Source organism: Prinia subflava, chromosome 4, assembly GCF_021018805.1.
Source record: "Prinia subflava isolate CZ2003 ecotype Zambia chromosome 4, Cam_Psub_1.2, whole genome shotgun sequence".
NCBI lineage: Eukaryota > Metazoa > Chordata > Aves > Passeriformes > Cisticolidae > Prinia > Prinia subflava.
The window spans coordinates 7,276,027-7,348,115 of NC_086250.1; the positions used below are offsets into that span (position 1 = coordinate 7,276,027).

At 41.5% G+C, this 72,089-nt stretch overlaps 1 protein-coding gene across 1 annotated transcript; it reads left to right on the plus strand.

The window, feature by feature from the left end:
• The first annotated feature begins 3,768 nt into the window (after positions 1-3,768).
• Positions 3,769-43,364, plus strand: LOC134549263 (uncharacterized). The gene is made up of 4 exons (XM_063394829.1): positions 3,769-3,772; positions 4,032-4,376; positions 18,963-19,139; positions 42,665-43,364. Exons 1-4 carry the CDS (start codon positions 3,769-3,771, stop codon positions 42,799-42,801), a joined length of 663 nt encoding a protein of 220 aa, XP_063250899.1. The 3' UTR covers positions 42,802-43,364.
• The last annotated feature ends 28,725 nt before the right edge of the window (positions 43,365-72,089 follow it).

Consider the following 72,089-nt stretch of genomic DNA (forward strand, 5'->3'; position numbering starts at 1 on the left):
CAGAATGCTGGTAGTTGAGCATTTTCTGGAGATGCAAGGATTGAAATGGGTAACAGAGGTTCCCTAAAGCTGCCACGGCAGGAGCTGCAGCACGGCCAGGGTTAGGGTTAGGGTACCTAGGCAGCGCCGAGAGCCCACACGGGCCGGGCGGTGCCCCGTGGGCTCGGCTGAGCCCGAGCAGTGAGAGCAGGGCGGGCTGGGCTCAGCCCCGAGCCCCAGGCTGGCTCCATGGCCGGGCTGTGTCCCAGGCAGGGCTGGCCGTGCCAGGCACAGGGCGTGCGGCGCCACGGCCGCCTCGTGAGCGGGTACCTGGGGCGGAGAAAGGAGCCTTGGGCACCGACTTTACCAGGCACTGAAACACTGCACTTGTGAGGGTCTGGAAGAGGGAAATGCCTCGTGGAAAGAACCTCCAGCTCTGAAACCCTCTGCTCCATTTTGAGGATAGTGCATGGAAGAGCAGCCCCTTTGGATGGGTACAAACATATGTCTGTGGTTTTTCTTTTTACACTGCAGTTTCTTCTATCGTCTCGTGATCAATATTTAGTGGAATAAAATATCAATTAATATATCCTTTTTCCTGAAGAATATTTTACAAACTTAGACACACATGGTATTGACTTTCCAATCAGTTGAAGCTGCCTAGCTGCTTTAAAAGTACATCAGGAAAGCAATGATAGCATAAGCAAAATCAATAGTAAGTGAGAGGGACAACTATGACTTTAAGTAACTATGTAATCCCTTTTTTCTTACGGTAACATATTTTCCACAAAGAAGACTCTTCAAGGTTGAATCTTGTACAGTCTCCTCCCCCTCTCCACCCTCCCTCCCCCCCCACCAGTGCAGGGCAAATCAAATGCCTGACAACGTTTTTTGTTAGGAAAGCACATGAAAAAAAATTTTGAATATACCAATAACAGAAAAAGTCTATATATTTTTATTGCAAGAAGGAGATTTCATTGGCTGAATGAAATGGCGAGATGTGACGCAAAAGGACACTTGGACGGTGGAAATGCTGATGTATGCCAAAGCAGGCGCACCAAGAAATGCTGTTGCTATGAGAGAAACAGAGGGAGAGGGAGGGAGGGAGGGAGAGACCGTGAGAGAGCAACTTGTGGAGGCCTTAGTTTTCCTTTTTGGCTTATGGCAGAGAGACTGCAACGTCTCTCGTTTCTAGCAGAGTGTTTAGGAGCTTCCAGTGGGCATTTTCATGAGGCTGAGCGTTTAGAGGAGAGGAGAGAGACGAGAGAGATGCAGGTCACCTTAGAGCACAAAAGCAATTGGAAAGTAGGAGGCTGTATGTACTGAGCCAATGATCTGTGCTATGATAGATATACAAATTAGTACGGCAGATGAAGCAGCTTAGCTCATTATCCACCTGATGGTACTGAGACTTACAATTCAAAATGACAGAATTAAAATGCAGGCACACACAGACACACACAGACATATATTTATAATGACCCCACCTTTTCATCTTATGAATTATCCAGCTGGGAGACCGACGTCTCTTGTGTAACATTCTTAAAAAGCTGCAATAAATTCACCTTGTGAGTCCATTAGCCGAAAAAGGGGGAAAATAATTTGCAGGATTTTTTTTTTGTCTCTCTTCTTCGGCAAGGGGAAAAAAAGTTTGTGCTATGAACTTAGCCTAGCAGCTTCTGGAACGTGTGCCAAAAGGGGCAGGAAGTTGTTTTACAATAGCGTTACAGTGATCTGCCACAAATGGAAAAAGCCAAATGTTGGACTCGGCAAAGAGAAAAAACATCCTTCTCCCCCTCGCTTCCCTCTTCTTGCCCCTTAAGAGAGAAAGAGGGAAAGGAACGCTGAGCTAGAAGTTCTTTTTTAATTACTTCTTGTAAGTAATGGAAAGATTATCTTACTTGCATATTCCATGGCAAGCAGGAGGGAAAGAAGTATCAAAGGGACGTTTAAAAAAATGCACTTGGTAACTAGCAACGGGACTTTTGGCACAATTCCTTGAGTTTGCTTGAGGTTATGGAGGGGGATGGGAAGAAGAAAAGCAAGTCGACGCAGCACGTTTTCTTTTAAGAAGGGGAGGGTGTATGGAGGTGAAACTACATATTTTTTTCTTTTTTCAAGGAAATGTATGTTGATCTTCTGAAGCTGAATCCTCAGGCATTTGTGGCCCGTCCTTGCAGCCTGGTATGTTTTTTGTGAGTGTGTGCGAGCGCTCTCAATCAAACAGCAATCATGGCAGCTGTTTTTCTTCCAGCACAGCAGTTGAGCTGTCTCGCCCAAATGCTTATCAGCTTTTGACTCGGTGCCAAGAGAGTTATAAGGGCCAAGCAGCCTGAGCTTGGCTGTGCAGCTGGTTTGGAAGTAAGGGCATGAGAAAACAAAATCACAAAGTTTTTCTGTCACATACAGTATTTACTTTTTCAAATAGCCATTTTCAGCTCGGTAGGTTGGGGTCGGTTTTATGTGTGTGTGTGCTGTAGTTCGTGGTCCTTGCGGACTGCTGTGTTACGCAGAGCGGTGTAGGTGTGTGAATGCAGAGAGAGGAGCCTCTTCTCTCCGTTTAATCCCGGGAGATATTTCCGTAGAAACCACCCCCCACACACACACATACACCCCCACCTCCCCCAATTAAAAGCTTCATTAGCCGCACTGCCCTGTCAAGCATATTGCCATAGCGTGGGTGCATTTACATTCCAGCGCAGCGCCTTTCCTCCCATCGCTGCCTCTCTGCCGGGTCCCCTCCCGGCGGCGCCGTCCCCAGCGCAGCCCCCGGCCGCGGGGCCGGGCCCGGTGCGTGTCCGTGTGCCCGTGGCTGCGGGGGATGGAAAGGAGCCCGTCCGCGCAGGGCCGTGCCGCTTTCATCATCAGCTCCAGCCCGCTGCGTTTCGCTGGCTCACGTCCTCCTTCTCCTCCTCCTTCTTCTCCTCCTCCGCCAGACTGCTCCAGTCGCTCACAAGAAGGAGGCTGGACTCTGGAAAGGCGGCTGCTGCTCGCATTCCTGCTGCAAGGGCCTCCCCTTCAGACGGCCTTTGCCAGAGCAGAACTTTTAAAAATGCTGCAAATAGGATCTTCTTTTTCTTCTGCTTGCCTGAGCCCTCCTCTCCCAGCGTTCCCGAGCGGGGCTGGTTCTCACCTCTCCTGCGCTGTACATCCCAATGCAGAGGGCAAAGCGCCGAGGGCTCACCCCTCCGCTCATCCCTTCCCCTCACTCCCTTTTCCCTCCGTTAAGGAAATGGATTCCTTTGCCTGAGCAGTGGCTCGGGCTTTGCAGGTTTGTGTGCTCTCAAGATGAGAGCTTTTGCTGGTGATTTTCCTTCCCAGAGTCCCAGTGCACAGTGTTGCTCAGGGAACGAGCCTCTTGCTTTCGCTGCCTTTCTCTTTCTCTTTCATAATAGAAATATATTTTTAATGGCTGTAGGTATCTGCGCCATGTGAAATAGGGCGTGTGATATCCCTCCAAACCCCTTGTAATTGGACCATGGCTGAAAAGGAGAAATGGGGGGAAATGTCTGGGGGGGCAGGGGGTGCACAGGCTGTTTCGTCCTTGCAGACCTTCCCCCCGCTTTTCTCTGCTGAGGAGGGAAAAGGGGATGTGCAGTAAAATGCCGTCTCTGGGACAGGTGCCAGCTCCCAGACAAAAGAAGTAAAATAGGCGGTAAAGAGGGAGGGGGGGTGATGTGGGGGGGAAATTAATAGGCAACAAAAATAGGAATCGAAAATCTCCGAGAGGCAGGGCTGGCGAAAGGGCTGGTGCCCGACCGGCCTTTTTTGCTGAATATTTTCTGTGCGATGGGTGGGAAGGAGAAAGTTGCGGCACACTTTTTATTCCCGTCTCCTCTGCAGACGTTTGGGAGCGTGAAGGGAGGATGCTTTTTTTTTTTTTTTTTTTTTTTTTTTTTTTTTTTTTTTTTTTTTTCCTCCGCTTCTTCTTTTCCCTCCTTTCTACTGAATTATTCATATTGTCAGTGGTGAAGCCAGGACTATTAGCATGCATCAGACATGCTGTTTGTCTGTTTGCTAACATTCTTCATTCAAGACTTGTTAACTACCAGACAAGCTTAACACGCTTCTCTTTTTTTCCCCTCCCCTCCTCTTTCCCTCCGTTTCTCCCCCCTCGCTCCCTCCCTCGCTCCCTCCCCTCTCTTCTCCCTTCCCTTCTGCCTGCTCGCTCCCTTCCCTTCGCCGCCGTCCCTGCCACCCCTCGCAGCCGCCCATTGTTGCCGGCGGGGCCGGTGCGGGCGCGGGGCGAGGCCGCCTCCCGGGCCTGCCCGGCCGCGCAGATGCGCCGCCTCGCCCGGAGCCTCCCGCCCGCCTTCCCGGGGACTGCGGAGCTGCGAGGGGAACACCCAGCGCCGCATCCATCGGCGGCTCCCGGGCCGCCGTCCCGCCCTGCCAGGGTAAGCTGCTCCCGCCGGAGCGCAGGGGATGCCAAGTGGGAAAATCAAGTTTCGGGAACTACGTGGGGATCGGCACATTGGCTCGCGTCTGCCTGATAATTTATGATTAACCTGGAGTGCGTTATCAGCCCGGCGAGGTCCAGGCTCGTTCGGGAGGATCGCTTTGCTGCCTATTAAGGATGTGATAGACTAATATTTGCTATTGTTGCTGTTTTTTAGGTTCTCTTCTCCCTCTCCATCGAGTCTGCCCCTCCCTTCGCTAGCCTGTTTAAAACCAGCAAGCTTCATTTTCTTAGCAGACAAAGGTCGATCACAGCTTTTATTTCTGAATGCAAATGTTCTAGGACTTGTGCCAGTCCTGCCTTCATTGAGCACAATATAGCTGCTTTCCTGAATGGCGCTTCCCCTTTCCCTTCTAAAAAATAAAAATAGAAGGGAGCTTGAGAGAAGAAACAAAGTTGGGCGGTGCAAGTTTTTTACATTTATTTAATATTTCAGCCTGTGTGAAGCGTTATTAAGCATCCCTGTGCAGAGCAGCTGTAACGTAGCCACCAGGCAGTGCACGGGGCTTATTTGTAGGGGGACATACGAGAGAAGGGACCGGGTGGCATTGCTCAACTCCTGGCTTTGCAGGTAATTATCTGATGCTCTTCAGTCATTGTATCTCATCACAATTACGTTTCCTGATTTTCTTAGCAACATGAATTTGAACGTAAATATTTTCAGCATTCGTGTTTAAGTTTTTTTAATACCTGTAGCTGTTCAGGATTAGTTTCTAATTACCATTCTTATCATATATTTAAAAAATACTATTTTTCAAGGCCTTTAGAGGTCCGTAAGTGCCAAAAGTGTATTTTCTTTTTATCTTTTATGTGTACGCCCTGGCACATGCTCATGCACACTCCCACTCTTTCTCTTCGGGTGTTAATGAAGGAATTTATTTTAAGTAGAATACTTAAATATTAGCGTAATGCCATTTATAGACCAAAGTAGCATGTGGATAGAGATGTACTGAGTTAGGCGCAATTTGACAGACGGTTAAACACTTCAGATTTATTACTACTGTGAAATTGCCAGACTCATGATAATAGGTATTTTCTGTTTTTTATATAGACTAATCTATGTGGAAATTAAAGTATCTGAAAATAAATCTATTTTAGGAGACTTTATGAGGAAACTAGTCCTTTCATATATATTTCTAAACCAAAGTGCTTTTTCTGCACACAGGAAAAAATGGGAGGCTTGTGTAAAATATTTTCATCTTTTCCCATTAGTTTTATTTGTGTGTAGGATTTAAGGTAAATAATAGACCAAATACAAATAAGTTTGGGGGTTTTCACAAAAAAAAAAAAAGAAAAGAAAAGAAAAAAACCCACAAACAACAAGGAAAAAAAAATCTCCCCCCCCAAAAAAAACCCCAAATAATTTGAAAATACCTTGTGAATTATACAAAAATAGTTTTAAATTCAGGCCATTGACAGCATTGTATCAAAACCATCTCCGTATTGGCATTGCATTAGAAGTGTTTTATGGCAACATAAACTGAAATACAACTCATAACTGTAAGTAGTAAAGCAGTATTTATTGGCTGATCATGCTCAAAGTAACTAGAGAATGTTTTAGTGAACTGTGTAGATTAAGAAGGAATTTAGGAGCATATGGCTTGGTGATAGCTAAAATTAATTTCTTCAAAGTAGTTTTTAGAGGCCTGTAGCAGCTACACGGTACAATGCAAATAAAATATTAGTTGAGAGTTCACAAACTGCTGAACACTCCTCACTGAGAAATTTCAGAGTACTCGGCAATATTGCTCCTAATGATGCAATTTATCTAAAGAAGATTTTTTTTTTATCCTTAGATTGTAATACTTGTGGGTTGTTTTGTTGCTGAGGACTAGCTTAAAGGAGTATAAAATTGTCCCTTGCATATTAGTTCATTATTTTGTGGAGGCTTGCTAGAAATTACTTCTGAAAGTAAAAGAAGCCGAATTGCCTGGTTTATTTCACGGTGAGGGTTTCAATAAGTTAGCTGAAAATTAACATAGCAGTCTATAAAGACCACGTGCATGTTAATTGAAGAGGGATTAAAATCTGTTCATTAGATTTGCAATTTCCAGGGTTTACATTTAAAAATATTTTTAGCCTGTAACTTGAAATATAACTGCTGATAGAACTATTCAGCCCCTCAGATGAATGTCTTCAGAAATTATGCATCTGTGCTGGAGCATTTACATTTTGAAAGTGTTTTGTGTTGGAGTGCCAAGATTCTCGTACAAAATGTTTGATGCATGGAATGAAAAATGAAAAGCATAGACAATATTTTGCTTAATTAAAAGATTTTTTTTATAGCTGGCTAAGATGGAGTTTGGCATATTTTCAGATAATAATTATGAAGTTTTGCATATTTTCAGGTAATAATTGAGCGAAACACAGTGAAAATAATCTGAGGTAGAGTGAGTTGAGGGCAAAATGAGTGTTTCTTCCTCATCTCAATCTTCGAAATGCACTTTTGTCCTCCAAAAGGAAATTTAAGGAGTTGCTGATAAATGAACTGTCTCTTCTTAACCTCCCACCTGTCTTGGCTGAAAATCTGGCTTTTACCTACTGGTGTGGAGAACGAGGGGAACACAGGGCAAGGTCCATGTGTTCTGGGCCTGGGAGGGGTGCGGGGTGCTGGGCAGAGGCGTGCTCCGTGAGTGCCACAGCCGTGATCCCACGGGAGCAGGACCTGCACCCCAGGGCACCGTGGGGTCCTGACTGCCAGAGCCGGCAAGTGGCTGTCCACCTAAACTTTTTTAAATTAATTGTAATTTCATCCGGATGAACGCTGCCAGGTTTGGATTGGGGTAAGAGAGATTTTATTGTGGATAAAGGAGAGGGGAAAGGGAGGAGGAGGTGGAGAAGAGAAAGGGAAAGAGAATGGAGCGGCAGTTAGCTCTTTGAGATGTGGGTGCAGTCCGGGCTTCTCGTCTTTGTTGAATATGTGAGATGAGTAGGAGTGTGAGGCTGGATTGTGTTTTGTGTGGCTCTATGGGCACTGCACTGTCTTCTCATACTTCATGCCAAGTATTCATAAACCTTTTGTGGCAGCTAAGGAGAAATGAAAGGAGTGGAAGGAATGCCTTGTTTCATCCAGTTTTCTTGCGAAAAGAAAACAGAATTATATATATATTTAATTATTTAAAAATTTTTTTTTTTGTGGGGAGGGGATGTAATTCACATCCACTCAGCTCATTCGTCAGCTCCCCTGTGAGCAGAATGGGTTCTGTGCTGCACTCGGCCTCCGTCCATGTGCCACATGTTCCACAAGCCTTGGCAGGGCCTTGGTGCTCAGAGTCTGCCGTGCACATGGGTGCTCAGCAATCGTGACACCTTCCCTCAGGAAAATGGAAATGCGCTCTAATTAGGCATTTTTCCTGCTAACTGCATCAGTCCCTCGCAGCTTGAAGCAGGTGCCGGTAATCAGCCCTCCCTCCTCCCCCCGCAGTGGTGCTGCTTGTGCAGGTCTGAGATGCACAACAAAGCCACGCTGCCACAGTTCTAACGCTGATTTATGGCGCCTGTACCTGTCCGAGAAGGGGGAAGAAACAATTTAAAAACACGACTGCATGTCTTTTGTTTCTCGAATAAGACACACCGTGGAGCGTGTTCCTTCAGAGCCGCATGCGTGTTCGTGCCGCGTGTGCTCGCCCAGCGCGTTTGATTGTCGCAGAGATAAGTGTTCATTTATTCAGTGTGCGTGCAGCTAGCTAGACTCACCATTGCAGCCACAAGACAAAAAGTTGGAGTCCCTGTAGCCAGCACAATAGACATTCCCCAGCAGTGATGCCCGTAGATAGAAAATGGACGGGTAGGTGTTGGGAAGTGCACAAGCACTTCTGTAAGTCCCGAGTTTATCTGCTGTAAACTGTACTGGGCCGTGCGGATCTGTACTTGTTTATGCATCTGACTCCATACCTGAGCCACAGGACATTGAATTCTATTCAGCTGAGTTTGATGCTTTGGAGTAATCCCCCTCCACCTGATATTCACTGAACTAGTCTGTTTGTACATTTGTGGAATTGCTAATAATTCTGGCCTGTAACTTCTCACTAGAGAGCATGCCAGCCTGTGATTCTCTTAGGAGTGGTGCAGAAATCTGTCCACAGGTATTCCTCTGCACTCACAGAGGGTATTTTAAATCTCCAGTTCTAGAAGGGTTTTATTTGACTTACGATCTCCAAAATAGACTGTAATTCCCTTCAAGACACCATCATTTGTTGAGGGATATGTAGAAATAAAATGTCCAGGATCGGGCCCTTTGCAGCCTGTCTTCAAAAAAAAATACACCGTCAAATATGAGATCTCATAATTTTGAGTTGCCCTTTATAAAAATGTCTTTTTTCACAGATAAGTTTTACCATTTATTTAGTAGTTGTAAACTCCTCGTTCTTGCATACATTTGAAATTTGCTGTTCTGTACCTCTGGAAACAAAGGATCTGATCCAAAGGCCTCTGAAGGCGACGGGGGTTTTTCCACTGACTTCAAATGGGATTTGGATTAAGACTATATACATAATAGTTTCAAATAAAGATCTGACTGCTACAGTGGTTTGCAGGGTCTTCCACAGAACTTTTCAAAACTCTCATAAAAATCGTCTAGGCATGATGCTCTAAAATACACATCTAAGCATGAATCATGTTTTGTTGTTTTGCTTTAAAAAAAAAAGGAGGGGGGTGGGTAGGGTGGCGCTCCAAAGAGCTTTATCTCACTGGTGCTCCAAATGAGTGTTCTATGAATAAAAAAGAGGCAATGCTGGGTCAATATTTGGTATGTAGCTGATGCATTACCTTATGCATTCTTTATTTAAATTAGGGCAGCCTTTTTGGAAGCAGTCTATAGATTTGAGATGGCAATGTACTGCTTATTTATTTTTACACACGTAAATTTAAATTAACCTCAACCGTCGTATCCTGTTATCTGCCAAGGAAAACATTTAGCTCCTGTCCAATCTGTGTGGAGTTTCAAAGTGATTTGCTCTTTTCCAACTTGTTAAAGCACAAATAGAAAAGTAAATTGCTTTGCATACCAATCGAACATTTTGCAAAGGGGAAGGAAGAGGAGCTAAGGAAAAATGAATTTATTATTATAATAACCAATATACCTTTATCAAATATTAATTAAGTCATCATTTTCTACAGCCCTTGATTGATTGCATTTGAATTGCTGACTGATATTTTGCCACACTTTAAATCTGAGGGACACTTAGCATGTTGCCTATTTATTCAGATATCTTCACACAGATATGTTTGCTGTGGCATTCATTCAGCTCCTGAAGTTCTTTTGTCAGTGTAAGCAGAGGAGAGGGCAGCTACAATTTCAATAATAAAAGTGTTCACATGTTTTTATAATTACAGAGGCAAATATTTTTGGAGTGCCAAATTAGAAAAAATAGTACTATTTAGACTGGTCTTGTTTTCTTTATTTTTCTTGATTTTTTTTTCTCATTCTATGTAGTTTCAAAAGTAGGAAAGTACCCTGCAAAGGGTTGATCTCAGCAGCACCATCAAGTCTATTTATTTTAATGCTGGAGGGACAGGCCGCTGAACTGAGTAGCTCAGAGAAATATGTGAGAGCAGAGCGCTTTTGTTTTTTACAGCCCTGCTAGCCAAGGTGTTTTACACTGGAGTTAATTCCTCAAAGAGAGAGTAGTCACTTACAGGAGGGCCTGTAAAAGTGATCACCAAATGCTGGTTTTTTGACACAAGTTATCATTTCTGAAGCCTTGCTCACAGTATCTGGTCTCATGGATTCGCAGTACCAGAGGTGACCGAGGAGGGGTTGTTCTGTGGGAGACTTCATTTGCATTTCCATCTGCAGGATGTAATAACCATAAAGCAGCTACAAATATTGACAGTGTCTCAGATGGACAGTTGTTGCAGTTCAGGCAGTTCTGTGTTGGTGAACACAAAGCTTTGACATGGACTTCTAAACGCATTGGCAATCTTTTCAGAGCTGCTCTTGCTTTTTGTTGGAGTGCAGTCTACAAAAGGCTAGGAAGGCTGTTTTGTTGCATCCAAGAGATTTTGATCGCTATATTTGTTTTGCTACCCAAACACAAAGAGCTCTGGTATATTTACTTCTACATTTGTATATACAGCAAGTATCATTTTCAAAAGATTTTCCTCTTTGATAAATCATTCTTTATTTTCTTCTTTTTTTATGTATATATTTATTTTTCTCTCTGGTTGCAGATTTTTTTTGTTGTTTTTTAAGAAAGGAGAGTTCTCATGATAGTTTTGTTACCTTTGGCAGATAAGATGTATTGTCTAATTTGTCTATAGGAAACAAAATAGTATATCCAGTCCTGAGTCAGTGGAAAGTCTCCGACAGATATCAGAGGGTTTTGGATTGTTCTCTCAAACCTAACTAACACTAATTTAAAAACCTGATGCAGGAAGCCTGAACTCGAATGACTCTTAAAGTGCATTTAAAGAATGCTGCATTCTGCACAACATTCAGACTTGGGCAGTGAGCTTTTGTAACTTCTTCTTTATCCAGTTTAACCCAAGGGGTGTCAGAGTCCTGCCTTCTGTTTTTAAGGGACACAGCATCAATATTATTCCTACTCCTCTGCATTTATGAATTGCAGGGTGCACAGAAGGAATTGATCACGTCCCAAAATGGATGGAAACTCTGGTACAGGCCCAAAGGACATACATAATTTTGCTGCAGGGGTTCATCAGGAAGTTTAGTTTTTGTTTTAATGCAGTGTGCCATATAGGGTTTTTTTGATTGCTTAGTTATTATGTGAATAAATAATTAACATTTTAAAGTTTATTTTTATTAGTAACCGTTTTATAAAAAGTGTTTTTCAACTTGATCTGTTATGAAGATAGCTAGTTACCAGTTTTAATTGAAGGTTATATGTTTCTCATTCTATAATTATTATAGAAGGAGAAATTAACATGATCACATGGAAATTTTGTTTCTTAAATGGAGATTTACATTGATGGATTGAAGGTTTAAGGTGCAGATTTACATTTAAATTACATATTGCATGACATTTACATTTTAAATTATACTAAAACAATTATTTCTACTGTCTTACTGATTCCTTTGAATGTCTATAGAATTATTTCATTTAAAGTATAACCTGCTCCACTATGTATATGTCTCACGTATAAGATCTGAGTATTTTTTGTATGTGTGCACTCCTACTTGGTGTAAATAGAAGTTGCATGTATAATATTCACATGTATACATTTAAGATGCTATTTAGCACTTTACTTAGAGTAGTGATTACTTCTCTGTAACACAAAATGCTGTTGGGGTGGTATTTAACAGCATAAACATGATATCTATCTGGTGCTTGCATTTTGTTTTCCCCAAAACGCTTTCAGGAATCAAAACTCAGCAGTGTTGCTTAAGAGAAGATGAAGGATTTCTATTTAATTAATTAATTAAAATCTATTAAGGAACAGCACATGGCTGCAGGTGCAGCCAGCTGGGAATAAGGCCTGGAGTCCCGAGGAGAGGGCGGATTTGGGATAGGAAAGATGAGTGGAAGGTGCTTGTACCTGTTGCAAGGAGCATGCCAGAGTGCAAGTCAGGAGTGAACGTGGAATAAACACAATTTTCTAAGGAGACCTTCATGTTTGTGGAAGGTACCACACATGTGTGTGTGTCCTTGCTGGTGCAGCCCCCTTTGGTCCATGTCACTGCAGGCCACGTCTTGCAATCGGTTTTATCAAGTTGGAAGGAACTTAAAGTATGAGCATAATTCTCTTCCCAAAATAGATTTCTTTACAGTGTCAGTTGGATATGGCTGGTTTGCACCCATATAAGGTTCTGGGCTGGACACAGAAGTAATAAAATTCCATCATTGTTGAAATAATTGCTGCAAGCTTTTTAACTTTAATGCCTGCTGAGCTGAACACACCAGAGTCCACACAGGCCTGGTGGTGGGTTGGAATTCACATGGAAAAGGGGATGAGTGCACCTGTATCCACTTCCTGAATTTTGTAACTTTTCTTACCATCAGTATGCCCCTCCTGAGATACAATCTAACCTAAAACGTTAAATGGAAGAGCAACTGAAGGTTCAGCAGGAAGTGCTAGCAAGCTCTCCTAAACATTAATCTGTGAAAAACTAGGCCTGGCCTTAACTGTGTATATTAGTTTTAAGGTTGCAAGTGGTAGAAGAACAAATAGAAAAGTCTTACAATTCAATTAACACCAAGAGATCAAGCTGAAAAACCACTTTGCTAGTGCACTTGTAGCCTCTGTTCCAGCTCTGTATGAGCATTTCTGTAGAGCACTCAGGACAAAAATGTTCCAAAAATGGCTGTCAGGTGGTTATTGCTTCTAATGGCAATTAAAAAAAATAAAATGAGTGAATTCCACCTTCATGCTGATGGCTAGTTCAAGGCCTACATAAAGTTTAAGCCCCGCTCAAATCACTTCAGATAGCCCGTAGCTTTTTTCTGTCTGTCGTGTACCATGAGCTACTACTGTAGAAGCCACTGGAAGAAATAATGGGTACAAAGAATAATTTGTATTGTGCCGTCAAAATCACTGGAGCTAACACTTCTGGGACTGCAGGTTATTTTGATACCAGTTTATTTAGTCATTCTTCTATCTTTTCTTATAATATTCTTTAATGTGTAAAATATGCATCTAGACATTGTATTGTCCAGAAATTAGGCCATGATGAAATAGGAATTGCAGTGCCTTTGTTTGGAAAAGTGAGAGTGAGAAGTTGGGAGATTCTTTTTCACTCAGCTCTGGGTATAAGAGTAAGAGCCTCTTCGAGTTTCCTCCTCTTTCCGTGCCTCAGCACCTCCCCTTGTAAGTTGGGGATAAATCTGGTGTTGCCCATGAGATTTCTGCTGTGAGAAGCAGCTGATGTGTGGATAAAGCACATACAGCAAACACACAGCACAGAACACATATCTGAGAAGGGAGAGTTGCTCACAGCCTGCAGGATTTGAGGGTTCCAGCACTGCCCTTGCACGAGGGGTATCTCATAGTCTGGATCTGGGCTGTAGCTGCTGTTCTAGCTACACCCCAGATTGCCTTTGAATGGAGGCGAGGCTTTTTCTCATAGCTTTGGGAGGCCTTGCCTCCCAAAATTCACTAGTATTCCTTACCAAAGTGGAAAGGTTATGTATTGCTTGCCATGAGGTTTCTTTCATCACTTTGTTTTATGCATTGATAAATTATAAGAGAGACTAACCCATTCAGCATCTGCATCAGTATACCCAAAGTCAAAGTCCAGGTCAGATCAGAACAGCTTGGGAGAAAGCTGTTGTGAAGTTGCCTGGTCTCTTATCCTTCCAGTTTAGGATTCTGCTGGGCAAGTAAATAAAATCTGGTATGTTGATAGCATTTCAAGGTTATAGGGGGAGGTTTGGTGGATCATTGCATAAGAAAATCCTAGAAACAAAACAATTCCCCCAAACCTTTACAGAATACTGAACAATGACCATGAAAACTAGAACTTAAAAATCATAACATTTTATGTGCTCCCTGCAGAACAGAAAGCTGGAAGGCAACTTTTAAAAATAAAGACACAAGCATATTTTGCATGTTTTGTTTACTGGCTCTTTTTTTTTTTCTTTTTTCACTCTGACAACTCTATTCTTTTTATCCTACTGCTTGCCTAAATGTAATTGAGTTTTGGATTCCTTTCTTTTTGCAGCAGCCTCTCCTCTGTTTGCGATAGGAGGTTGTTTTCTGGGAGCCAGGAGGGAGGTTTGTCCACACTGGCGCTGTGGCCCTGCAGTGGCTGGAGCAGCAGATGCCTGGGTCACTCCTTGTGCAGTGTCCATGGCCACTCTGGAGTGTCCCAGACACACACAGGCTGTTCAACAGGGAGCAGCTGAGTGCACAGAGCCACGCTGGTTCCACCGTGTGGAGGGCTCCAGCAGGCCAGGGTGTTTCAGAAACACCAGAAAAGCTGCTTGGGTTTAGTTTTTCCCTGCATTTTTAATAAATGTGCCTGTGGAAAGGAAATCCTGCAGGTGCTTGTGCACAGGACTGACCTGTGCACCCACATCTAGTCCCAGACTGGGCCTCTCTGTGTCCTCTCTCCACGTCCTCTCCACCACATCCCCTCTCCCTTCATCCACAGCTGCTTGGTGCTGACTGGCAAACCAGTGCTGTGAGCTAAAGGCAGGAATACAGGAGTCCTGCAGCCAGACTTCTCTGAAATATTTCCTAGTATTCCTCTGCCCAGTTTGGCAGCTTTATAGTCTGATTATTAATGGCTCTGAAAATCTTCGGGTGAGTGCTGCTGGGCCCCTGAGTTGTGGTGCTGGTGTTAGTTTTGGTGTCTCCAGCTGCCTCAGGAGTGCTTTTGGTAACTGGTGGTCCTGGACACTCATTCCCACTTCCAGGTCCAGCTGCACATGGATGTCCTGAGCACCAGGGGAGTGTAAGCTGGCCAGGGCAGGCAGCTCCCCTCCCTTGTTTGCTGTATCAGTTGAAATCAAATGGGAGAAGTTAATGTGATAAACCTAAACAGAAAAAGGGAAGGTGTCAGTGTTCCAGTGGAGTTGGGCAGGGTTTGTAGCTGTCTGCATGAAGTGAGTGCTCCAGGTTTTGCTCATGCTCATTGCATGAGACTTCCAAACTTCTGTGTTTGATTTTTTTTGGTTTTCCCCACTCTTTCTTTCTTTACCCTTTAGGTTAATTGACATTCAGTCTTTCCAACATTCCTGACAGGAAAAGCTGTGATTGCAGGCATTGTTTTGCCTGTGCACCTCTCATGTAGTCAGTGCCTGCCTTTGACCGATGTGCGGATCGGAGGAAGGCAAAGGAAGCTCCTTGTCCCAGGTGAAAGGTGTGCTCAAAGGGACAAGCAGGTTTCAGCAGCCTGAAGCAAAGGCCTGGAGGCTCCTGGTGCCACAGCCAGGCTGACACGGTTTCAGTGCACTTTTTGAGAAACAGATGTGTTGATTGCTGCGCAGTTCATTGTCAGAGATAATGAAAGTTGCAACTAGGTAAGAGATCTTAGTTAGGAAGAAAATCAATGGTAAAACAATGTTTCAATCTATAGCCTCTCTAAGTAATTTACTTTTGAAGTCTAGTTCTGCTCAGAGGTGAAACTGTTTCCATCCATGTTTTGTTGAATCACATTATTAGAGTAGTGAGTCCGTGTTGGGAAGGTTTTGTTTGGTTTGTGTAAGAAGCCCTTCCAATAATGCCTCAAACTCCTCACAGCTGTTTTCTTTGTGTCTGATTTTAAAAAGTGGAGTTTTGTACAAGATACATTTGAATTTTACTTTGCAATCAGTAAAAGCATGGAACATACACATTGCAGACTATTTAACTGGAAGCCAATTTTTGTTGTGACCGTATATTTTATGAATAAGTTACTGGTATCACTTATTGTAGCTGTACTGCTGCAAATAATATGATGACTTGTATGACTTGTACCTCTGTAGGAGTTGTGCACTTAACACTATGAGACATTAAACCTCTCCCTAAAATATATGAAAAAAAGAAATGACATAAAATTTTTCTTTGAGAAACAGAGACAGAAAAAAATAAAGACAGCTGGGTGAAACATGTTTCTGTTGATTTGAGAATTCATGTTTTATTTTGTCTAGCAATCAATATGCATTTTTTTCTTTTTAGAAAATAAAAGTACATAATTTGGTTTCCAGTTTGAAAAAACAGAAGTCCTACGTTTCCATACTCCACACGGTTTCATTTTGTGCTCCGATTTTAATTTTGCGTTTGTGTCTTCTTTTCAATACAAACTTCAGCGCTGAAATGCACTGCTTTAGTAAATTTTTCTTTCAAAAGGAGAAAGGTGCTGATTTCAGTTTAGATATGTAAAAGAACAGACATGACTCCGTGGCTGCTCCTGGTGAAGGAAGAGGCATGGTAGCTTCTGGAATGGCAGCCTCAGAGCCCGAGTTATTGTGTCTGCAGTAGCCCTGTGCTGGTGCTGGGCTGCTGGGCAGGCTCATCTTCAACAGCACGTGGTGTTCTCCTGTTCACTGTACCTCTGTTTAATTTGTCTCATCTGTGGCACAGTCTCCTCTAAAGAGCTCGAGCTTCAGATGAAAATGTAGTTCTCAGGCAGAAAGGAACTGCAGTAAAAGTAGTTGTACTACTAGTTTGTCCTATGATTAATAGCAAGACTTGCTTAGAAGTTAGTCTTTGATTTCCTCCGTTTAATTGTAGCCCTAAGTGAAATGGGTTTTTGATTTATAGAAAATGCAAAATTGGGTACAGAAAGTTTTAAATTACAGTAACAGTAAAAAAATTTCCCACAATAATCATCCCATATTGTTTCAATTCAAAAGAACTAGGGCTTGATTTGTGTGGGAAAGAACCCATAGCAGCCAAGTTCCACATTTGAAACTGGGGAGAGGGGAGGATCAATTACCCTCTTTTGAGAGAATAAAAATATGCCTCAACTTCACTGTGTAATACTTTTATCATATATTTCCTCTCTGGAAGGGTGTGTGTTGATTAATTAATTTAGAATAGCTCTTTTCTTACATGGATACCATGTAAAAGCAAGTAGAAAAATTGTGTTCAAACATAGAAGAACATCGGTTTAAAAAGCAAAAGCTTTAGGAACAGCAATGGCTTTTAATCATGATGAAAAACTGATCTATTCTGTTTTCTAATATTTGCATTATGCAGAATGGTTCAATAAACTGAAAGTTCTAACAGCCATAGTTCAATAACAGTAGCTTTAATAACAGTAGTTTAATTCCTAAGCTACTTTTTGGAAGTTCTGCATGGCTGATCTCACTTTTGTTGCACCATATTTGTGTTGACTTTTTCTTTCATTAGACCACAATGCCTGTGTGTGTTTACAGCACTAATCCAAATGTTGAAATTCTGGATAGTTAAAATATATTCAGTATGATTGAAGCTATTCTGGAGTAAATGACTTCGCTTTAACAGATGAGACCAAATTCTGTTCTCTTTATGGGGTAAATGCTGAAAAACACTAATCCGACCTATGCGAGTTTGCATGCAAGTTCCTGAGGAGTTTTGGACCTTTGTATTTGTTTTTTTGTCTACCACAACACAGTTAAAAAATAATTCTGAAAATAATAATAGTTACTATTCTGTTGGTCAGCTTGGTGGTTTTTAAAATCCTGCTTCACAGTCTCCTCTCCCATACAGTTTTATTTGGAACACACTGAGTTTACAGTTTGAATATAAAGTGCTGCTTCTAGTCCATTTGATTTGGCACGACCGAGATGTAAAATCTAAACAAAAATCATAGCATTGGTTCATTTATAAGCATTTTCAAATTGTGCTGCGCTTCTTGGATAATTTATTGTTGTAGGATTTTAAAGTCAGGTGAGCTCTGCATTTGTGCTGTAGCTTGACAGTTTAATCAAGATACAAATTTAGAAACAAATCAGCACTGTCTTTTATATAGTGCCTCTAAATCCATGGTAATTTGTACCAGACCTCGGTAACAGGAAAGGATCGCCCTTTCATGCTACCAATACCAGTGGGTGTTGCTCCCCAGCTGCATCTTATAAGAGAAGATGCAAGAGAAATTAAAGGATCCCCACATGCATTTTTGTGTAATGTACCTTTTGCAGAGTACGAGGCTGATGGAAAATTCCCTCGAATTCAGTGTGCGAGCCGGCTGTAAATAGTGCCATATGCTCTGCACACTTTAACTCCTACCTTTTGAGAGCACTGGGCAGTTTTTAAGCCAGCTTTCTTTACTTTGTAGTTTTGAAACGTCTAAAAAACGTAAAAGCCTTGTACTCTGCAAGCTCAGAAGAGGGAGGGGACAACTCAAGTGCTGCTGGTGCCTTCCTTGGCTGCCTCAGGACTCTGCCAGAGGCCTGTTTGGGGGAGCTGTGCCGTGCCAGGGTGTCCCTTGCAGCGTGAGCTCGTCCCTGCACGCTGAGCTGCAGCGTATCCGAGCTATAGGCTGAGGCTGTGTGCGCTGGCAGCACAGATGGAGTGTGCTCTCATTAGGACTGTTTGTTGCCTGTTGGAACACACAGCATATTTCTACCGTGGCATCAACAGTTTCTAAGAACTGAGGTCAAAATAAACAGGTTGCAGTTGGATTCAGGAACAGTCTGGGAAACAACTTAAAATTCCCTGCTTAGGCATAACCATATTCCTAGATAGGTGGGTAAAAAGGCATTCTCATAGCAAGGGCTCATCTGAATTGATGATTAGTGTATGCAGACCAGTGTGGAGTTGCAGGGGCACAGACAGTAAATTTTCTACAGATATTGGCACAGGTATGCAAAATCGACCATTTTTAAATAAATGAGCAAATTCAAGTAGCACTCCTGCACTGTTTCCCCCAGTCTTTGTAGTGCTTGAGCAAAGTGAAAGCCGTGTCCTCGTGCCCATATGGAAGGTGCCTGTTTTTGCCAGGCCTGAGCCTCCTGTGCAGGTGCAGATATCGCTGAAAGCCCCGGCGTGTGCGGGCTCTGTGCAGGAGCAAAGCTGGGCTGCTGGCAGACAACCTCTGGCAAGCCTCATGAAGCTGCTTTGAGTTTGCTGCCCCAAACTCCCCACCCCACCCTTTCCCTGGGGATTGGTGCTTCCTCAGCAGAACCTGCACCTGAGCTGCCTCATTGCAAACCCGCAGGTCCAGCCCTGGCCCCTGGAAGGGCGTCGCTCGCTGCAGAGCTGCTGCGCACCCGAGGCCTGAGCCCGCGGAGTCAGCGTGGACAGCCCCATCTCCAGCAGCCAGGTGGAGCAGACAGCTGGGAAAAGAGAGCTCAGTGTGTGACAGCGAGATGGAACAGTGCCCCTTCCACCATTGGTGAGTATTTCCAGGATCACACACTCACATTCCAGGTGACAGCCTGGCCCCACACTCATGAGTGAGTTTTAGCCAGGGGTATCAGTGAATGAGGGGTTTAATCTGTAGTGTTTAAAAAGCCAGCAAAATTTTATGAAACAGGACAAATACTTGTGATGATTCTGCCTTGAGTAGAGATGTAAAATAGATTTGCTTCCTGACAGAATCAGCAACAGTCACTTGTGAGCGTTTACTCATATTTGTCTGGTCACAGTTCATTTGCAGCCAAAGGAACTATCCTGTTTGTTGAGCTGCAAACACACAAAGGCGTAGCAATCTGCTAGATGTTAGAAAATGTTCTCGTGGGATTTGGGGTTTTTTTGGGGTTGGGAGGGCTAAATCTAACTCTAGTTTCAGTGGTTAAATTTTTTTTTAAAAAGTCATCTTTTCCTTTCCAGAAATGAAACATTATTGAGCTGTATAACAGTAAATGGTTAATACAGATATGTGTAGTGGAGTAGTGAGGTGTCAAAAGAATTATGAAAGTTTTGAAGACTGATACAGAAAGATGTGTATAATTCTCTAAAAGAAAGGGTAAAAAAGAAAGCTTTCCCATATTCTTTGCTGCTACCAGTTTACTGTTGTTGCCATTCTTATTCCCCATGGCGGGAGGCGTTCAGTGGTCTTTTTTACAACCACAGGAATAATATTATTATCCCTTACTTTTCTGCAGTGACAGGGAAACAGCACTCCTAGAATACCTTGTTTATCGGATGATCTTACTGTCTCCACGAGGTTTTCTTGGTTCTTGCTGCTGTTTTCCATATGCCTCTACACACAGTTCGTGTGAAACAATGTGCCTTTCCATCCTTGACCCTGGCAGGTCTTGTGCAGCCTCATTCATCCTGACCCAGCACCTCTTCCCTGCTCACAGACAGCTGCTGAGTCTCAAGCTCTTCACTCACTGTGAATGCAGTTGGGAACACTCTCCTCCCCCCCACTTTTAAGTTGGCTCTCAAAGCCCATCGCAGATGGTCTGTACCTCATACATAATAAAGATTTTTTTTTTTCTTCTGAGGCGGGTTTCTGTGAATGTGAGAGGCAGACAGTCTGGCAAGCTTAGACCTGTGTTTTTATATTTTTTTTTTAAGTGAGCCTTGAGGGATTTGTTTGCCATAATTTGAAACCCCTTAATAGCTTATGGAGCTCAGTAATATCTTGGTTCCAGAAGCTGGAACCTGATTTGTCCATTTGATATTTTCTAAGGGGAAATTATACACATTGGCAAAATGGAGTTAGGGCCCAGCTGGACAAGACAAAGAAATTAAGCAGAAGCAAGGAACTAAAGCAGTTGCTTTAAGAAGGTGTCTTTCTAATGAGAGTATAGTAGGTTTGTGCTGACTGTGTGTGAGTTGCTTTGGGGGTCACCTGTTATGGCTGTGTATTTCAAAGTACTTTTAAGACTTGTTTCAGTGAGTTCTTTCTGTCCTATTTTCAGACTTGAGCAGTAAAGTCTATGTACCAAAATGTCCCAGGACCTCATGTAAGAGCCTAAGGAGCATTTTCAAATGTCAGATAGTTTAGGTTCTAGGTAGCTCAACACCACTGCTTCTTAGTTCCCTTGTGTATGATTGTATTGGTGGTGTTATGCTGAACATTCCAGTAGCCATAAAAACAGGCTCATGTGTGGAAATCTGCTTTATGGGCCAGGCTGCCAGTGGGCTCTGGGTTTCTGTTGTGCATGGCAGCTGCCATAGGGCTCTTCCTGATCTATGCTTTGGCAGCTGAAAATGTAGAACATATGTGGGAGGAAAGTAATGGCAATACATTTATACCAACAGTTTCAGCAGTGGTTTTGACCACAGTGAGAAAAGATATGTCAAGGTGAGATATAGAATTGTATTTTTTAAAAGATAGGGGAAAAATGTCCTAAACTATATTGGATTTTGTTCATGATGAGGAAAACATTTTAACAGGTATTTCACTCCTCTTTTGTGTATGTTAAATGCTATTTGTATTTGTGTGTGTGTGTTGTTACTCATTGTATAGGAACAATTAAATTCAAAACCAACCTGTGAACTGTAGAGTATTTGCTAAAATACTTTGGGGTTCAATTGTCTGAAGCTCTTGGCTCTTAGAGGGAAAAAGTCCCATGGATGTCAGATATGACACTTTTCCAGGGCCTGAAGGGCAGGGCCTCTGAGAAATGAACAGAGCAAATAAAATCTTTCGAGAAGAGATGAGCTCCAGAGAACATTCCAGTTAGGCAGCAATGGTCAGCAGCACAGGGTAGTCATGGGTTCATCCTTCAGAGTGGAAGGACCTTGGGAGTCATCTAGTCCAGCCTCCTGCTCAAAGCTTGGCCAGCTGAGACCAGGTCGTTTAAGGTTTTGTTCAGTCAGGTCGTGAAAGCCTCCAAGCATGGAGACTGCACAGCCTCTCAGTGAAGCCTTACCACTGCTTTACTGACTTCATGGCAGGAATATTTTCCATTTTTTCTGACCTGAACCTTTTGTATTTCAAACTCTGTCAGTTGTCCCTTGTTCTCCCACCACACCCCACTGGGAATAACCTGGCTCTGGCTTCTCCCAGCCTCCCTTTGGTTGTCACCAAAGCCTGCTCAGGTCCCTTAGCCCCCTCCCACAGGGCTGATGGTCGTCGTGGGCGTCCTGCTCATTCTGCAGCATTGCTCAGCTGAACATCACTCTTGTCCAGCCCCCTTGAGGGGTGTGGGTTTTTGCTGACCATCAGCAGGAAGCACTGCCAGGAGTTGATGCTGTTGGCTGGCCTTGGCCTTCACAGCAGATTCCTGGGTTAACAGTGTGGCATTACTAATTTCAGGTATTAATATAGAAAAATATTAGCTTGGATTAGAAAATCATGCCATAGTTTAAATGCTAGAAGGTGTTAAAGCACTGTAGAGTTTCTTTGCAGAGTGGTTTTTGAGCTGCTGAGATACAGGCTTTAAGCATAAAACACAACGGTTAGAGATATACTTAGTCCTAAAAATTGTTAGGTGTCATGTAATTGCATAACTGCAGAACCTGAGGCTTTAAGAACAATACTGGGTATCATGAAATTGTGATTTGATTTTAAAATAAAGCAACATCGATAAGATCAAGAGTCTGCTGCTTTTGTAAAGCAAATGTTCATCTGAGAGGGTTTTTTTCAAATAGTGAACCACGTCTGTAAAGTTCTGAAATGATAGCTGCTATTATGTGCTCATCTGCTTGGCACAGTAATTAAAGTATACTTTAATGCTCTGAGACACGTGTTTAGAAGTATGGATTGAAATTAATCACCCTGCCCCTATAGAAACTGCAGGCTGAGTCCAACAGCATATGTGTTGCTGTAGAGAGCTGGGAGTTTGTGTCTTGCACATGGGGACAGTTACATTGTGGAACCAACACGCAGAATAACAAGGAGGAGGCAAGAGGTCTGCAGTGCAGAGCTGCTCCCCAAAAAGAGGGTGAGCCTGTTTAATTCATTCATTTTTATACATTTGTGGGTCTGGTTATGGATTGGCTTCTGGGGTTACTAGTCCTTCACCCCACTGGCCAGGCCAGCTGTCAACCAACATTATTTTCAGGCTAGAAATATGTAAACAAAAGACAGTGAACAAAAACAAGAAGGTTTGTTTATGTTCCAAGGTGTGAGAACCTGAAAAAACTGCTCTTAATATTGTGCAGAAACTGAAGCGCTGACTCCATCTTATGTACAATGCAGAAGGCTTAGAAAATCTCAGAAAAACCAGGGCAACATTACATTTAGTATTTCGTATGTTGTATTAAATATAAATACAAAAATACATTTAATTTTATTAAAGATACAGAGCAGAGTTATTTACATATTTACCCAGTGTGGGACATTTTTACAGGTAAAACTTGCACTGTAATAACCACTAAAGGTGGAATTGTCAAACTGCTCAAATACTGCTCGAGGAGTCTTTGGGGTATCTGCAAGTGTTGTGTGAGCAGGGCAGGAGGAATTCCTGCCTCTGTGAGCTGTGGCTCACCCAGGACCAGGCTGGCACATCCACCACGGGTCCCTCATGGAGCACCAGGTGCAGGATGGGCTTGTGCAGAGCTGAGCTGTGTGAGGACGCCCTTGGCTGCTGAGGGAGTGGTAATTCTGCAGGCACTGAGGAGTTTTATCTTAGATTTAAGCTTGCAGTGTCGATTCCATCTCCGGCCTCCTGGACACGGGACGCAGTTGTCCTGAGGGAGTCTCCGGTGTGAGTTTATAGCCCGTGCAATTACCAAGTGAGGTGCCACCTCAGCCTGTGCCGTGGTTTCTCTGCCTGCCAGAAAAATTGGTGATAAATATTCCACGAGAGGCTGGAGAGGCTGTGATGTCGCCCCTACAGCGGCCAATTCAGGGGTCAGGTGGGCTCTGTTATTTTCCAGGCTCTGTGACGTGTAAGTCAAAGAGCAGGCATGGGTCCCTCCGCAGCACTGAAAAGTACACGGTGCACAGCTCAGAGCACTGCTGCTGTCCCCTGTCCCAGGGCAGGGACTGCTCTGCTTCCCCAGCCCATGCAGGGAGCAGCTGGAGAGCTGCTGCTTTTCCTGCTGGCACAGCGCAGTGTCCTGAAACCAGGGTCTCTGTTAACTATATTATATACAGCTTCAAATAATTTACAATTGCAGGTGCTTTCTAATTGGCATTCAGTGTGAAAAGAATGTGAACGATCTCAGTTTAAGCTACCATAATTCTACTCTAACTATCCTATCTAATCCATACACACACCTTAACCTAAATTCTAACTGTGCCACAGGCTTATCTACTTCTACACAGGCCCAAAACCGAGGCCTAGTTTGGGATAGCTCAAACTTCATTCCATAACACGTCAAGCCCGTGTTCTTCTAAGAAATCCCATTACAGTGTCCCAACAAAGAGCACTGCTTCATGCAGTGCCATCGTGAAGCTCATGGATTGAGAGAGAGGAGCAGCGAGTTGAGGACACAAAAAAACCAAAATTGTTGTCTGGGGGATTGTTTGAGAATCGCTGCCCTTGCAAACTTAAAAACTTGTGCACAAAAAAATGTCTTGTTCCTCCCTGCTTACCACTCTGACATAGGATTCAGTTTAAAAAAAACCTGGTTGTTTCTGCAAAATCCTGACTTCTATACTCTCACTGGTCTACGTACCTTTTTGTGTGTTCAAGATCTAAATGCAGTGTGCAAGCAGCCTTTCTCTTACAGCTAATATTGATATCCTTCCCCAGAGTTACAAAAGGAGAGACAAGAAAACCCTTACAGACATTTACTGCTTCAGTTGATACATGTTTGCCTGTTCTGGGTAGTGAAAGTTGTTATTTTTATTATTTTTGTAGCATATCAGCCTGGATGTAGTCACCCTGTCAGGAGTGTAAAATTTACAGCAGAAATTATTTTAACACTGGAAAAGCTCTTACTCATCTGAACCATCATTCAAAATGCATGATGAAAGTCACCAAGCAGAAGTTTTCCATCCCACTGTCTGCAGGACTCCTGCAGGTCTTCTGAAGCTTAAGGTAAGATTAAAAATAAAGAGCAAACAACTGAGTTGCAAAGTAGAAGCATGAAGGTATAAATCTAGGGCAGAGAGGATCCTGTTTGTGCATTGACCCCTGTCTATAGGAGCAAAGGCATTGTAAGAAAATGTCAATGCAATATTTGTTTAAATAAAGCAGAAAGAACAATAAGCCCAAGTTTACTACCAGAATTAAGTATATATAAATGTATATATGTATATATATAAAGCAATTGCTTAGTATTAAAAAATGAAAGTATGTATTCAGAAGTGTTTAACTATGAAAAATAAGTGTTAATGTAAGCAGAGAAAGTAGGAACCGCTGAGTATGACAGTATATTTTGTCTTGTTTAGCTCCTGAGAAATAGCTGTAGTATTTGCACTGTGTACAGTTTATGTCATTGCTTGTCCTTAGTGCTTTTGGTTTGTGTTCTGTAGTGGTGTCCATTATCTTACATTCAGTGGATTAAACTCTTCCAGTGTACTTCTTTATTTCTCTGTCAATGCAGTAGAGGCAGCTGGGGTCATCAGGATCCCTTCTCCATGATTGTAGTCACAGGTTTTTATATAAAAACTGTTTTCTAGAGGCTATCAGTATGTTCTCTGGATTGTTTTAGGTCACATGTATAACTAAAACACATTCCAGAAGCCTTGTTTTCTGAATGCATGTTGGGCACAGTTGTTAATGTTGCAGGTGTTCACATTCAGGGCTTATTCAGGGCTCAGTATAAAATGCTGCTTGTGACAAATGACAAATGATGGAATGCTCACTTCATAGCCATAGGAGTTTGGCCTGGGCCTACAAAAAGACATTTTTTTTCATTTGTTTGTAGACAGACAAGTTTATAATTAAGACAGTAATGGGCTTAAGCATTCTTGCAGCCTTTGTAGCTCATCTTTCTTGTAAGCATCAAAGAGAATATTTGTGGTAGGACGCACGGTAATAAGTGTGGGGGAATCAACAGCATGCAGATTTGTGTATTTATTTATTGAATCTGGTTATCCCCTCTCCTCCCATCATCTGTGCCTCTGCAATAAAGGCAGAGCATGCCTGTTTTCTCTCTTTGCTGTCACTCCAAATGCTGTAGATAAGAACGGTAGCTGGACACAAGAACCACACTGTGCACCCCAGAACACCAGAGGTATTAATGAACACAGGCAAAGACTTGTGTAACCATTACATCAGTGTCCTATTTCTGGAAATGACTACTGTAAATTACCATTTGGCTGAGGAATCCATCATGCTGATCTGGAGCCTGCATGGCCCAACTGTGGATTACATCAAGCACATGAAAAAGCTGCCCAGGAATCCTGGCACAGAATGGTATTATTTTGTTTTGCATAAAAACCAGTGTGTTCATGCATACATGTGTATAAATATGTAAAGTGGTTTGGATTGCCTGTGTCTGAGGGCAGAGCCCTGTATGTGGCAGACCTTTTAACTTCAGGGGTTGTACATCTTTTCTGTCAGCTCTGAGGCAGCTGAGATGAGCTGAAATGTCAGTGTGGGGGGGCCACTGGTGTGTGAGAGTTGCCACAGTTTCTCTAAGGGCCCTCACAGACTCTGTGGTTTGATTCCTCTCACAGCTTGGTCCAAACCAGCTTGTGTGTATTGGCTGTGAAGGCCACTTACCTTTGCAACACCTGGGACACCAGTTTGGGGCTGTATCTGATGATAAGGTACTTGGGGGTCAGGAGTTTTGAGGCCTTTAATAATTATCTAGAGGGATGACTTCTACTGAGGAAATGTTACCAGTGTGATGTTTTTTGTCTTGGTTTATATCTTTAGTTAGTGCCAGCAGTGTTAAAAAGCTGAGAGTTGTGTGTCCATGTATTTTACACTGAATTTAAAACACGAATATCTCATCATAAGAATCTTCTTTTTTAAAATGGAAAGAAAGGAAAAATACCAGTCTGGTTAAGAGGTGGTTGTTCTTACTAAGAAAACAGTGAGTTATTACTGCTACCTCTGACATATCTAAGTCTAGCAAGACACGTATCCCGTTAGGACTAGACCTCAGAATAAATTGCAAGATCAGAAACTAAATTAAAATCTCCTAAAACTTGGTCCTCATGTATTTTTAAGGAAGTGGTCTATTCTGAGAACTCTAATGTGTGAAATCTTGTTAAGGTTAAAGTCTCTGGAGGCTGAAGTTCATTTTTTGAGGAAGAAACCCAGTTAACAATAAAATCAGGTAATGCCCAATGATATTGTCACAAATAATTAAAATAAGTTTGTCGTCAGAACATTATCAGTGTGTACAATAAACAATAGCTGAGAGGAAAGGCTGACCCCGTGCTTGTTAAATTGCTTGAAAGTTAATTTGGGTGTGTTCAGGTGAAGAAAGAGGTTTGGTTGTGTGGGATTTTTTTTCTTTTCAGCTGCAGTTTTCTTTGTAATTCCACAAGAAATGGAATAATTTGGGCTTGTCAGACCCACCTGTGAAAAGCAGATGCCCTTGTACACAAGTGATCTTCACTCAGCTGGTGAGCAATGAATACAGAGAATGGACAGTGCAGTTGCTCCAATATTAAATTGCTCTTGTGAGCCTTTCAAGCTGGATTTCTTTCCAGCCCACAGGAAACGACTGATAATCCTTTTTTCTTTTTTTTTTTTTTTTCCCAGAGAAGGAATGTGCTGGGGTAGAAATACAGTATGTAACATAAAGATCAATACATATCCTAAAGTTAGATAATTGTAAAGGTATTGACTTTCTCCAGCTGAAATGAGAGTAGTAAAACAAGGGAAGTTAATTGTGGGAGAGCCTGGTTGCCTCTTACTGTCATTGTTATCTGTTCCTTAGAGCATTGGCAAACTTAAATTATTTGGGGTGAACTTTCAGTGCTGAGTATATCATTCAGATTTGCTGCCATAGGCAAGTTCAGTTCGCTTTTCCTGAGCAGAGGGCAGCCTTCCCTTTGGCATCTTTTAAATTCTGAGAACTTTGTGCTTTAACTGTAACCTTTTTCTTCTCTAAAGAAAATCTTCATTTGCGCAGTCAGCTGGCTGATTCAATCTCCAGCTGAAAAATGATCACGAGATGAGTGTATGTTCCTTAGAATTCAGTCCTGTTCCTGATGGGTTTTAAAAAGCGCCGACAGCTTTAGTTAAACACAGCAGTGGTTTTCAGTATGTGGCTCTTTGTCTCTGCACAGGATTCCTGTGCAGGAGGTCCTGTGAGAAAAAGCTCTATCAAACACTGGAAAAAAAGAAATTTTATTTTAAGATTTTAAGGAACAAAAAGATCTCACAATAAATAGCATAAGAGGATACTTAAAGCCTCTGGGTAACCAGGAGAAAGGTAGAATAGGAGTAATGTTAATTTAGAGTATTTTGGGCAAGTCATGATCTTTCTTGAGGATTTTGGTATAAGTCATGTGCCAGGGCCCCATCACCCTCACAGGGAAGATTTTCTTCTCCATATCCCATCTAACCCTGCCCTCTGTCAGTGTGAAGCCATTCCCCTTTTCCTGTCACTACTCTGTTTTCAGGTGGCCTGAGATGGGGGACATTGGCTTTTAAGAAACCCAGCTCAGATGCTGAGTAAAACCCCACCAGTTCTGAGGTCATTGTCTCCCTTGTCTCACATTTTCAAAGACTTCAGGCACTTCCAGCCCAGTGTCAGAGGATTGTAGCAATTCTTGAGATGGATGGCAGACTAGGAGAAGGCGGAATATATGGAAGATACTCTAGATATGATTCTATATTTTGTTCAAGGTTTTTAATTTTTTGTTGTTGTTTTTTTATGAGAGGGGACTGCTTCTGCCCTATGAAAACTCCAGAGTGCACACTGTTGTTGAAAACGAAGTTTAAGGACATGTTTTTAGTGTAAATGTGGAGCTGCTGGTCGCAGGCACACAGACTGCCCTGAAGTCATGAGCTCATGCAGCACTCCTACAAATACTGCTTATAGGATAGTAGTTTAAAGAAAGTGCAGCATTTTGTTCTCCCATTTCTAGGTATGGTTTAGCAGCCTGACATCATCAGTCAATAATACCATGTTACCACTCAGCTCTCTTTGGAGGAGCATCACAAATCACAGGCGAGTTTAGTGCTCCTGAACTGTTGATGTAATCAGGACATGCATCTATAAAACTGCTTTTGTACAACCTGGATTCAAGCAATTAGCTGGCCTCTCTGCACTTTTTTAATTTCAGTATTGTTGGACAAGGAAATAGTGCATCCACAAAATTCAGATTGACTAGACTGGCTACAATAGACAATCATTAAAAAATGGCATGAAAGACTAAATAATTTTAACTGTATGTAGATTTAATTGTAATGGCTATGCCAGGTATTATTCTCAGACTCTGGAATGAGGCACAGGGACTGACAGAACTTGCTCTGAGTATTCCCTGGATTAAAAATTCTTGCTGTTTGGATTGTGTCATGAAATGGTTGGCATCCCAACAGTCATGACAAGTGTATATGTTGGCAAGGAATTAAAAATGGTGGTGCCTCTGAAGTTTAGCAGGAGGTTTGCTGCCTGGGGATGGCAGGCAGTTGTAGCTGTTACAAATGCCATTCTCTTGTCTGCATTGCAGCTCGTTTCTGAAACAAAGCAAGCTTGGGCACATGTTCCACTTTGTAATAGGAACTGCTACATTTGGTTTTCTTTGAGTCTTCTCTGACACTGGAGTCTTCATGTGCCCACTTCTCTTTTTTTCTTGTTGTTTTGTTAATAAATCAAATCTGACTACAAGATCTTTCTGCCTCTAAACCACAGTAAGGGCTGCTTGAAAAAGCGTGAGCCTCCCAAATTTTTTACCCTCAAGAGGAAATAACTGATTTTTTTGTTTGTCTTTGATCCAGTCTCATCAATGCAATTTTCCTTCTTCAAACAATTGAGCCTGCAGTTCATTATAGTGCAAGACCGGAACCCTTCTATTACCTTATTTTTAGCAACAATTAAATCAAGCCTTACAATTACGTTTGCAAAAAGAAAGGCCTGCACCAGTCCCAAATCTTAGAACTCAGCTCTTCAAATTTGCTCTCACTGAGGCTTCCAAGAGGGGCAGCAGCAGACTGAATGCCAGACTTGGCCCTCCTGGATGTCAGTGTGATTTGGTGGTGTGCCTTGGTGGTATTTGTGGCCCAATGAAGTGTACGGTGACCCCGCAGAACAGTTTAAATTCTGACATCCTCATTTGCAGAGTTTCCACTCTGTCTGATAAAGCACTTTAAAGGAGTTTTTACTCCTTTGAAGTGTATCCTGTTGTGCTGGTGACCTGGGGGTGCTGTGCCTCTCTGGGTGTGGCAGCCCCCTGGACACACCGCCTGTCCTGGGAATCCTTTCTGGCCTCCTCCAGCCCTGAGTGGAGGCTGCAGGGTCAGAGAGCACCAGGATGCCTCAGGCAGGTGCATCTGTGCTGGAGACTCAGTGGAGCTTCTCAGCCTGGGACAGTGAGGAGCTCCCACCCTCCAAGCCCCCTCGCAGCATCAAGGACACAGGGTGCTCTGCTCCTGTGGGGTTGAGCGTCTTCCCAGAGCACAGCCTCTGACCATTTATCAGAGCTGATGTAGGTGGTTAAAACGTAACTTTCCTTCAGCTTATGGACCTTGGAAACTCTTAGAGGCATGAATTAGTGGAGAGAAGGCTGTGTCTGCTGCAGAGTCAAGGACTGTGCTGCAGAAGGGAGAAGTTGTTCTGGCTGGTGGTTTGTTAGGGTCAAGCATTGCCTCCAGAATTTTTCAAGCTAGAATGTTTATCTGCAGCTGGGACTGACTGACACCATCACTTCTTCGTAGGACTTGCCATCAGAGAATGTTGTAGTTTTCCTAAACATGGCTATTACAAATCTAGGAAAAAGACATTCACTACTTATGCAGGATGGAGGTGAGGCAATTTGGAAGTGTCTGCCAAACTTTTGAGAGCAAACTCCTGTCACAGCGACTGTGGGAGCCCAACTGGAACGTAGAAAGAGGAGTGTGGTTTGAAACGCTGAGATTTTACTGTCATCTTACCCAGCTGAGATATCCACATGTTATGGGTATTAAAGCTCTCTGAATACCCATATTAAATTAAGTTTGCTGCAAAAATATGGAGCCCTCATTTATTTACCTAGCATGGTGTGCATGGAAGCATGGTTAGCATCAGGCAGGCTGAGAGATCCACAGAGAGAAAAAAAACCTGATTAACAGCACCTAGAAGTGGGCAGAGTAACCCCCTGCAAGGAGCCAGACCCCTCAGAATGCCAAACTGACAGACCAAGATTTCAGGCCCATGTGGAAGAGCTGTGTCTGTGCATGAGCCTGACAAAGGGGATAAAAATGACAAGATGAAGGTAGAGCTTTCTTACGCTTTCACCAGGCAAAATGAAAGAGTGGAATAAAATTGCCAGGAATGAATACAGAAACCTTGAAACAGCTGGGAAAAATATTTGAGGAAAATGTACAGGAGGTAGCAGAGGGATGCTTTTCTCTAAATCCCAAAAGCAAGAAGCAGAGAAGTGGATAGATGCTTGCATTGTGTGGTGGAAAATTCTGGCATGCACATGTACGTTAGAGACATAAAAGATCTCCTAATTAGAGACAGGATCATTTGTGGGACATGTGATTCCAGTTTACAGGAGGAATTGCTGAGAAGAAAACATCTAACCCTAAAGGAATGAATCAAAGAACAAGAGCAGCTGAACTGTCCAGGAAAGGAGCAAAACAATGGCCACTTTTGCAGGACACAGCAGAATCCGGGAGAGAGGGAAGAGAGGGATGAACCTGTGAGCAGTGCACAAAATAAAGTAAGATTTGGGGCTGGTGGGAAGGGAGCCACGAGGGTTGATTCAGCAGTGGCTCTGGGTCTGGCTGAGCAGGCTCTCCCCTCCTCAGCAGGGATGCAGGAGGAGGCAGAAGGAAACCACGGGGCAGTGAGGGGCATCGGTGAGGTGGATGAAGCAGCAGGCTGTTCTGGAGCTCAGCATGTCTGGAGAAAAGTGGAATAATCAGAGAGCCAGCCTTTAGGGGTCTCTGGGCTTAGCAATCTCTGGTTAGTCACCAAATGATCCCATGGAAAGCACAGCTGTCAAAAGGAAAGTTGGGGTGAACCATTTGCATTTCCGAGAGAGGAGAAGGAGGAAGATAAGGTTTGAAAGAGGCACCAGGAAGTCAATCTGTCTGAGCGTGACCTGAATGTTACCCCGGTTTTTTGTGTTCCTCTACGCCGTTCTCTAAAGAAAAGCCAATTATATTTCAGAAGAATAGGGGCCTCTCATGTTGTTATTCATCATGTGGCACATGAAACACCAACACTAACTCCGAAACTGTGAGTTAACCTTGTCCTTTCATCACGTATGGTCATCTCAGCACTAGGCTGGTGACTGCTCAAAGCTGCCTGAAAGTGGTTGAGCCCCAGACAACTAAACTTTTATACATCAGTACAAAAGCAGCAAAGAAGATGAGAAGGAAAACTGATTGTCCCTAGGGATGCAGTGTAGTGGTTTGGGTAGTCCTGCTTAGAAAGTCACTTGTGGCTTTTATAATGAGGAACTTAAGGTTTGAATTTTCAGACTTATTAGCTGTACATTTGTTTGTTTTTTGTTAACTTAATATACTACGTGCCACATTTTCCTTGGGGTATTGAGTCAAGTGATGGATTCATCCAGTTTAGCTCTAAATGCATGGGCTCTCTTTTTCATAAAACTTTGAAGAGATTTGGGTCTCAAATTTCCTGAAGGATTTTATTTTATGCCTGTATATTTTGGTACAGCAGCTAATGTTTTCTGTCCTGTTTCCTTTCTGACAATATGTGCTTCTGGCTAATGTAGAGAGGGAATGTAGTTTTTGTTTGTTCTCTTTCTTGACCCGTGAGAATTAGAGTTGTCTTCTTATATGAGCAGACAGAGTTAAACCACTTTAGTCTACAAAAGAATCACTGGAAGTTTCCAATCCCCTCGCTCTCTGCTTCAATGGAAAGAAAAACAGGTTTTAAAAAGTCTGAGAAAGATATGGCTATTAAGCTAATCCAGTATACTTCATCTAGCTGCTAAAAATCTTGACTCTTAACAGTGATTAAATATAATTGCATCAGTAAAGGTGGTGTAAAAAAACCCCTGGCTTTCATTAGAAGCTATCTTTATGATTCCTTGACTTAAGAAGTTCCATGTAGCATTGCTGTTTTATTTTGGGAGTGCTTTGAAGGTTTCTTAAACACAGGGTTATGTAGGAAGAATAAATAAACCCCAGCAGAACAAATACACAATTCTGAAGTATTCTTCTATATTTCAATGTATATCTGCAGTGCCTGCTGTTTATTAAAAAAGAAAAAACTGGGCATAAAACTGAAAAAATAGTGGATAAATATTCAACCATCTTAAAGATCTGATAAAATAGTGAAGATATTTGGAAGAAAAAAACAACAAACCACCACCTATGTGCCAGATAAAATTGTCATGGGATGGAATGGAAGGACTCCTAGTAATTTAAATTAAACTAAATTCTTTTTTTTTTCTACTCTTCAGTTTGGAAGGGAATGTGTTCCCTATTTTAAGAGCCGAAAAACAATGTTGCTAACTTTTTTCTCTTATTTTAATAAATGTAAAATCTGAGCTGTGTCAGAGCCTTAACACTGCACAATCCTTATAGAGAATTTAAAATTCCTCCAGGTTATGCAATCTGAAAAAGCTCTTCCTAGACAGTCAGATGTTAAAAAATTCAGCAGTTTGGGTATAATGCAGAACACCACATGCTGCTCTGTATCCTTGGGCTGAACTGGATATTTGCACTTTTGTGTTTGTTTTGTAGATCATGAAAAATTGTGTAAACTGAAAGAGGACTGTAAAACCTCCTACACTGAAATACTAAAAAATACAAAATAATCTAGCTCTTACATAGCTTTGTCACTGCCAATGTTAAATGTTACTGCAAGTACTTATTGCAAGAGCCTGAGTTGCTGCAAAGACAAAAGTACAACAGTGAGCCTTGTTTGCTTAGAGAAATCATATACTCCCAATGTGTTCCAGGGGAATAATCATCCATTTTTTTGTGGGTATTCAGGTGAAGTGATAATTCTGAAGCAGAGAATGCTGTTGATAATGTTTCTATAGGGATATTCAGTAAAAATGTATTTAGCTGTTTCCATGAACAGAGTTTAAGCAAAGTTTTAAGTCCAGATCTTGGCTGGCCCGTGGTGAGATGCTGAACTAAATGCTGATGTGTCTTCTCCACATACTGTCTGCTTTTAAGTAATTAGAGATATTAAAACAGTAAAAAACATGTTAATATTTTAATATTAGGGTATTTAATGAAATATTCAAAACATAGGTGTACATAGGTGGATATGCAGTATAAAAAAAAGATAGTGTGGATGATGAAAAATTAGTCCTTTGTGAATTCATTATTTCTATTATGTTTAACTATTTGCCTCTTATTTTGAGAATCCCAGTGTGGAAAAATATTTTTATAATTTGTATTTGGCATTTTGGCCCCCATGCAGTTTTGATTCACAAGTTAAAATTCTGTTTCCATGGAAATCAGCTGAATTTTTGATAAGCTTTGAATTTCTCCCACAAATTAAGGCAACTGGGGAACATCATCTGCGCTGATTCTGTCCTCAATGTCAACCATAGTGTTTTCCCTTTTATTCCATATGAATGGAAGCTGTATTTTGATGATGATTTAAGTCAAAATTCCCAAATGTTACTGCAACAAGTTCTCTTCTATCAAGGGAAAAGAGGATATTTGATAGCATCGAGTTAAATTTGGTGTGACAACCATCCACAACTTCCTCAGCAAGAGCAGCAGATCTGCCCTGCCCCACACCATAAACACCAGCAATCAGTGTAGTTTTTCTCTGATTACTTTCAGAACAGATAAAATAAAAATGAACACTATTTTTCAGGAAGTCCCATTTAAAAAAAAAAAAAAATTGAGAGGAGGGGTTTGGGCTAAACTTCTTTTATTAGAATAGTCAGGAGAAGTGGAGCTCCAAGCACCAGCTCTGTGTTTTCCCAGCTCTAACTCATAACTGGAAGAGGGGCTGGGGTAGGAGGTGGCTGCTGTGGCCAGGGTGGGATGAGAATGCCATCGTTTGCTTCTCTGCCCCAGGCCCTCGGAGGGGAGGGTGGCAGTGAAAGCAGACCCTTCCCTGCACTGGAAATGCCAGGTGAGGGATTTGAGCAATATTCACATTCTGAGTGTATTTCTGGCTTTCCTAATCTTTGATCCTGCCATTGAATCCGCGGGGGTGCAAAAATCCACCCACACAGATCCGATGTCAAAATCCTGGCCTTAATTATTTATGGTTTGGTTTGGACAAATTACTGTTCTCTGTGCAATAACCACAGTGATTACCAGAAATACAGGACAATCTAAAACATACATATGTACTTTATGTAGGTATGAACATTTATTTTTTTATAAAGGTCATACCTTTATTAATGTATTTTGACTCTTAACTGAAATTCTCATTTCTGAGTCTTTCCCTGTGCTGCTTTTCACCTGACTAGACTGGCCTAGATCTATGACAATTAATTCTCAGAAAAAATGAATTCATCATGTTTATAATCTGAAAGCCAGCCTAGAATGAGAAAAACATCCAGCTTTATACACTTTGCACTAAGATCCTCGTGATTTGTTAAACTGTGGATGGACTGTACCAATTTTCTGCACTAAAGAGGCACCCCCTTCTTTAAATGTCTCTGGGCTCTATTCATGATTCCAACCATCTCATCTGCCTATAAACAGAAGATGAATTTCTTAAAAAGAAAACTCCTTTAAACAGGAACAGTAAATTTCACAAAAGAAAACTAAAATCAGAATTTTACAGCAAAATCAGCCATGCCAGAGCCACTGCAGAAGTTGGCAATGCCAGCCACCACCATTCTTTAATTAAGTAAGGAAAACTTTGTGACTTTTATGTGTTTCCCAAAGTCTTTCTTTCCTTCTTTTCATCCTACTTTTTCCTGAATTTTTAATTGTAAGTTAATGCTGATATAATTGCTGATATAATAGGTTCCCAGCAGTTGAGTATTGCTTTAAATTTGGATTTTTGTCTTTTTTTTCTTCCTTACTAGAACTGTATATAAAAATATGCTCTCTTCAAAAGTTCATGGATAGCACATGACAGGCCTGGTCATTTCACTTCTTGCATACTCTCAGTTGGAAGTGAACCGAAAATCTGCAGAAGCTCCCAGGTAAATCCTGTGCCTGCTTGGAATTATTCAAATCTGAGTTTTGTTTGAAGTTAAAAATCTGTACCCCATTTTTCAATGAGGTGCCAGCCAGGTGCTCTAAAACATGTTCCTAATTGTTTGCTTTTGATCTGATGAGAGAGTAGCACTAGTTTTGATTTTCAAGTTCATCTGTGTTTTTGGGATCTGAGGTATCAGTGGAGTGTGTTATGGATATGGATTGCAGTCCCAGTCTCAGTGTCTGAAGCAGTTCCTAGAGTCACAGGAAAATTTGTTTTGCATGTTATTATTGAGGAAAACCCAATGTCAATAAAAGTATTCCAGAATGGGAAAAAACTTTCTAGTAAAAATCAGGTTTATGTGAGTAGTCGATCTGAAAATGCTGGAACCTCACAAACCACAGCATATCTGTCTCACCAGAAGCAGTATACTTGCTTTCACTAAAAAGTGCTTGCAAAAATTAAATACAGCATTAGCATTTTCCAGGTTATTAAATAATGCAGAAGACCTTTTCCAGTTGGTGACAGTTTGTATTTCCAAGTCATGGTTGTGTCTAGAGCTTCCTCAAAAAAAATGTTCTCAAGCTTTCAGAATTGCACATTCCAGAGCTTTGCTTCTCTGCAGTTGGTGTTGGAATGAATTGTTTTCCAAGCCTGAACTAAACCTCTTGAGTGGTTCCTCTCTCTGTCTTCTCCTGATTGAGAGGAAATGTAAGCCACAGCTGAAGGTCCACTTAAGGCTTTTAGTGATGAGAAGCCAGTTTCACAACAGGGAAGAATTTTCCATTTAATATATTTGTACAGTTTAGTTTGGTTTGGTTTTTTCCCCCTGCAGAATTACAAAATTCTAGCATGGCTTGTATGGATATTATAATTTTTTTTTAATTGTGACCCAAGGTTTAAAAATCACTGGTCATTCTGGAAATGGCAGTGTTGAAGAGCTAATCTAGAAAACTTGGTGATAGCCCTTTCAAAGGTTTTGAAGCATTTAGCTTTGAGCAGGAGATCCACCTATTAAACTGTCTCAGGCTGGGATACAAAAGCCCAAACTTACCACCTTTCAGTCTTTGACCTATTTCAGTTTTTAAAAGAAATTGCTATAAATATTTACTTCCCAGTTAATACAAACTGATATCTGATAGTTTCCCACAGTAAAAATTGTCAGCACATATATATCCATATGGGAAGCATGGGGGATGTGATACAAACAAGAACTGTGTTTCATCTTGCAAACTACAATTAGATTGGGGCTTTTCAAAATCTGCGGATTTTCTCTGTAAATTAATCTTCCAATGTCTTTTGTTGCTGTCTTTCAAGTTCTGTTGGCTTCCAGCTAGAAAGCTAATCATAAAGCATCAGAATTGCACCCTTTTGAAAGAAGAAAAGCAGGGTAGGCATCTGTAATAGTAATGTAATGACACCAAATCTGCATGTAAAGTTTAGAATTATTTGCCTAAATGCTCATTCATTGGCACACAGACGTTTTCTTCGGTGCTTTATCTACATGTGATGTTTTGCAGCACCAGTCTGGCATCATTAGACATTTACCTGCCAGCATTTTAAAGATTTTTCCACAGAGCCATAAAATTGCACCTTCCTCGTTGAATCTAAAATCCAGCCCACCTGTAATAACAGAGCAGTGGAACAGTATGGATCTCTCCTGGATGTCTGCAGGGCAGGGAGCTGGGGTGGCTTGAAATAAAGGTCATGTCCTAATGTTATACCTTCCTGTTTAAAATGAGTGGCCTGTAAATGTTTATCTCAGCTAGAAGTGAGAACGTGCTCTACGTCTGTGCTCTCCAATTCCTTGGAGAAGCCGTGCAGCGAAACAGCTGCATATCCTTCATCCTTCACATCCTTCTCTTGCTGCTAAACACGAACATCTCTGGCTTCAGCTCTTGCCAGGTTTCCCGCTGCTCACCTTTGGATTCCAGGCTGAGGATTGAAGTGTTGTCTGGGTTTCTGGTGGGTTACGTTGTTTTCTCCAGGACAGAGTGAGCAAAGGGGATCAGCCCAGCGCAGAGGGACTGACAGTCCGTGCACAGCGTCATGCAGTGTAGAGTTTCTTTGGTTCTGCCAATAGGTATTGCAGTGAAAAATGTCTGGAGGCTAGCTGGGGCTACTTCTCTAGAGACAGGGCCAAAGTATACAGTATACTGGCTTTCATTTGCTGTTTTTGGACAGTCAGGGCTGCTTTCCATTTCCTACAATGTTCCAATATAACCAAGTCACATGTGCTCAGTAATGGAGGCTGCTGAGACCTGGGGCTTCTGTAAAAAGGAAAAGAGCAAAGTAGTATTTATACAGTATAATATTTTGATTTGCTAATGGGCTGTGAGGTGGGTGTTATCATGAACTACTGTGCAGCGAGACAGGTTCCTAAAACACGTATCAGCTTACTCCATCTCCAAATCATTGCAGATAACACAGTGTTTAGTTTCTAATTAGACTTGTGTTGTGCTAATTCTCATGAGCAGTGCAAGTGATTGACGTGCTGCATTTTAGTGGCAAGCAGCAGAGCAGCTGAGTGGAGCTCAGCAATGAAGGCAGCATCCAGCTGCTGAGGAAAGCACACTGCTCCCAGAGCCTGATTTGCAGGATGAACACACGCTGCTTGGAGTGGCCTTGCTCCGAGGGGAAGGAGGAAATAAAGGCACACAGTCTTCAATTAGACTAATGATATTCTAGTCCTAAAAGGATTAGGAGAGAAACATCTAACTGAAAATAAAAGTTCCAATGTGTAATAGTTCACAAATCATGTATTTACGTTGGGTAGTTTTTTGCACAGTTTCTTAGGAGAGGATGGATATTATTCTTTTTTCTATACCTCAGTCCCCTGTATTTAAATACAGATGGTTCATCCTAAGTGCTGGTTTCTGTACATGTAAGTAATAAGTGTAACCTTCAAGGCTTGTGAGCTGTTTCTTGATGGAACATGCCAGAGCAGCATAGGCATTTTATGTAACTAAAATGATGATTTCAGAATCATTTTTGCCAGCACTTTCCTTTGTGGCCAGCTCAAGTCAATATGTTTGGTAGTTCAGTTCCACTGTGGAAATAAAAATAGCAGTATGGATTTGATAGAGAGGGTCTCATTGAGCTAGATTGTGTTACTGTAAGGAACATCTCCTAGTTTAAACCCTCTAATCAGCTCCAAATCCCTTCAGTCAGATTCTTAATGTAAAGTTTGTCTTTTTCAAATCAACATCATCATTGCATTCAGCACTGAAAAAGGCTGTGCCTGTGAGTCTTGGATGTCATTCATGTAGCATTTGATTTTTTTCACAGCCTTTAAAGCCCCTGTGAGGCCAAGCAGGGCTATTCTTCTGCTTTAGGGGCTTTTTGGGCCCCACATACATGTGTTAAAGGAGAGGGGCTGGCTAAGGAGTGGCATTTTCTCAGGACAATCAAGCTGTGGCTTGCTGCAAATCCCATCTGCCCTCTCCACATGCAGCATTAGAGGCCCTTCCTGGAACAAGCTCCTGGGGCATTTACCTGCATAAGGTTGCCGGTACGGGGTCACTGGTAAGGCAGATGGGACACATGATGACAGACTTGGACCAGTTGCACTTGGCAGAGAACAGACCTGTGGAGTAGGATAGTGACTTTATGGGTCAGAATTTCTTTTTAAGTGGCATTCCTTGTGGATCTCATCCCCCAGTCAAATAGCAAATTCTGTAGTACAAATAGCAGGGGTACCGTGCAGGGCTTGGATTTTCAGGATTGCCAGGTGGGCACTGCAGGCTGCAAAGTGTTTGTGCAAACCGTGGAACAGATAAAGGTATTTGCTCCTGTCTGCGTGCTTCAGCCTACCAGGGATACTTTTTTGCAGGCTGTGTAAAGAAAGGTCAGATTTTGCTTTGTTAGTTGACATTGGGGTAAATTAAATTAGACTTGAAAGCCACAACAGTATCCCAGGTAATAAAACTTAATCATGAAGTAAGAATGTCACATTTGTCTTCTGCTTGAGAAAGGAAGGTGTAGGGCAACCGAGACTTCTCATACTGTTCTGTCTCTCTCAGAAAATGCAAAAAGAAGGCTCTGGACTTTTTGAGACCTTTATGAAACTTGGTGGGAAAAATCATGTGGCATAAACGTTCCCTTGACCCAATTACATGTTTTAAGTGTATGAACTTGTAAAGTGCTCATACTTTTTAATACTGAGTAAAAATGTTCTGCTGCTTGCTGTGAAGATGAAACTTGTCTTGGACTTCACTGGCAGTGAAACCAGGCTTGCTACAGATCTGTGTTGCAGATTAGGTCGTTTACTCATATTTCAGTTATGTTTTTTCCAGTTTCTCTTCCTCCACTGCTCTGCTAAAGTAGTGCAGCTGCCTGGAGGGCCAAAGGCATAGGCCTTGAAAAGGCTTGAATCACTAAAAAGAGAAGTTTGGGGTCCTTTTGCTTAGTCAAACAGGTTTTATGTACCAAGTACAGTATTTTATGCTGTATCATTTGCTATACTTTAAAATAACACAAAAGCCATTCCAGCTCTCCTTGAAGCCAGTGAGAACATTCCATGTGCTTTCAGTGGGGATTTGCAAGCAACCCATGATGCAGTTCCTGTCAGAGCAGAAGAAAGCTGAGAATCCATAGTATCATGCAAATGTAAAATGAAAGAATTCGATGTCATATCATTTGGACATTTCAGAGAGAAACTGTCTTGGTTTTGGAGGAAGAGTCCCATAAACTTGTTACTCAGGCACTCACACATGCAGAGAAATCCAGAGAAAAAGACCAGAGAAAGAAATGTGCAACTGCCCTCCAGCCTGGTGGAGTTTTGTTAGAGCGTGGGGAAGGAGTGGCCACCTTCTTGTCCTGAGTATTCCCCTCAATCTGCAAGGTGAAGTATCTGCTGCTGTTTGAATGGGTAATAATTACCAGTCAGTCCTAAAGTCTAGAACACTTGCTTGTGCAAAGCAGAGCTTGAAATGGAAGAACTCCAAGGAAGTCATCTCTTTTTTTAAAAGAGAGTTTTCCCCTGGGCTTTCCCTGCCACAGCCAGCAGAAGTTTGGCTGCCCCAGAGCTGTTCCCTGTGCACCTGCAGCTCACTGTGCCTGAGCAGCCCTGAAAGGGGAACCCAGCTCTGGGCCCTGTGTGAAGGGAAATGTGTGGGACCTTCCAGACAGCTGCATCAGCAGCATGGCAGCAAAAGGAAACGTCTCCTGTTCCCTCCATGTGAGATCAGCCTTAAAGTTCTCCAGAACAATGAGGCATCTCTGCAGCTGTGGAGAGCCTGGGCCCTTGACAGGCATTCTTGCACTTCTCAGCTCATTCTTGTTGCACCTTGATAGAGGTTTAGTATCCCTGCAGTTACTAAGTGCACAGAGTTTACTTTATCTACCATTTTCCACCCTAGTCTTGCAGTTTACTATAGGGAGATTATATACTTGCAGCTGCTGGCAGCATTTGCCCACCAGGAAAGGACATGGTTTTGAACTCCATGGGGTGTTTCTGATATGTAAATAATTTAATCTCATCCAAATAGTGGCCATCCCATCCTTTTTAACAATATACCGTGCCTTAATATTGGAAAACAATGAGTGATTTTGAGTAATCAGTTCAGCAATCTTCGGAGGGACCCAAAATGTTTGGAAGTTGCTGTTAGGGATGATTATATCTTCTAAAATCACACCGCTCCAAGTTTTGAAAATCTCAGGCTTGCATCAGTATTCCTAAGAGACTCAAGCTCAGTGATATTTAATGAAGGAATACCTTTATGGAAAGTACTTTATATGCACAGTAGCTGCATTTTAAAACCTATTTGAAATGGATGTGTAGAGCCTTATGTTCACAGAAAGGCTAAAACTTAGCAAACAGAAGTGTTTGAAACTGGAAACAAGCATGTGGGTCTTTTGCTACTGGATCTGGACTTTAATTAGACCTTTCTGCTTCTGTCTGACCTGTGATGAGGTGACACATCAGTCTGCTGTCATCAGGACAGAATGGTGAGGAGAGGCAGAGACCTGGAGAATCAGGGGTTGGATGAGACCTGGATTTATGCCTGATATGGCCCATGGCAGTGTCTGGTTGATGGGGCTCCCTGGAGTTTTGAAAGATGAGCAGAATCAAGGAAAATACCAAAGAAGGAGAAATTAAGTGTTCCCTGAGCATTCTGTAAATTCCTGTTCTCACCCAGCTCTATCTGAAGTAGCAGTATATATGTGTACTTATGTTGATTTATCTTCATGTTAATGTCAGTTAACCAAATCTTCCACAAAGGTAGAACACAAGTTTTCTCACTGGCCTTGAGAGAAAACATTTCTCTGGTGTTTATTCTAATGAATTTAGAGGAATTTCACAGGACATTTTCCCAAATTCTCTGCTTGTAGGAACTGGAGCATCCTCACTTTACTCAATGCAAGCTTATGCCATTTTTTGTGGCAGGTGATATGGCCTTGATGATAAATCATTTGTCCCCAGTTCCTGAGTAACCAAGAGATGGGAAGTTTTTGTTAGGTTTGGATTGTAGCTTTCCTGTAATGTGCACACTCCAGGTGAGCTGGCCTAAGCCAGTGAGGTGTCTGTGTATGCAGATGTTGCACCCAGCTAAAATACATTTCTGAATGTGTTCAGTTGAAGAAGAGGAGCAGGAGAGGGGTTGGCAAAGTAGCCACCAAATCCAGCAAAGCTTCAAGCACTGCCAGTAGTCTTGAGGGTGGTTCAGTTCAGGAGGTTCAAAACAATTGCTAAAGCAACAGTGCAAATATTTTCCATTCTTTCCTATGAAATGGCATTGTTTGTTTGCTGTTGCTTGTTTACCTGTTCTGTGTGGTATGTTGCATTTATCAGTCAAATAGACTGTAGGGAGTAATGGTACTTTCATGATGATGTTTTGACTTTTACTGTGTTTATTGTGTTTTCTGACTAAATTCGTACTCAGATGGCTTTTTCTTCTGCTGTTCCAGCATATCTGTCTCAGGCTGCCCCTAAAAAGAGAAAGGAGAAATCTGACAAAATGAACTCAGAACACACAAAGAGGAGCCACCGGAGAGTAATCTGCAAGGTTTTCAGGTATTTGCACTTTCATATCCTACACCAGTAATTGTTGCACACACATGGTATGCTCTGCAGTTCTTGTTCTTGTTAACTCACACAAAGTGGCTGAGAAAATTACATAAATAAACCAAAAGTCATATGAAAGATGAAAGTTGTTTAGTCAGAATGCCCCCATGTAACAAAGATGGAGCCAGGTTTGAAAAGGTAGAGTTGCAGTTCCAAGTTCAAGACACGTTGATGCTGCTGTCCATCACATCTGTTAGCCAGGTCAGGTTTTACCATCTGTCACTGCCCAGAGCACTGGTGGCCATCTGAGAAGTGATGGAGAAAGAGGATCCTTCTGTGACATCCCCTGGAGCAGAGTGAACAGCCCCTCCTCTGCTGCCGGGCTAAGGCACTGTGGCACTCCCAGTGACCGCAGGAATTGGGTCCTGGGCTAGGCCTGCAGTGAGGCAGAAATTCATTTTGGTTCCCAGTGATACCAGAGTATGGATGCTGACAATGGTCTGAAATTAGGCATCAGGCAGCCACTGTGTCTGTGTGAAATCATCTCATACTACTTTCACACAGGCTGAGAAAGCAGCCTGAGAAATATTAAGGAAGAAACCAAAAACAATCCTTGGGAAGTGAGAAATGTTTACAAAAGGGTGTAGACTCTGAAGACGAATCATATTCATTGTGCTGAAGTGCTCTATAGGAGGACTATGTAGGAGAATAAAGTTTGCTCTCATTTCACCATCATATCGAGAGTCATGTTGTTATTTCTGTGCCATCCAAAAATCCTAACAACCCCAGAGCTCCTGTGTCACTTGCCAGGCCTCAAGGATTGTTGTGAGCTTTAGATTCTGTACATGCCCTATATACAGCTGAAATAAAAGGAGGCTTTCACAGTTCTTCTCAGTGCAGAAATGAGACTTTCTAGCTGGAAAGCAAGAACTATGTAGAGAAATGTTGTCATTTTCTAGATAATAGGAAAATAGATGTTTGTTTTATGAGTACATCTAGGAGAAAGTAGCACAGCCCTGTTGAGTCTGTGTTCCATGTCTCCAAAGCAGGGAGAACACTTGTGTGATTCCTTTTCCATGCTCTGTGTGAGCAGGTGATGACAGACGTGCCATGGTTGTGCAAAGTGACAGCTTAATGGCAGTGATTACATACGTGTTTGTATGGTGATGTAAGTGCAGAGGTTGGCTGTACACAGCTTCGTGGCTGATTAATTGGGGGAAGCAAATGAGCTGTTAATGGGAGTAAGGGTAAGAGTTGTGCTTGCTGAGTGCACCAGTACCAAGGTACATTCAGAGAAAATATTTTATTTGTACAATTATTGCACTCTTAAGTTATCTCATTGCAATGATCAAGCTGTTATAATTAACTTTGTTCAAAATTAAGTATTTTAAACAAAACCACAAAAGCAGAGGTATCTCCTAAGGGTATCTATTTAATGGTTGTATCACTGGTATGTGAAAAATCACTCTTGCTGAATATTATAAAACATGTGACTGTCTGAAAACAGATGCAAGTAAACAGCAAAGTCACTGTGGGTGTTATTTTAATTCCTGAACTACACACTCTTATCAGCTTCCAGATATTTACTCACATTGGTATTTTTATGTGTGTGCATTCCCGTGGTTTTGGCAGTGTGTTCACAGACACTGTTGATGTACTCTTTCAGATTCTGCAACCAAACTGCTTCTGGACTTCATGCAGTTTGCTTCAGCTGAGAGAACCTCATATAACTTATATGGAAAAATGATTGTAAATCCAGGGGTACCAGGTTTTCCTGCACATAATGCAGATGTAACACATAGGACCAGTGATTGATAGTATAGTATTTAGTATTATTAGTACATTTCCTTTCAGTATTATGTCTTTTTTTAAAATTTCTTTTTTCTTAATGCTTTTTGCAAACATTTCATGTTTCTAACACTACCCTGGTACACTATTTTCTCAACAAATTACAGGTATAACAAAGCTCCTTACGAGTGTTGCTGTGTTTTAGAGATACAGCTTTTAATTTGGTTCTCTTTTCACAGAAAGAATGCTTCCATTTCACAAAATTTGTGTCATTTTGGGACTTGAGAAACTTGCAATCAGTATTTTATCACAGTCAGTATTTCTAGAAGATGATGGCACTTTAAAAGGAGCTTTTCCTAATTATAATATTCCTAATTTTCCTGGTCCTTCTCATTCCAAAACACCCTGCATTGGGCACAGAAAGACTTAGTATCAAATAACTAATAGAGAATGTGATGTTTGCTGGGTCTGGTAACCAAGGCAATGGTTCCAGACAGTGCAAGGAGAGTCAGTTCTGTGTTTTGAGCTTTGGTTCTCCACTCAGTGGTGACTGTGTTGTCAAGGTGGTGTTGAGCTGGTGGGGAAGTTTGGATGCCTGTATTTCAAAACTATGGCCTTGCACCTACTACACAGCCCAGACATGAGCAGTTCCTGATGCAAAAGGAAGACTAGGGAGGAGTTGTAAGTTGAATGTCAGCTGTAAAACCTAAATGCAATGATGACACTGAGGAGGGAAAAAAGAATAAGGACAGCCTTAATTTTTAAAGCTCCTGAAGTTGTGATCTTTAAGTTTGGTTTCTTTGACAATGTTCAAAAACATGATATGTTGGGGTTTTTTCCCCTTTTTTTTTTTTTTTTCTGAAGGCAGGGCATTCATTGGACCTAAGTAGCATTTATTGAACAGTAATGTGGGGAGGGAAGAGAGTTTCAGATATGAATTAAGTCTGAGTTATAGTGACTCATAACTGGCAACAAAACACCCAAGAAGAGATGTGAGACAGGATGAGATGAGATGAAATGAGACAAGCCATGAAAGAAGGGACAGATTTATGACTTCTTGGCCTACAGATGGGATGAGAAGATATGAGTGGAGAATGAGATCATCAGGCAGAAGTCTGCTAGGGGAAAAGGAGGGGGTTCACAGGACACATCCCAGTAGCCTCCTGTGCAGAGTGGGAGGATTGATTTAAGCCATGGGAAAATCACTGTTAAAAATGATACAAAGATGGGTTAGATCCCAAACCTCAGAGGTGCTAGATTTTTCTCTCCCTACACTTAGAAAAACAAAGACACAACAGTTAGGTCTGCATATACTGAGCCTGCAACAGTATATGCAGTCCACATAGTCCAAGGGTAAAATCATACCAGCCTGCTTTCAGTGTTGGTAATGCAGGGCTCTTTTCAGCAGTTTTAGAAAACTGCTGAATTGCTCAGAATAAAGACAGGAGACAAATTTTCGCCTTCAATCTAAACACTTCAACAGTTTTCTTAAAACATTAAGATTTGCTTTTCATCCTTGAAACTGAAAGCATGTTTCCAAGTAACTACATCCTTCATGCTAGGCTGCAGCCAAGGCACTGCACATGGATTATAATTATTATATTGCCAAGTGTGTTTGGGTGAAATTTCAGTTGGCAAAATTATAATCCATTTCAAGGTTCAGTATCTGAAAATTCTCACCTAAAGGATGAAAATAAGACCTTGGCTGCTCACAAAGGCCTGTACAAATCTGTGAAGTTGCTGTGTTACCATAGCCATGGCTCCTTCTCTCTGCAGAGAGATGAGGAGAATCTCTTTGGAGAAATGCACTGAAATCTACACTTCAGCTGAATGTGTAGAATCAGTTGGCAGCCTCTTGAAAAAGTCTTTTCTGGTGGAATTTCTTCTTACATCAGATTCTGATAGGAGTGGGGAGGAGGCAAGTGTGTGTTTCTCACGGATTGAATCATTTTTGCTCTGTGATGTAGCTAAGAGTACTAAGGACTCACCTGTGCTTGTTGACAGGTTGAATTAAAAGTTATTAAACTTGGTAACGGATCGGTAGAACTTGAGGTGATCAGTAGAGCAGTTTTCATTTGGCTGGATGTATGAAATTTAATTTGGAATATAAAGGTGAACGGCATTAAAAATTCACAAAACCTCTATTATTCTTTAACTACATCTGGAGCTATTTAGTTTTGGGTGAGACTGAAAAAATGGGTGGCTTTTTCTTTAGAACAGTAAAGTTAAAAAATTGTGAAACTTTTTTGCTCAATTTGAGCCATTGGGCTGAAACAGGATTTGGTTAAGCCTCAGTGTGTAACACTGTGCATTTTGTTTAATTATTGCTGATCACTCACTCCACAGCAGTTTGCATGGAGTCAGAGTTCCCTTCAAGAGGGGCTGGAACATCTGAGCTTAGTGCTGGGACTCATCCTGCAGCAGGACTGTCCAGCTGCTCAGACTGACACCTGTCCCCAGCCCTGTCCAATCCCAAATGCCTAAGGAAGTGTGTAAGGACAAGGAAATTGCAGATCATGTTTCAGCTAAGTGATCTCTTGGTGCTCCCCCACCCCAGAGAAACATGCAGCCAGGCATAGTTTCTTTCTCATTAGCAACCAAAGTGGATTTCTGCTCTGTAAACTTGCCCGACCTCCCTCCGAGCCTTGCAGCCTCCCTCGCAAGGAGTCCTGCAGCGTAACACACCTGCTGTGAAGAGCCACTTCAGGTTTTTGTTTGTTTTGAAACCACCTTGTGCTAGTTGGAGATGAAAGGGTGCCTTATAGAATCTGACAGTGAAACTAGCAAAGATTGTGTTTTTGAGATGTAATTCGTGTTTAAGCGTTAGGTTAGTGGGGTGGATATAGCACAGTTGAGTAATCCAGGACCAGGTTGCCTTGTAAGTGAAATAACTATAACCTAAAAAGGGTCTGTGCTTCAAGAGAAGTTAAGTCTTAGCAGTCATATCAGTTTTAAGCATGGGCATATTTGGTAATAGCAGAAAAACTCCTGATGGGTTCCAGTTAATGAATAATTTGAGCATGCATTTAACTCTGTGCATTTTGGACTGAGTTGTGCTGGGTACTGAGTCTGGGTGTTACTCTGGAGGTTCCTCTCTGTTTGTAAAATTTAATCCTGTTATAACACTTATTCTGGGGGGTTTTGTTTGCTGGATAAACATTGTATGCTTTGGACTTTGTTATCCTGTGTTGGACAGTGTTAATTTTGTGTAGAGCCCTGATTCTACTTGGGAGCTTGTTGAGATCAAGGGAAACGTGTTCTGGGACATTTCAGCTTGCCAGTGATAAGAGGGATGAATGGTGGAGAGAAGTAATGGGAAGAGAGAGGTAAAGGTGCATGAGGAACCCTGAAATCTAAAGAAGATAGGAAGAACATGGATCATCAGTCTGTTACATACTGAGACACAAGATCTCCTTGGGATGGGCTAATAAATACTTCAGGAACTTCAGCTGCCTGAGCCACTGTGTCTGCAGACATGGTTTCCCCTTCATTGCACCTTCTGTGAAATAAGAACACGGGAAGAGCTTCAAATGGAAAACAGTGGAAAGACGAAAGTATAAAAATTAGAATTGGCTCGCCAGATTTTGTAGACTAATAAGATTATTCCTGCAAAACCAAATAACTAGCCAAACAAACATACAAAATCATAATTGGGAGACTGATTTTAACTAATTCACAGTAGGGTCTTGCTGTCTGTGGGAGTTTTCTTTACTAGAATGCATTTTGAGGAGGTTTCTTAAAGCAAATGGACTTTGCAAATCTTAGTCCACTGAAATTGAGCTGTCTTAAAAGGCAAATCTTCTCTTTTGGCAAAATATAATAAATAAAATGCATGACATGACATTACATAACATAACAGTGGTATTTCTAGATGAGTAAAGTTTCAGGTTAAAATTCAAAACAAGCTGTGTGTAATAAAATATTTGATCCATTTATATCCCAAATTCCTTGGGAAAAGATAAAGCTTGGGAGAAGACAAAATACCTTCTTTTTTATATGACATTATGGGGTACTGAAAGATTAGGGTCACAATGTCAAAATTTCTGAAGATATTTGGAATGCAGGACAGAAGAGTGGACTTTGAAAAATGCTTAACTGTGTTGGCCCTGAGCAATTCCAAACATCTGATCATAAGAATTGGAGCTGGAACAGGTTGATGCTGTGCTCACTTGAAAGCCTGTCACCAGTGGTGTCACTAGCAGTGGAAAATAGAGAAGCTGTTTTGAAAATCTGTTTCACTGCAGGAAATAAACATGGATGCTGACATTTAACCCAGTGTCTAAGCAAAACATCTTTCTGGGGTTTTGTAAGTATTCTTGATAGACAGAGGGTAAAGGGGGAGGAAATAGAACGACTGAAAAGGCATCATTAAGGTGGAGAGGAATGAGGGCAGCAGGATAGCAAGTGTAGGAAGAAAATGCCATGGACAGTACATTGATGGCAGTGAAAGATGCAATCAATCAAAAGTCATGTCAAAAGTAAAAAGATGCTGGAAGCAGTAAAAAATGGGAATTGTTTTTTCCACAGGTGTTGCTGTTTAGCAGAAATTGGAAGGAAACTGTGAGGGTCAATGGATTGAGAGAATGGTCCTGCCCATCGTCAGAAGAAACCATCAGCCTCAGCACTGTGGGACAGGAGTGACCAGCAATGATCAGCTTTGCTGCCTTAGGAACACCCCATTCACTGTTTTTCAGATAAGGTAAGAAATCAGTTAATATCTGAATTGAATTGGGAAAATACTGATTTCAATCAAACTGAATGCAGCCTAAGCAAAAAGCCTGAATGTTAACTTCTAAAATCAGTGACTTCATACTTATTTTCCAGAGGCCATATATGTCAAGTGTACACCCATTTTTTGGACTGATATAGTAGAAGTGTCTTAACACAGAATACTGAAGTAATTCTGTCTGCTCATTTTCTTTCTTAAAGCTGTTTCCTGCATTTCAGACAGGTTAAAATGGAGTATTTTTCTGACTCTTGGGACTGACATTCAGCTTGCCTATTATGTCTTATTAAAGGCTCTGTCAGGTTTGAAAATCAGAAATGTTCAAATAAAAACAGTGTCTGGAGAGAGAGGCACAATATGTTTTCTTTTTCCAGCCTGTTAATAAGTGAGGGGTGGGAGATAAAGCAGGGTTCACTACAGGACTGGGGGCTACTTTAGTCCTTTCTTTAACTGAGAAGAGGAAAAAATGTTTATTTGTTAGAGAACAGCCTGTATTTGCATGCACTCAAAATACTGACTGATTTGCTGATGTTAATGACAGACACTGCGTGCATTTAATGTCCTTGGACGAGAATTTGCAGTAATTCTGTTTCCCTTTGTGGAGATAATTAAGGCACACAACAGCTGTCTGGCAAACATTAGCGCTCCACTACCTGGTCCCAGGGGAGCAGAGGCAAGGCAGGAGTGATTTGACCAAGTGATTGGCAGGACTGGGGTGAGAATCAACCCTTAACCAAGCCCAGCAGCCAGGGTGAGCACACAGCCTTGTGCTTACAACATCTACATTGCTACACAAATCATGGAATCCTTTAGTTGGAAAAGACCTCTAGGATCATCGAGTCCAGCCATCAAATGCAGAGGAGAAAGTAGTTTTGTGTGTAAAGACAAAAGATACAGCTGTGCTAAATCCTCTACAAATACATAGTAAGGGGAATCCTCATCACGACACTGCTCACAGATAGATTTGTTTATCTAAACAAGGAGGAATCTCCTGGAAATTTCTTTTTAATAGTAAGTCAAGGTAAGCTCTGCCCCAACTGGGCAAGATTTAGATATGTCTTTTCTTCTCAAATCAAAACTGTATATTAGTTAAAGGGGACACCTTTTGATTAGTTTCTCAAAATGTGGTGTATATTGCATTATTTCACAGACTTATTTCGCTTAGAAGCACAAGCTTCCCTAAACCTCCTGGTTTGTGCAGTATCCTCCTTATCTATAAATAAACAATACATGACCTTTGTACTCTAGAAGCCTAGTAAAGACCCTGGCAGGACATCACAGAACCTCTTAATATAACTTTCAGCTATTTGTGGGAGTCTGCCTCCGTGTCACTGAGAAACAGAGTTGGAGGTGACAGTTCAGATTTTGCCTCCTCCTTCCGGAAGCCATTTCAGCCATGCAGCCACTTGTGTATCTTACTGTGCATTTATAGCTTAAGGAGTCATTTCCACTTGCAAATAGTCCTGGGCACAGCGAAGATGGACACAGAGTGCAGGCAAAGGTACAGCTCTGTCACTGCTTTAAGGTACTGAGATGAAATGTGTGTTTACCAGGTTTCTGTTTCAGTGAAAATTGCGATAATAAACGTGATTATGTACAGTTCAGTAAAGATGCAATTTAGAATGTTAAAATATTTATGGTAGCTCTCAACTGCCACCTTAAGTAGGTGTTATATTAAAATTGCATATTAAAACAAAATACAGATTTCTCTTCCCTACTTAATGTCAGTTACTTCATTTCAATTACTGAAAATATTTTGCAGTTGTTTTTAGTTTCCTGTTTTTCTCTGCTTACATAAATAAACTTAAAAGTTTAATGAATTTATGTTTAGATCCTTCAATATTTAAACTTCTATCTGCTTTGATAATTAAAATTAAGAGCAAAATAAAATTTAAAAGTGTAGAATGCTGACACAGTGTTTCCACGTGGCCAGAACATTTTCAGATGTTCATAAATGTCGAACTGTTCTGGTGTGTCATATTAATATTTGAAACAAAAATGTGTTCAACAATAGGAAGGCTTTCTTAGGTCTTTTTTTGGGGGGTGTCAGACCTCCAGTAAGCTGTTTAACCTGAGGACTGCTCCATTGACACCTGCTGAAACAATATTTGTTGGAGTGCATGTGGCAAAGCAGCCACTTGATTCCAGGTGTCTGAAAAATGCAGCAATATTTCAGGAGAAAGCAGTGAAATCCACTTGCAAAGGTAGTGATCTCTTTGTAAAATGAAATTCTGTGTATTTTAGACAGAAGCTGTGATTTTAAGGTTATACCTGCATTAGTGGTATGTATTAGTTCATATATTGTTTAGTTTACGTATTTCACCTATATCCTTGTAGCCAGATACGGAGCTGTTTGTGTCTAGTAAGTGTCTAATCTGAAGATATTTTTGTCAACAATTACACAAAGGAAACTGAAATTAAAGTCTTCTCCATAGACTTTGTGGATCATCCACTGTTTTGTTGTTGAATTAAGGAATGTTCGATGCAAAACTACAAGTGGAAAATGGGCTGCCATTGAAAGGGAAATTCAAATATGTCTTATGGATCCTTTGTTTTTCGTGCTTCCTTGTGATTGCACCAGCACATACTTTAGGGAGAGTCAAGGAAAATCCTAAGGGCAGCTGTCAGAACCAGGACAGAGATTTGGTTTGGTCTCTGTGCAAATGGGCTTTTCTTTCCATCCTTCCCTGCTGCTGGACCTAAAAATGGGGTTTGGAGTACCAGAGCTTGTGGCCTCAGTGATGTTGTGAGAATTAGTAGTGCCAGTGGAGCTCAGGGTTGATAAATGCTACTGTTATTTTACAATTAGGTATTAAATGTTACCTGTATTACCCTCTCAGGACAACACACTGCGCTTCAGGAAAGAAACACATAACATGATTTGAAGAAAATGAGGACATGTTTAAACAGAATGTCTCCAGGATAGTCAAGGGAGAGATTAAACTGGAATTTAGATGAAGTCTTTTGTAGGTACATACACTAGTGAGGAATTACCAAAATGGGAGAGCCAAAGGGGGGGTGCTTAGCTTGCCTTTTATTCTCCCAGTAAAATCTGGGAAGTAAAATTTCAAATGTCATGTGAATATTGAACCCTGTTTTAATTTGCTTTTAGTTTATTGAAAAATAATAAATTATAAAGAAATAATAAAAATAATTCCAAGGCTTTTTTTTTGTCCTGCTGTTGTTGGACAGGGGTTCTTTCAGCAGTTATGATAGGAAGAAGTGCTGTAAAATAATGATAAATAAACAAAATCAGAAAGGTTTTTTATGTGTTTGTTCCCCACTAACTTTCTACTGTGCTGATACTCTCAGTGATTATTTATAATTGTATGAAAACTGTGTCTGTCTGCACGAACATGAGAAGACACGCTTGGTTTAGTTGTGCATATGAAGAAAAGGAACTGCATAAAATATTTTTCATTCCTCTTGTTAATTCTTGATTGAAATCCATTGAGCATTGTTATTCTTTTGCTGGTAATGCACAGACAAAAGAGCAGACTGTCACCAAAGACAGTTCCTTAATTCATATTTCAGAGGATAAAAATGAGGAACATGTTATTTATTTTATGGATAAGTATGTGCATAGTTAAATGTGTATCAGTTATAATGGGCCAAGGAAAGCGTAAAGGAATCCATCGTGCACAGATGGAAAGGGAAGGAGAGAACCAGAACGGAGCTGGCTTTGAGATTTGAGGCAAAGGAAGGCATTTCATGTGCAAAGGATCAGGCTTCTATTGGATTCCCAGTACTGGGGGCATAAAACTTTAATTTCCTTATAGAAGCAGAGCAGTTTGAAGTGATAGGTTTGACAGTGGAAGCTGAATATTGGTTTTCTTTTTAATTTATTATTTATAATTTAAGAAGTTGTTATAATTTATTATGTTTTATTTTACCTTGTCTTTAAAACTGCTAGTTATTTTTTAAAATAATAGGGTAAGGTTTAGAATACAGATTTACACAAATACGTATATATCCATTGTAGAAGAAAAATCTGTGAAGTAAGGAAAATAGATTTAGATCTTTTCTGTTTGACACTGTTTGTGTAAGAAGACTTGGAAGCCTAATTTTTACTGATGAGAATAAAAATAATTTTGGTGAGGGAAATGTTACAACCCAGCCCTGAAGGCCGAGTAACTGAGGTTCTTGTTAATAGATCCCTTGGGGTGGATTAGAGTGTGACACTGTGTTTTTAGAGAGATGGAGAGATAGACAGCAGGTTTATTTTAGAACCATTTGGTTGCAATGGGAAGGAAGCATGTAGCTGTTTTGGTTAGTATCTACAGAAAAAGAGCAATATAAAAGTATAAAGATACCACTTAAGAAAGTATATAAGGAAAAGAAAGAAAGAAGGATAAAAGTAGACAATGGAAATATATCACCACCAGTGGATCCAGTGACAGGAGCTGATTGTTGCAGTTTCAGTGTCTGTTGGTTGAGGTGATGGTCTCAGCTTTGACCCATGGCACACAAAGCGTGGTGGGTTCAGCGTCCAGGTGGGAATGCCCAGGTACCTCCCCTGGCGTGTGGGAAGGTTACACTGTCTGATACAACACTGTGGATCACTAACAGTTCCCTGGGGGAAGGCCATAAAATAAGTCTGGGTGCATTTCAGGGATCTTTGATGGTTTATGACACCCTTTAAGGCATGACCCTGCCCCTCAGGTCAGTGCAGTTGAGCTGGTTATGGCCCCCCATCAGAAGGGATGGAAACTCTGAGGCCTCCGTGTCTGCCTCAGGGTCAGGTGGAGTTTTACACCTGAGCCCTTGTGTAAGGGAGACATTGTCATGGTCAAAGCACTATTCCACCTCACAGCATCTGCTTCTTATCGACCTCTCCCCTTATCTGGCTCAAAACCAGCTTGTGGCTGAACTAAGGTAGGTTTCTCCTGGTTGTGTTCTGGTGGTGGGTGCTCACCTCCTCTGCCCCTGGGCGGTGCTTTGCAGACCAGAGGTGTCCCCACCACACACCCAAAAGCTCTCCTGCCTCTGGCTGGGGGGCTCAGCAAAGCACCTGCTGCTTTGGCAAATGGCCCGTCCTTGGAGTCATTAACCCTTACCATTTCAGTCTCTCACATGAAGGAATGTCTCTGAAGCAGTTCCTAGAAAATGCCATTAGCAAGATTAAAGACTACTCCTCCCTTAAAGATTAAATCACAATAACGCACACTGCGGAGTGTTTTGCTCTTCATAGCCAGACCATGAGTGGTATCACAACTGTCAGAGCCAGGCAAGGGTTCTCCTCATCTCCCTGAGCAGGGGGAAGGCACCCAGGCCTGTGCTTAGGCACACAGGCATCCTGGGGTGTGATTCTTCATTCACCTGGGCAGTGCTTGGAGGACTAACAAGGGTTGTGCCTGTTCAGTGTCTGCAGTCACAGCTGCTCACTGAAAGCTGCATCATGAATTATAATGAATTATACCTGAGAACCTTTCCTCCTGGTTTGCTCCCTTTGACTTGGTGGATGGAACCAGGTGAATTTTGAATGGTTTTAATGTATTTTAAGCTGTGTCAGAACACATTTTTTTCTGGTGTTTTGGTGAGTACTGGCCCTAAGACTATTTTATTAATGCCACTTTATGTCATTAGAAATTCAGGAATATAAGAAATTTTACATTTTGTTGCCATAGTGTTACAGAATCATAGAATCCTTTCAGTTGGAAAAGACCTCCTTTACCAAGTCCAACCACTAACCAAACACTGCCAAGGTAACACTAAAACATGTCCTCATCTACACACCTTTTAAATCCCTTCAGGGATGGTGACTCCACCACTACCCCAAGCAGCATGTTCCAGTGCTTGATATGAAGAAATGAAAAATTTCTTTCCATTAAGAAATTTTTCCTGTTATCCAACCTAAACCTCCCCTGGCACAACTTGATGCTGTTTCTTCTTGTCCTGTTACTTGAGAGGAGATACCAACCCCTACCTGGCTACTAGCAAGCACCATAAAAACTCCTTTAATCCTTAAAGAATAACGAGCTTCACCTTGGGCAAGGTGAAAGAACATGTGAATAATGCAGCAGCTGCTGCAGGCTGACAAGAAGTTAAAAAGCTGGTACTTGCTTACCAAAATGGACACCCATCTCTTCTTGGAATCAGTACCTTGGGAAGTTTTAGAAGTAGTAAAGCACAATTCAGGTTCCATTATGGGTGTGGTCTCCTTCTGAATTAAAAGATATTTTGCCAGTAACAATTTCCAGGTTGGATACTTGTGATACAAGACCTGAGGATGACACAAAAGACCATGATTATAAAGTGTCCTGCTTAGTAAGAACAGTCAGGGTTACCTGAAAGTAAAACTACCTTCTCAGTAACTTTCTAGCAGTCAGTATGAAGGTGCATGAGCCATGCTGTTCATAAATACAAGTGTGGCATTCTTTCATAAGTCTTTTAAATGGTCACAGTGAAAATCTTGAGAATCAGAAATAGAAAATTTTCTAATTTTTTAAAGCAATGATCCTGTTTTGAACAGCATGCTACTAAAAACAGGCTCCAGACTTACTCTTGGACATCAGCTGAACAGTAAGTGTTACCAGCTAGAAGATTTCATAGATGAGACCTTATTTTAAAATTGCCTTCATTTACCTCCATCATGTGTGGAATCATTTGGTACTGGCTTCTGATGAGCGAGGTGTTGTCTTTACCAGCTCACTGGGATTTTCAAATACATCAGTACTGAAGTTGGACAAGTGCTTGTGTTCCTTGAGGCATGGAGAATAAAAGTAATCCTGAGCAAAATTCTGTTCTTTATTTCAGTTGCACTGATAACATGCAGATCAGAAACTGTTAACCATTGGCTGTTCCAGATATGATGTCAAGGCCAACAAGGGAGACTTGATGTGGAATGACTCAAAACCAGAAGTATTTTGGTAAGTCACATAACGTGCATTTAGAAGTTGAGAAAGTGGTTGTTTGTGGTAACAGGTGTTTTTTCTGCTCTTTGTACCTAAAGTGTACTGTCAAGAAACATTGCTAAAAAGCACAGTAGACCTTTCACATTTTGGAATGTATTTCTTCCTTCAGAGGCCTAGAAGACCAAACCTCCATACAAGGAAGGCTTAGAACATCCTGCCACAGCCTAAACTTGTGGAAAACTCCACAGTGCCTCAGAGTGGTGTACTGGTTTTGGTCAAGTATAACACAATGCTCTTCCTATCTGTGCAACTTCCACCTTCTTTCAGAGTTATTAATTCACCTCTTTCGGTCAGAACATCTTTCTTGGTAAGCCTACATTACCTCAGCATGTCAAGAGGAATATTCTCATGTTCAAACAACATTGAAGAATATCATCTGCTTGAGGAGTTTTGCATTGCTTTCCAAAACATGCATTGATTGCAGCAGAATTTAAATAAAAAAGTCACAAAAAAAAATATAACTCTTGTGTATTCACTATGTAAATATGATTTACAGGGTTTTAATCTCTTTATTGAATCCTTGAAAGCTTGGTTTTCAAAGTGGTAACCATATGATTGTAATACTATTAGTTCTTAAATGTACTGATGCTACCATTCTGCAGGCATGGTTCTTTTATACCTAGTGGACTCTTTAGTGGTTCTAATACAGCTAACAATATTGCTTGACTTTATTAAAGCCTACTAACCTGTTTACTTCGGGTTGAGAAGTCACACATTTTCCCTTCCCACTAGTAGCAGTCAGCTCTGATGTGTATTTTTGCTTTCTTACATTGACACATGTGTTACAGAGTATCAGTGCAGGTGATTAAAAAAAAGAAAGGCTGCATAGCTCTTTGGTGCCACTGGATAGTAAATAGTGTGTACCCTACTCCATATGAACATGTAGATACCACCTAAAAGTAAATTGCATATGCATCTAAAAGACAATTTCTGAAGAAGAGAAAATTATCTTGTATTGTTGTAGACTCCCATTTTTATTGATGTCCCAGATTTATGAAACAACTGAAGCAGAAGCTGTCTCCTTACTGTGATACTGGGTGTGAGACAGAGCATGCCCTTTTTGAAGGAGTAATTCATATAAGTTCTTCTTTTTCCACTCCTAGAACTCTTGTCTATACCTCTCCATCCCCATTTTTCAACCCAGAGTTTATCATCTTCTATCCAGGAACTGCTGTTCTGTATCCCAGTTGGGCCCAAATAAAAAGGAAATATTAATGACATTCCCTTAATCATTGCATCTTGCTGCTGACATCTGCATGAGGAATAGATGATGTCCAGTGTTGCACCACTGTCAAGACATGGAGTGTCTTCCTTCACTTTCTGGCCTTCCTGACGTTGTTCCAGTGAAACTGTTCCAGTTCTAGTTGACATTATATGTCCTCTGGACTGGTATGCACATGCTGTTCCCTGCCTGTATGCGTTTGATCTGTTTAATTAGAGCCATGGAAGACATCTTCTGCACCTCAAAATAATATTTCTTGGCACTACAGCTGGAAGAACAGGCATCCCATAATCTGGGATATGACAAGAACAGAGGCCAGCTGAAGGAGGGATTCTCAGAACCTTCATGTATTTCTCATGGTACTTGAATGAGAAAAAAGCATCTGCAAAATGGCTCCAAATGCATTTGTCTTCCTCAAGTGCAGAGCCTGGGACAGAACTGGAAACAGCTGTAACCTCAAAGAGGCACAGTGCAAATCCATTTCTATAGGGATACTGTCCCAGCAAAGTTAATTGGGCAACTCCTGATCTAAGGTATTAGTATTTTATTATCATGATTTTCCTCTGACAGCCACACATGAACATTTACATTAGAAGTGCACCAAAAAAGGTCATAGTTACTTGAATAAATAGCGTTGATATTTTGCAAATGAGCAATTAAGTTATGAAAGAAGCTTCTTTTCATATGGCTGCTGGCTTTGATCCTTCTCTGCGTTCTTTAAGACCTGAGGCTCCAGAGTTAATTCCTGGTCAGATACAGAGTGGAGCTCTGCTGTAGTGAAATGCTGTGTGACCTCCTGTACCAGGGACAGGGCAGGCTGCAGTCTGATAACAGCAGGTCCTGCTCTTCCCTGGGATGGAATTCCTTGCTTGTCTTTGCAGCCTCTCTGCCCACTCACTCCTGTCCTTCCCCTCACCATCCCTTTGGTACTGCTTTCCTCTGGCTCCTGCCACAAAAGTCTGTGGTCACAGCAAAATCTGTGCCCTCTGCAGTGTCTGATTTCTGTCTTGATTGGCTTCTCCAGGGCTCTCAAAACATTTGCTGCCTCCCCTCCACCTCCTCATCTGTGTCTCCAGGTCTGAAAGCTGCCTGCACAAAACACTTGACTGGATATAGGTGCCACCATGTGTCACCACAGACTGTAAAAGCCAAGTGGAAATTTGCAAGTGGGAATGTCCCTTTGTATTGCAGTTTATCAGAAAGGGATTCCAGGAGTTTAAAAAGAATTCCTGTGAATTCAAAATTATGTTCATTTTTAAAAAAACATGAGTTAGTGTTCACTGTAAAGTTCTTTTTTGACTGCAGAGTGAACGAGGAAGGAAACAAAATATTTGAGTTCTCTCTGTAAGGCAGCTACTTTCTCTGTGCCTTTTTCTTTCCTCTGTTTAATTCCCAATACCTCAGAGACATAGTTTCCTCCTTTAGCAGGGACTGTGACCTTGAAAATAGCTGGCTCCAAAGTAAACACAGAAAAAACCCACTTCATTTGTTTCAAATATGTGGTGAGTAACCAAAACCATGTCCATGCTAAAGCTGAAATTCACAGTCTGTTAGAGCTGCACCAAGGCTTTTGCTTCCCTGAGCCTTTGTGTGCAGCCTTCACACTGCACGCTGGCCTCTGTCTCCAAAGATATTGGCAAATCTTGCAGTGCCATTTGTAAGTAATTTGTCACTACCTTTACCACTCTTGCAAAATGATTAGAGGGGACATTTTCTGTTTGGCCGAGGGCCAAGTGTGGCAGCCAGCACCTATGGAAGTGGTGCTCCGAGGCTGCTCCCGTGGCGTTCTGATGGGCGGCACACGGCAGCTGCCTAGGCCAGCTGGAAGAGTTGGTGATTTATCGAACAGAGAGTTTGTTTTGTCACTTTTGCTTCTCGTTGTAGGCCTCCGTTCTCTGGTCCAGCTGCAGGAGGAGGGAGGCAGGACCCTTCTGCACTGGGGCTGTAGTGCAGCCACATCCACAGGGCTCTTGCTGCCTCTGCTGCCCTCACATCTGCCCACAGCTGGACCAGAGCTGCAGTTCCTACAGAAGCATTTTCCAGGAACAGGACTCAGCATCAGACAGATTTAGAGGGGCAGTGAACCAAGCCCCAGCCTGTTCCAGTAACAAGGCTGGTGTCCATATGTTAAAGCAGCTGTGAACAGCTGTGCTCTACATTTCACTGAGGAGCCCTTGGTATTGTGTAACCAGTAAGGACAGGACAGGAGAAATTCAAGTCTGCAAATTAAATCCCTTTGACAAGAAAATATTGCAAAGGAGTATTTTCAGAGTCTGAGCAATGCCCTTGTATGGAAAAGTTGGTCAGGTCTTAGCAAACACCTCTCCCTGGGCAGAATTGTCTCCTGACCTTGCTTAGGAGGGTTTAAAACTAGTATAGATCCAAGAGTAACAGGCCATTTGGTCTCTCTGCACCAAGTAGTACTTGTGCAGACTGTCACAAAACACAGGTATTCCCTTTGCTTTTCATCTTGCAGGGGGGATCTTTCTGTCTCTAAATATGCCAGCTATATCAGCGTGGTGTAGCAAATATATAGTCACTTGAATATTTTTCTTCTGAATATAGTCTAAAAGCCTTCATTTATTTAGAAAAAATATGTACTACAGTGTTTTGAAGCCTCAGAATAGGACTAAGAAACTTTTGATTAGCATTGACAGCTTGGTCCTTAGGTATGGGAGAAAGAGGAACAGTTGAAAAAGGAGCTGGGAGAAACAGCAAAAGAACATTTTTTGTACTTTTCCATCTAAGATGCAGCAGAGTTTGGGAAGGTTTTCTTAATCTGTTGTGTTAGCCTGATCCACAGGGAACTCATTTTGAAATTAAATATACCAAAGCATTTATGACTTACAAGGTGGGGGGGAAATCCTTAAGAAATATCTTGTGTTTGATCTATTTGTTGCTATGAAAATATTGACAAAAAGCAAAAGAATGGCCTTCATTTAGCTTATTATTGTTGGCTTGTTTTAATGCTTTCTTATTAAGGGCAAACTCCCTTTAAGATGTGAGATTAACTCTTTCACAGTTGCAAGGGAATAAAAGATGGAAATTTTGAACATCAAACTGTAATCTGTTCTAAAGTAGGTAATTCCTACTGAAAAATACATAGTGTGGCTGAGAGGGATGTTTTTAAAAGTAAAAAACGTATAGGGAATAAGTTGTGCAGAATTTATGCTGCAAAATATCTTCAAAAAGCAGCTTCTGTGTAAAATCAGAAGTACGGTGTTAATGACACAGTTCTTAAAGGATTTCAGAAAATAAATACTTTATGGGGGGGAAAAAAAGAGAGCATGAAGTATTAACTACAGACCTATCAAAAGGGTTCCTGGGACCTTAGTTAGCTTCATCCTCTCACAGACAGCTCTCCATTTGTGGAACATGCTTTCCCTGGGAGGCAGCGAGCCCTCTGGGAGCCCTTTTTGAGAGACAAGTGCTCCCAATGCTGAAATGGGCAAAGCACTGAAGAAACTGGATTGGTGCAGCCCAGCAGCTGCTGATCCAGCCAGGCTGTGCCACTGTCAATTACCCTGGGAGCCCAGGGCTGGGTTTGGGGACAGTCACTGTCACACAAGTAAGAACTAGGTCGAGGTCCATGCCAGAATTGCACCTTGGATGTCCCCAGAGTGGGGCCCAGGGCACTGCCTGGATGTGGCAGCACAAGAGATCAGGGCTAGGGCCCAGCCTCCTGCACTGCCACTTGTGCTACCTGTGCTCATTAGTTGGAAGGACTCTTGGGTAGCTAGAAACTCATTAATGCTGGCAGGAGAATGATTACCTAGCTCTGGGTTAGTAATGCAATGCTTCATGTTGCACAGCAGCCAGACCTGAAGCTTAAGCTCTCTGTTGTCACTTCAGAGAGACAGATGTTACTACTGCCAGCCCAGAATTCCTAAAAGAAAATGCTAATTTAAATTACTTACTCCGTAAAATTCCCGTTGAATTAGCATTAGTAATGAAAGTAGTTGCATTGTTATCGCTGTAGTATCTGAGGAGGCTGTTGGCCAGAATGTCATCTGAACAGGAATGTCTGCTGGGATATTTAATTTCATCTCCCGTGACAATGTGCCATTGTTCTCCTCTGTACATTTTCTGTTAACTCTTAGTGGTCTGGGTGATGTTTTGGTATAGGCAGAAGCCCCTCCAGGCCAGCACAAAGTGCACAGTAGTGAAGTCCCTGTCTGAAGAATGGCAGTGTGCAGGGAAAACAGAGTTAGCATTCCACTGCAGTGAAACACATTTTCCTTCCCAGAATTTCCCACCAGGCTCTGGTTATATCTGCAGCCAATACATTTCCATGTCTCTGTAACTAAGAGAGAACTTCAGGATTGTTACTCACCTGATCCTGCAGAGACATCCCTCCTTGGAGGCTGATTGCTCAGACGTGCAGAGGGTCCCTTGTGAGCCTCTCTCACAGCACATTTCACCTGCTCTCAGGTGTCTGGGTGCAGAGCTCTCAGCACTTAATGCTGTATCCTTGCAATACTTATGCATGATTATGCTTTTATTGGAGCCCAATCAGGAGACACAGGTTTGGATTGGTTTGCCATGGGGACAGAGAATGAAGTTAGAGGTGTAGGAGGTATTGTAATAAAGCTTATGAAAGGCAGCAAGCTTGTGCTTGTGAACCAGAAATACCACCTTCCCCACAAAATTCCTTTGGTGTGCAGGAGTCTCTTTTTTGCCTTTGACTTCTTTTGTGTTGTATTATTTTGTGTCTTTGGAGTTGTGGGGTGGATTTCTTTGTCTCAGGAACCAGCAGTATTTAAAATATAGGAGACATTGCTTTATTAAAGCAATTCTTTCAGTTGTCACAACAATTAGTCTTGCATAAATGATGAAGAAAGAAGGAATGTATTAAAGAGATACATTAGGTCTTAATGGTGAATCCAGTATTTCTTATACTAACAAGGAAGGTTTGTTGCTGTAGTTCATTTTATCAAGGAGATTTTTTACTTTAGTATTCTTCAGGTTTGCAATCAAAAACTGCAGCCCTTGCATATTCACAGCTGTATCAATCCAAGTTTCTCTTGTCTGTGTAACTATTAAGTTCCTCCATTAGGATATCTATTAGTCAAAAACAGATGGAGAACTATATAGCGAAAAAACCAGATGTGATACTTTGTGATTCTACCCAAAATATTTTTCTGCTCCTCCTTTCCCGAACTTCCCTCAGTCAGGTAGACAGAAATGGCAGCATAGTGGGAATGCTGCTGTGCCCCTGAGGTGATGTGCCTGTCCATTTTATACAAATGGCTATTTTTCTTACAGCTTTGCTCAGTTAAAGGATGATTGGAGACTTGGGGAGGTAGGGGATATTATTCTAGATTCAGCATATGTGATTTCCAGCATTTCCAAGTGACTAAGGAGTAATTCACCAAAGAAGTGGAACCCTAGAGAACAAAAGTGTACTGACAAAATTTAAGATTTTTTTCTCTTTCTGTAGGGATTTAACAGTAGAATCAAAATTCTTTACTGCTCAAAAAGTTTTCTGTACTTAAGAAAAAAAGCATGTCAAAGAAATGTGCTGTAACATGCTTAGTCTTTTTATTCCCATTCCCTGATTTTCAGTATGATTTCAAAGCCTTTTTCCCAATACTTGTAGGCTGGTTTTTAATCCTTATTCTCGTCTGCTGTAATCATCTCACTTTACCTTTCTCTTTTTCTGCTTACAGTCCTTTACTTTTCTTTAGTTTCCTTCATGCCACCTCTCTTAGGTAAGTCAAAAATGTAACAAATGTGCCTCTGGCACCCCTCCCTACTATCTTTATATAAATTGAAGTGGAACTGGAGGGTGTGTAGACTTCTGCTTTTCCAGTGTCAGCAGGTGAAACTTAGTATATTCTTCCCAGGAGCTCATGCAAACATTTTTTTCTTAATCTTTGCCTTGCTGTGTTTAAGTTTGCAGCTGCTGGATTCTGCTTTGAGTTTCAAGTTCAAAGGCATCCAGACAGTCTTTGTGAAATATCACAGGAACCACTGAACCTCACCTGGGTTTGCAAGGAAATTTTGTCAAGCCACAAGATTCCCACACTTTCAGTGTAAAGCTTTGTGTTAATTCAGAGCTCTTTTCTCCCAGCTCAGATTAGAGTTAACTCTGAAGGATCACAGCCTATAGGGAACTTCTTCCTAAATTTGACCTGCTTTCATGTTTGTAACAAAACTTAGAGTTCTTTCCACGATTTTGGGGGGTTGTAACAAAAGCAAAGGACAACTGTAATCCAGGTTGATTTTAAATCCATGGCTTTAGAGATGGGTTACTTGAAAATGTGTCTTAAGTCAACTACAGGCTAAATTCTTCCCTTTTCTGAGAACATTTTACCCTGCTGTCCCTGGGGGCTCAGAGTATTTTTCCTTTAACATGGTCAGGCTTTCTGCCATTTTCTCCAAGAGATAAAGTTTCAAAATACACTTCTTCCACCTGCTTTTCCAGGTGCACTCTGCCACCTGCACTCTGGGAAGGGTCACTTATCCTTGGCTTTTGAGGGCCAGCCCTTCCCATTCAGTCCTCTCTACCTGGTCCTTTGAATGTCCAGTAGCAGCATCACATTGGAGCACGAGTGGAATAGAGGGAACAGAAATGCTTTTGCCTAAACTCTTCTAGCCTCAGTGTATACCTGTGTAATCCTGTGTATTCAGCGTGCCTTTGTATGGAAATGTATCTCTCTTACCTGTTTTGTTGATTTCATTTCTACATTACAAGTCCCCGAGAATCAGAGCTGCATGAAAATTATTAATGATGATTTTTTGTGCATTATATAATTCCAGGGTGTTGGGTGGGGAATTTTTACATCTGTCAGCTGTTCAAAATACACCAGTAGCTCAGCTGCTTTGCTTATTCTGTGTCACTAAAAAAATGTAGGCAAAATCCCCTCAGCCATTTTTTATTTATACCATAGCTTTTCTGTGTTAGAATGCTGGTTTTTGTTTTTTAGATGATTTGTGTTTTCTTCTCCTCTCAGGAAACAGTGTGAAATATCTAAATCTCTAAACTGGTACCTAGATCTAAATCTCTAAACCAGTACCTAAATGTTTAATGAGTAGCATATGCTTTGCAGTTTTTTCCTGAAGATTTGCATATTTGTTTCTTAGGATCTATCAGGTGCTAATACTTCTACAAGCAGGCTGGTGGACACGCACTCAAAGAAAATAATGTGCTTATTAATTCTTGGTGCTTTTTGCTTTTATCAGCTCTTCTGTTACTTTGTTCAGCTTTAGCTGTCCCTGGCTTATTACACACTAGACAGTGAAATCTGAATCAAAAGTCACTTGCAGAGATGGAGGTGCAGGCTCCATTCTTCAAGTGTTCATTTGCTGGTTATGCTGCAAGTGCTTGCAGAGCTGTGCAGAAGACTGTGAAGTTCCTGGGGCTCTAATAGAAAACATTGGTGTCTTGACTTTCAAGGGAGGAATGTGGTTAAGATTACAGTGACTGAGTCAGTGTCGATGGGTGGTCGGGAGCCCATGTGGCTCCCAGAAAGGAGGCAGTGCTCAGATGGGTGATGAGCTGCGCTCGCCGCAGTGAAATGGCCGGGAAAGGGCTGCCCTGGACTGTATTTTTGCCTGCTCGGTGGCCAAATGCTGTCAGGTGGCTCCTCAGCACTGCTCAACTTTGGCTTTGCTATAAAATAAGGTAAAGGGTTTGCTTAAAAGCTGGGCCATCACAGAGCTCCTTTTGTGCCCTTGGGTCGCTGCCTTTCCCTCGGCACGTTCCCATTGCCCTGCTCAGTGAGACAGTTACAAAATGTCTGCCTCACGCCCACCGCCATTTTGTAGCCTGATTGTTGGATAATTAACACTGTGAGAAGTAGCAAATAAACAGCATGGCGTGGGGGAGATTCCAAAAGGAGCACCAAATCTGCGTGTTTTGTTTAGGCCTTTAATTGTTGCCGACTGGCTGCGTTTAAACAAGTGACTTTACAGTGTCTGGAAGAAAACAGGCTCCCAAATTTGAGGAGCTGACCTTGGGTAGATGCCATCAACTGTTCTTTTCTATTGGCATGAACGTGCTGCTGGCAGGGGCTCGCTGTAGCTGTAGCCGCTCACCCAGCTCTGAGTCAGAACCTGCTTGCACTGTACCAGGCCACCAAATTTTGTCACTGCTGTGGTTTAACCCCAAGTGGCAGCTCAGCCCTGCACCCTCCTCTGCTGTGAGTCTGGGCAGAGAATGCCAAGGGTAAAAGCGAGAAAACTCGTGGGGTGAGATAAAGACTAAAAGATAAAGTAAAATGTGTGCCCAAGCAAAGCAAAACCAGGGATTCATTCCCCACTTCCCTTGGACAGGCAGGTGCTCAGCCATCCCAGGAAAGCTGGGCTCCATCACAGGTCACAGTGACTTGGGAAGATAAACTCCATCACTCCAAATATCCCCTCCTTCCTCCTTCTCCTCCCCCAACCCTTGCATACTGGAATGATGCTGTATGGCCTGGGATGTCCCTGTGGCCAGTTGGGGTCAGCTGTCCTGGATGTGAATCCTCCCAATGCCCCCCAGTCCTGTCACTGGTGGGGTGGGAGAGGAGCAGAAAAGGCCTTGGCTCTGTGCATGCCCTGCTCAGCAGTAACTAAAACATCCCTGTGTTATCAGCACTGTTCCAGCACAAATCCAAAACACAGCCACTACCAGCTACTGGGAAGAAATTTAACTCTACCCCAGCCAAATCCAGCACAGTCATTTATTCCAAATATTGTTTGCAGCTCCTTCAATAACCAAGATTTGATCAAGAAAATATAGGATATTTAAAAATAAGAACCTTCAAAATAGCTGTAACTAAGCTTCTCCCATAGAGCAACACATAACAATGTTCAGGAAAGAAAAGGCAGCAGGGTAGACCATAAATATGCTGCAAACAAACTAAAAATGTGTGACAGACATTGAAAGGACACTGTGAAGTTGTTCCTGTGGTCCTAGGGATGCAGTACTGGCAGTGTGAGGAGCAAAGTTAGTGGCATTTACTCTGTTTCTCTATAAAATGCTCTGGTTTGTGTGTGTGATATGGGCAAGGGGGATGGGGAAGGGCACTTTACATTCACAGGAGGGTGCAAATTCAAGGCTGTTTAAAGTTCTGCCATATCTTAATGATAATAGTTAATCCCAGTATCAGAACAGGACTTCTATTTTTAAAATGCAATCAATCAATCATTTTAATACATTGCACCCTTAGCACACCTAAATACCTCAGAAAACAATGTGTACAGCAGTAAAAATAAAGCATCTGAAACTCCTTCTGTGGAGTCATTCTTCCTTTCCTTCTTACCCATCTAAGTACAGTAAAAGCTCAATGCTGCAAGAAATATCTGGAATTACATAACAAGGAGTAAATCCTCCAAACAAGACTGATTAGCAGGGAGGGATTGCTGTCATGAACTGAGCAAGGAGGGACAGAGAAACTGCCCCACCAGACTAAAGTTCTCTCTAAAATTACAGCATGTGCTGTTTTGTTCTTGGGGTTTGGTTTTGGCTTTTGAGGTGGGAGTTGTGCACTGCCTTTTAAGAGGATTAAAATGAAAATTGCTCCTTTCTGTTTGCTTCTCAGGAAGCTGTCCTGTGTCTACCATGCATTTTCAGAAAGCTGTTCATGTAGAGGTGATGGAGGTTGTAGGTAATTCCAGTTCAGTTTCTGCCTCTGCTGCAGTGATTCACACAAAAGCACAAGAGAGTCTTGTACATCTGTTCCTCATCTGCAAAATAAGGATTAATGCTTCCTTATCATTAGTGCTTACAAATGACTTTGAAGTTCCCCCAGTGTGTTGCAAATATACCTGTTACTTTGTTGGTGATAAAAATGTGAAATACATAACTCAGATATGTTAACAGCATATTAACTGAGAGGACACAACTTGAATATAAAAGTATCAGCACCATATTCCAGCAAATAACCACCTAGAGTGAGAGCATACCTTTACATCACCTCTATTTTCACTTCCACGTGGGTTTTCTCATGAGTGAATCTTTTTTCATGTGTCACTTATTTTCTGAGACTGATCCTCAATGTTCTATTGATTAAAAGCTTTGCTTTTTTACATAGGATCAGCAAGAAACAGTGTTTTCAGTCATGAAACTGGTGAGACCACTACATTGGGCCAAGAAGTTATGAATTAGTTTCAACCATTCTTGTTGCCCCGAGATAAATAAAGGGGGAAGTTTTGAAAGAGATTTTTGGGTTCAGTTGAACAGTAGCTTCCACAAATGGATATTTGTATAACAAAAAACAACTCAATGAAGGCAAGTTTAGTTGAGGTAAAATTGGAGCCAAAAGCACAGATGATCTGGACACAGATCATAGGTTACAGAGTTAGGACATCTGGATTTCTATTCAATTCTCTGAAGGTGTAACTAGGAGTTAATAAGGTTTGCTTTCCTCTTCCAGAAGAGCTTTTTTATGTGGTGTCTGAAATCTGGCTTCCTTAGGGGATTAATAAGTGTTTTTCCAGTAATTCAAAATAACTGCCTTAAAAGTACGAGGCAGCTTATGATAGTCCTTCTTAACCTTATGCATTCATAGCAGCAATACTGTAATTTGTGATTTGCAGATGTGAGTGCATCCTTCCTAGGGACAGCTGTTCCAGCAAGCAGGATATTTGAGCCAAGACTGCTTTAAATCATTTGCCTTGATATCTTAGGCAGTATCTGAAAGGATATTTTTTGAAATAGCAGTAAAGAGGGCTTGTATTTTGTGTTTGTCTGGTCCACTAGGTCTCCTCCCATTACGTATTTCATTTTGATGTAGATACACATATTTTTGTATATTATTGCACATTTTTATGTCAGATATATTTATAAGTATGTATGGGTTTAGTTCACTATACTTATATGGCACAAATGAAAGATCTTCTTACAGGGTTTGTGGTTAGTGCATGTTGAATTCATCCTGCTGTACCATGCATTGCTTGCTTGAGTGGTCAAGGACAGAGTGCCACAGCAGGGAATTATCAAATATCTGATTTTCTTCTGACCCTTTTCTGAAAAGGACATGTTGGATATAGGAAGGGCATGACAGTGAAAGTACTTCAGTTGTATTTCAGTATTTGAAGCATCATTTGTGCAAGATATACCAGAGAGATATATAGATAGAGACAACACAATTGTTTTAAGCTCCAAAACACACTAAGAACCTCCATGCAAAATCTCATATTCTTTCATGAAGTTCTTGAGATTCTTTTTTCTAATTGAAATTTTTTATTATTTTGAAGTAAGGTCTTTCTCCTCTGCACATAGATTGCAAGTTTTTGCAAGTAGTTCACAAGCACTGAGTTTGCCCAGTGTTTGGATGCCCCTAAGGCAGTAGGAATAAAAGCTATTGCCAGATGAATTCCTTTACCACAGTTAACAGCAAAGGTTCAGAAGTTGTCCTACCAACTTTTTAAACAAAATTCTAAAACTTTCAGTGCCCATGTTTCCAGAAGGAAAAAGTCTTGCTAACATTCAACATCAGCTTCCTGTGGTGCTGACTTTTTCCTTGGCTATTTTGTGTCTGATTTTTGCTTCTTGACATTACTTTACCAGAGTCATTCATTTAAAAGATCTAAGGGAGAACACCTCAGACAAATGACAGTATTTGAAGGTCCTTACCATTGTTTCCCTTTGATATTAGACACCTGTTTTCACGTACCAAGAAGGGGTTTCTTTGCTTCTAATTTATTAGGTTGCAGTTGTGATAATATGAATAGATCTACTTAAGATTTAGTCTGGTATCCTGCTACAGCTATAGACCTTTAAAAACTGTTGCACACCATACTTGTCTTCATATCTAGATGGATCATTTTGGGGGGACAGCCCTTCCTGAGAGCATGTGTTATTAGAGAAGATAGAAATGAGTTATTTGTGTATTCCCACATGCCTTATTAAAGCAGCCCTATGTATTATGTTCTCATCTTACTCTAGATGTTGCAAAATACTTCGTCTCCTTACTTATACTGGTTACCATGCAGTGTGGATAGCTGAAGTCATGACAATCCTGTTCATCCTTTCAATTCTAATACTTGGTAGTAGGTTATGTTTATGTTAGAAAGATCATAGTTTTTCTTGCATGAATTACCAAGTATGCAAATGCTGTGATTGTTATTCAGAGCCTAGATGATTCATTAGTGATAGAAAGTGGTGTTCCTTTCTTAAAGGAATGGGGGCTGTTCATTTGGAACGTTCAGTGTTACAGTTGTCTTGTCAATGACAATGATTTGGGGTTTGGTTTCCTTTTCATCAACTAAGGATCGTTCTAGCAAAAAATACCGATGATCTGCAACAGGGCATTCTTCACATCCAGTATCTAGATTAGAAAGTGTTCTGGGATTATCATACCCCCATATGTTCTCAGAGGAAAAATTACTACCCTGTAGACTTGGTATGTCCCAGGTTATCATCCACATTTTAATTAAGAGTGTGTGGCTTTTTTTGTTTGCTTTTGTAAAGGTGCTTTCTACGCACTGTTGATGCTGCAAGACATAGAAATGAGGAGAATTGTATATTAGCACTTCCACAACACGAGGAAAGATTGGGGAGAATGTGTGTTTGCCAGCAGAACTGGTATCCAAAATTATGTATAATATATGGAAATACAAGGAAAATATTTAAAATACAAGGGAATAGTTAAGTGTAGGGGGGAAGTTAAGTTTTTAGATTGCTTAAGTGTTATATCTTTAAATATTTGACTTGCTGTATAAATTTGGGGGAGTGTTTATTTGGGGTTGTTTTGGGTTTGGAGGGGGTTTTGTTTGTTTCAGGTTTTGGGGGGTTTTTGAGGGGATTGATTTTGGTTTGGGTTTGATTTGATTTGGTTGAGGGGGGGCTGTTTCTTTCTTCTTGTACTTGCTTGCGTGTGTATTTTACAGGCTCTGACTTTCTGGCCACAATAGAGCAGACAGAATTACTTGATGCTGAGAACCTTGTTAATTTTATGGCCCATTTTCACATGGAGATCAGCTTTTATTTCCCCCTCAGTCTTTATTCTTGATTCAGTTGTTAGTAAGGTTTACTGAGCAAAAACACTGGGTGTATTATGGGAAGAAATCTAATCAATGCAGCACCAAGGGATAGTCCTTCAGAGTCCTCCCTATGGCTGTGAGCCAGACTAGAGGTTACTACGAGGTTACTCTGTCTGACTTTAACCAAAATACCCATCTACTTCTGAAAAGGCCTCTGAAACACCCCGAACGTGTGTAACAGAAGCCTCATTAATATGAGCTCCCAATATATATATACACCTGTTGTAGCAGCCCTCAGCACAGAGGCTGTGTTTCCTATTTTAAACACTTTGCATGTCTGTCTGCATTCCCTGCTGTCTGCAGTTGCTGTGCTGTGGCACTGCAGGGCAGCTCGCAGGCGGTACCTTTGGGGAATGCAGGAGGCTAAAGAAAGTGCTGGCAGATGTCAGTGGACCTTGCCAAATGCTATTTTTCAACTTAGATTGTCTGAAAGATTCGCTGGCTAATCCAGACTTTGTGATACAGAAGTACCCTCATTAGTCATGGCTTTAAGTGTGCATTTCTTTAATGCCTGCTCCTTTCTCAGGTATTGATGCAGAGAACTGCATTGACATATGTGTAGGAAATCTTTATTTGTTTTGCAAGACTCTGCTTCCTAGCAAACCCCAGCCCTCCTGTATGCAGAGTTCAACTCTTCTTAGAGTTGAATTATTAGAAAGATACAGCACTTCCTTAGGGCTTTTACCTGTTTTGGCTCTGAGTTCTAATAAATCATTCGGCAGCAAAATGACTGTAAGATAAACTTTTCCCTTTGATGAAATATTTGTTCAGCACATTCTACAATATAGTTTATGCCAAGAGTTATATGTCTTCCTTGTTAAGGACAAAAAAAGAAGGATGAAAACCATTATCAGACACCACTGCTGATTCAACAAAGATGCAAAAACTTCACATATCCAGTAAGCCATTTATTTTCTGGCCACCTCACTTGGTTTTCCTGACAAAAGCATTGGGAACTGCCTGTCAGTACTTCTTCTAGCCCATGCCATATTTTGTGTAAAAGGGCAGTAAGCTCTTAAGGAAAGTGTACTGCTCCCCCAGGCAGGTCCTGAGGAGCCTCAGGTGCTCTCACCTGCACACAGGTGCTTTCCAGGAAACACCCTCCCAGTGGCTGTGTGGATCCTGTTACACTATGAGTGGACTGAAATATCTGCAAGCAGGCACATCTGCTGTTGCATTTCATAATTTTTCTTATAAGACCTTGTTGATAATGTCTGCATTTTGGTTTTGTTCCCGAAAGTTTTCCATGGAAATTTCCAGTAAGGATGAATCCTAGCACCAGGTATTGATGGCTAAGAGGAGGCTGCAGTTCTAGTGGCAATGAGGTGCAGTGAGTCAGATACTCTGAAGGAACTCCATTAGCCCTGCTTCAGTTTCAGCACTTCTCTGTCTGCAGAGATTTCTTCCTGCCCATACCATGTTGCAGCATTTGATTGTGACTTGTAGCCTGAGAAGCGTGTGGCAGTTTCAATACACATGTATGTTAAACAAAACTTTGAGAGGAACAGTCTCCTCAGTTAAAAATCCTAAGAATGTAAGAATTCTGGGCCAGAGAAGGGTCTGTCTGGCCTACTGTGTTGTTTCCAGCAGTGATTAGTAGTCTGTGCTTACAGAAAAAATACAAGTGCTAAGTATATGAAATAAATAAGCAGAAGTGTTGTGATGAACTCTGTCACTGCATATGGAAAATCCTCGTGGACTGTAGG

What these genes read in the sequence shown, in the direction of transcription:
- LOC134549263 (XM_063394829.1), top strand. An exon ending in CGCCGTCCCGCCCTGCCAGG is followed by an intron (nt 4,377 to 18,962) that starts GTAAGCTGCTCC and finishes GCAAACCCGCAG; the next exon opens with GTCCAGCCCTGGCCCCTGGA. An exon ending in CAGTGCCCCTTCCACCATTG is followed by an intron (nt 19,140 to 42,664) that starts GTGAGTATTTCC and finishes CTGCTGTTCCAG; the next exon opens with CATATCTGTCTCAGGCTGCC.